The sequence below is a fragment of the Gossypium hirsutum genome, chromosome A05, assembly GCF_007990345.1.
Source record: "Gossypium hirsutum isolate 1008001.06 chromosome A05, Gossypium_hirsutum_v2.1, whole genome shotgun sequence".
Lineage (NCBI taxonomy): Eukaryota > Viridiplantae > Streptophyta > Magnoliopsida > Malvales > Malvaceae > Gossypium > Gossypium hirsutum.
Genome location: NC_053428.1, coordinates 29,944,648 through 30,016,736, shown reverse-complemented (window position 1 = coordinate 30,016,736; position 72,089 = coordinate 29,944,648). Strand labels below are relative to the sequence as shown.

The window sequence follows — 72,089 nt, the reverse complement described above, 5'->3', positions numbered from 1 at the left end:
GCTCATTTTTTTTATTTCAACTCAAATAACTCATTATTTCTATGATTCTGCGATCTGGCTTGTTGTAACAAAAAAATCTTGTTATTGCATTGAATCAACAATTAGAAGCAGAAGAAGTCCTATTTCCGTATTAATTGTATTAACTTCGAATTTCAGATAACACCAACTAAAACCAACCTAACAAACTAATAAATTAAAAAAAAAACATTGCAATCTACTAACTATTTCTTCTAAGCATGCGAAGACCAAACCAAAAACCCTGTAATACCCCCTACCCGTATTTATTGCGGGAATAGGGTACGAGGTATTACCGGAGTTTACGAATTAATCTTTTTTTTTAGGAAAACTTAATATAATCCCTTTACAGATGTCTAACCTTCCCTGCAATATTATATCGAGACCAATCCAAATCAACCAATCCAATTCAACATATTTTCAAGATAGATTCATGTATTTTTCTAAGATAACCTTATCACATAACAAAACCAAGATTTGTTAGCCATACCATTGGTTGACCTTACATTCATTTCATAGAATCATTTACTTTATTAGCTTATACATGCCATTAATCTCCAAAATAAAGTTTCTTTATATACCGAAGTCCTGAGGTTGATAGTTTGATGTGTCTCCGACCAAATCCGATCTCCGAGCTCTTAACACTACAAAACATAGGAAAAGGAAACGGGGTAAGCACTTTGTGCTTAGTAAGCTCATGTAACAAGAATTATACTTACCTAATATTTTCAATACAATACAATAAACATTCCTATATTCATTCAATGCATATTACCCTAATATGCACAAACTCAACATTCAAGTTAGTACAATAATTTCCATGTACCAATAATATATACCATGATTGATGTACTCATCAATACCATGATTTTCATTCCCTTATTATTTTCCATATTTATCCCGTTGAATTTATCGGAATTTCGATGGATTTTCAAAGGTACAATTTTAGTGTACAATTCCGGGTCCGTCAATTCATATTCATGTGCACACATTTCCATTTCAGAGAGCACACTCCCGCGAACCTCAACCTTGCAGCAGGATTACCAGTCCAGGCTAAATCCCCTGCAATATAAACTCATAGAGTATTGTCGGGATTACCAGTCCAGGCTAAATCCCCTGCAACGACAATTACTCTAATGAGCTTGGATCTGAATTACCAGTCCAGGCTAAATTCAGACCCTAATTCGGATTACCCATCCGGGCTAAATCCATTTTACACATATTCTTCGGGAGGGCTATATCAGGATAGGATCACCCGTCCGGGCTAGATTCTTTTTACCGTCAATTCCTTTTCAGAGATTCATCGAATTTTCCTTTCATTCAACCGGGATTTCTTCCCATTTTATCAAATATATCAATGTTTCATCAATTTTCATATAATGAACATTCAAATCATATTCATATAAAAAACATGCATTTCAAGCATTTAAGAATATAATTCAAGTTACATGAACTTACCTTGATACTTGTTGTAAACAAAAAAAATCTACTAATCCCAAACTTTTTCCTTTCCTCGATCTAGCTTCGTATTTGGATCTTCTGGATCTAAATAAATAAATTTAATTATCAATTTAATATATTTCATGTTCATATGCAACATTCTCTATAATTCAACTATTATTTATAGTTCATTCAAAGCTGTCTACTTGAGTCATAGTCACTAAATTATTTTTATCTTGAGCTACAGAAATTCAAATTAGGATCCGATAATTTTCCATGAAACTAGACTCATATATATTCTTACCATAAAATTTTTAGAATTTTTGGTTTTTCCAATCAGTACAGTTTATTCTTTAAAGTCACCCATGTTCTGCTGTCCAACAGTTCTGACTCTTCTTCACTAAAAATTAATTATCTCTTCATACAGAATTTTCATGATGTTACCATTTATTTATCTTGAAAATAGACTCATTCAGGATTCTATACATATAAATTTAAGCCCCTAATTGTTTTTCTTCAATTTTTTATGATTTTTCAAAGTCAGAATAGGGGAACCCGAATTCATTCTGACATTGTCTCAAAAAATTCATTATATCTCAAAATTTACAAATCCATTGCTTACAATATTTCTTCTATGAGAAACTAGACTCAATAATATTTAATTCCATATTTTTTTCATCTTCTAATTCGATTTCTACAATTTATGGTGATTTTTCAAAGTTAGTCTACTGCTGCTGTCCAAACTGTTTTTGTGCAAGCTGTTTATTACCATTTTTCCCCTAAGCTTTTAATAAATAACAATTTCATCCCTACTCAATTAGCCTCTCAATTGAGATGATTTTTCTCAATTAACACTTTATTCTATCACCTTAAACTAGTTTACAACCTTTAGGAATAATAATTTCAGCAATAGACTTTAATTCCAAGCATTTTCACAATTAGGTCCTAAAAATCAATTTCTATTGAAATTACCTAATAAAATCATCTCATAAACAAATTAAAGCTTTAATTTCATTCTATTTCATCATAAAATTACAGAACTAAATCATGGTAACTTTCAATTTCATCCATGAAATCAAACACTAATGAATTTAATAGTAGGACCTAGTTGCAAAAGTCTTAGAAACACAAAAATTACAAGAAAAAGGCAAGGATTAACTCACTTGGTGCAAAAATTATGAAATACCAGCTTAGAGAACCCTCCTATGGCATTTTTAGCTGCTGGAATTGAAGAGAAATGAAGAGAAATCTAAATATTTCCTATTTAGTCCTAGCTTTATTTAGTTAATTTTGCAATATTCCAATTTTACCCTTAATTTATCAATTTTTCTGCTGATTTCATACCCTTGCCGTCCAGCCCAAATAACTTTTGGGCCTAATTGTCTTTTAAATCCTTTCTCATTAGACTCTTAAGCTATTTAATCATTCTAGCAACTTTTACACCTATTACAATTTAGTCTTTTTCATTTAATTGACTACCCAAACATTAAAATTTCCTAACGAAATTTTAATACCACACTAATAACATTTCATAAATATTTATAAAATTATTTTCGACTCGGTTTTACAAGATAGAGGTCCCGATATCTTGTTTTTACCCAATTTCTTCAATAATTTCTTTTTCTAACTAACCACTAAATCGGTAAAATTTTTCTATCAATATTTTCATACGATTTTCTTATCATATCAATTTTCATGCAAAAATATTGAAATAAATTTCTCTTTAAATCAGATTTGTGGTTATGAAACCACTATTCCGATAACTTTGAATTTAGGCCATTATAAACCCACCACTTTTATACTAGAACTGTGGATGGGAAACTCTAAAATTTTGATTTTTTTTAAAAAATTGCAATAGGCTAAAAAATATTGACTTGTCACATCACTAACACCACTGGTGCAGCTGACGTGATGTGACCGGTCAGTCATGATTTCCTATCTTTAATTTTTTGTCCTTATTTTTTCGATTTTTTTCAAAGAATAGCTCAACAATTTTTATTTTTTGCGCAAATGGCAATTGTATGGGCCCAATTTTTCCCAGCCCGTTTAAACAAAAACCAAAAAATATAAAAAAATAATAAAGACAGTCCATTTTACATAAAGCCCAAATACAAAGCCCAAATCTGACCCATTTTACAAACAGACCCTAAACCCCTAACCCAATCGGCCCAATAGGCCTAGTGTCCAAACTGGGTCTTAACTAGCCGAAACCCTAGCTAGCCTCAGCACTGTGCCTCCCTTCTGCTGCCTACGTGCTTCAGCAGCGCATTCGACGCCCGAGGTTCGGCTCCCCATTGTCCCGTTGCACCAAAATAGCCATCTACAGCCCGTTGACCTTCGAGTACTTGCAAAATAGAGCAAAAAGGAAAACAAAAGAGGACAACAGAGCAAAAAGGCAAAATAGAGCAGAAACGAAGCAAAAACAAGAAAAGCATAGACAATAGCATAGAGGAAATCAATTGTATTTTCGGCTATAAAGCCCAAACAGAAAACGAATTGTTTTTTTACACAGATATTGAGATTGAAATACAAAAAAAAAAATAGAAGAAAAGAAAAAAGGTCATTTCAGATTTACTTTAGGTTTTCGATTCATTTCTTTTTTTCTTTTTATCCCTCCATATAGTTCTCTCGTATAGAAATATAAACAAAAAAAAGGGACTTATCTTTTTGGAAGAACGCCTCCGATTCCTCATTTGCTTCGTTGTAATCGAAGCTAAAAGGGGGATTAGAGAGATAGAGCCTCCAATAGGATCGGGTTCGGCCTTCATTTGACGCTATCTGCCAACTACGGTGGCGAATTGGCGGTTGAGGGCAAGGAACCGACGAATTCGGCCGATTGAAGGGGATAGGAAACTTAGATCTTTTCTGTTTTGATTTTCCCTAATGACCAGATGGCTTTTAGGGTTTATTTTTTTGTTTTTGTAAAGAATACCAGACGACGTCGTTTTAGGCCAGCTCCAATGGCCTCAAAACGGCACCGTTTAGGAGCTAAGACCCGATGAGCCGGCCCGTGTTCGGATGAGGTCCTCGTGTTTGGCCTCAGAGGGTTAATTGCAAGTTAGGTCCTCCCCTTTCGCACAAGCACTCAATCGCGTCCAATGGGATCTGTTTCATTTTTAAAATTTGTCCCTGTAATTTGCACATGTTTGCAGATGGACCCGTGTCTTAACGTAGTATTTTGGGGCTTGGATTATTTCCAGTTTCAGTCCCTATGTATTTGCAAGCATTGCGCGTCGGTCCTCATTTTAATTTCGAAAGTTTATATCATTTTTAAATTTCCCCTTTCATTTTAATTTTAGTTTATTTAAGTTTTTCTGGCATTTTTAAGTGTTTATTACTTTTTATTTCTTGTTTATTTACTTTTATGTTAAGTTTTTTAATGGTTATATTGCTTTTTTATAAAAGTCATCATTGTTAGAAAAATTTTTATTTATCATATCGTTTTAATTATGTATAATGTTTTTTTTTTATAAATGTTTTCATACCTTAGTATATACATATAATTCATGATAAAGCTAATCTCATTCTATGTATATTATTAATCTTATTTTATTTTGCATATATAATTTCTTTTAAATTTATTTACATAATATGTATTGATGTTATTTAATGAAAAATCTCACATGTCTTATGTTTTTTTTTCATTGTCATTATACGTATATATATTGGTATTTATATTTGACCTATACATCACCAAATTCGTGTGTTTATACATGTAGTTTTTATTATATACGTAATTATGTTTTTTAAATCTGTTACATATATGACTTATGGAAAATTAATTTAGTCTTATATACATTATTAATTTCATGCAAATTTTTACCACTAATAATTCCCAAATCTATTTATATATATAGGTTTTGTGAACCTATTATGTATATTTCTTAAAATTATATCTTATTATGTATCCTTGCCATACTTTCACATTCTACATATTATCAAATTCTTTGTTGAGTGTATTTTAATAAATATTTTACATACATATATTATTTGATTTAAAAGTTTTCATTCTATAACACACATTTTAAATATCATTAGTTTGCTTTTACAAATAACTTCAAATTCAACAATTCATTTATAATATATTATGTGTTCATCCTTTTAAATTTGTCTTATACATATTTTTTAACTTTCATTTTTGTTTCGCATATTTTGCATTTGATTGTGTTGTATTAGACTGCGTACATTATTGTTGTATATTATTTTCGTCTTATATTACTATTATATTGGTTATTCTTCATTCATGCTTAGGAAATTGATAGTGTTTTTTTAGATTGGTTGAATTTAATCGTTTATTTCGTTAGTTGATTAAATGAACTCATTCACCCGTCATAGTATTTCATACATGCATGTTTTTATTTTTCCTTTTTGGTTTACAAATATCACTTTATACTTTTCAACTCTTTAAAACTAATTATTCTATTTTATTTCAAGTCAAATTAATGCATTTCAAGCTGGTTTTATAATCACTCGTTTAAAAATTCCTTAAAACGAAGGCAATGTTTGATGTTTAGAAATTCGAGAAATCGTGCCTAACCGTGCTGGGTTTCGATTTCCTGTTTGCTCAAAATAATCGAACCTTCATTTAGAATTTTACTCGTGTTTTTCTAAATTCTAAAACAAGGCGATGTTTGATGCTTGGAAATTCGGGGAATCGTGCCCTATCGTGCTGGGTTTCGATTTCTCGTTTGTTCAAAATAATCAAATATTCCTTTAGAATTTCATTCGTATTCTTTAAATTCTAAAACAAGGCAATGTTCAATGTTTGGAAGTTTGAGGAATCGTGCTCTACCGTGCTGGGTTTCGGTTATCCGTTAGACTAAATAATTGGACATCCTGTTGTAATTTTCAATGTATGAATTTTTGGAAATCAAAATTTATCGAGTTCTCGAGGGAATAAAGGATCGTGTCCTATCATGTTGGATATGATGCTGCATTCCTTTGAAACAAGAGAATTTTGACGACCAACTTGAGCTATTCAAATGTTTTCAAAGGAACCATATTTCAAAAATATTTTCAAATCTCAGACATAAGAATAGCACTTAATCAACTTGGTACCAATTTTGGGCATAGTGAGGGTGCTAATCCTTCCTCATACGTAATCGGCTCCCGAACCTGTTTTCTCAAATTTACGTAGGCCAAAATTGATTTAAATGGAATAAAATGTTTTATCAGGTGAACCAATCACACCTAAACAAAAGATTGCTGGCAGCTCCACGTTTTGTTTTCAAAAGTCGATCCCCGTTTTTAAATCCAAAAATGGTTTCGATAGCAATTTTTTTCTTTCTTCCACCTCATTCCCTCTCCTACTTTCTTTTAAAAATCACTAAAACTCTTAGCCCTAAATTATTTTAACAAAAACCTAAATTATTTTAGTAAAACCCTAACCTTAAAACCCTAAAAAGAAATTTAAAAACATAAACTGATATGAGTCGGATGGGGGAGTGGAGGGGGGAAATACATTGGGTGTGCTGCCTATCAGATAGGCACCACCTGTGACAGCTCGATTTAGACCCTAATCGGAACGGTGGCTTTGGGACCACGAATCCGAGTTAGAAAAATATTTTTCAAAAATATTTTTGGTGTTTATAATGTGTGAATATGTGTGTGCTAAATTTTTGTTTTAAAATTTTATCGTTTGGATGCCCGATTTAAAAAAAAGGGCTTAATCGCGTAAAATGAAAACTTGATAGTTTAATGTGTGAGGACTGAATTGTTAATGTCTTTATAATATGAATATTTTATGTTGTAATTGGGCCACTATTAAGCTAAATGGACGGCAATGGACATGGAATAAATAATATTATAAAATTTTAACAAAGGTTAATTAGGTAATTAGATTAAATGTTATTATATGTTAAAATAAAACATAAAATAATGTCATTATCATCTTAGTTTGGCCTAATATATCAAAGAAATAAAAGAAAAACATCTATATAGGTTTCGGCAAGAGTTTTGGCTAGATGTTTTGTTTCGATTTTTGAAAATTTTTACGTTTTTAAGATTGTTGCTTTGAGTACTATCCGACCCATGCTTTAATTTCTGATTTTGATGTATATTTTCAGTTTTACCATTGTTGATAGCTTGGTGAATTTTATGTTTGATGATGCTAAATAAAAGTTATGTGAAGGATTAACAAGTTTTTGTATTGAAATTTTGATGAAATTGAGTAAATAGGGTTAAATTGCAAAGTGTTTAATTAAGGGACTAAATTGTGAAATAAATGAAATGTGAGGACTTGTATGTGTATGGGGAGTATTCGGCCTAAGCATGGCATAGGCAAATTATGCTTGTTTTGTGTTTTGTGAATTTTGGATTAAATTGCTAAAAGTGTAAAATGTCTAGGGCAAAAGTGCAATTTGTCCATTTATGTGTTTTTGAATGAATTTGATTGAAAATTTGATTAAACAAGTTTAATTTATGTCAATTTAGATCAAGAAAAGAGAAAATAAGATTTGAATCAGGGGAAGACCAAAATAGTCGAATAATCGATTAATATTGTTCATCGATACCCGAGATTTTGGATTCAAATTACGACGGATCGTTAGCAAAGTTCACCACATTATCTACATCTAATGTATTTAAATAATAGAACTTGAATTATGGCATGTATAGGCTGAATTGTGTTTTGATATGATGAACCTTGGTTTTGTATAAAAGCCATTCGAAAATGGCTTATTTAAATGCTTGAATTCGGTTTTGGTATAATTATGGTTTGAATCTATTTTGATTAATATGCTATGTGACATGAATGAACATAAAATGTGTTATATATTGTATATTGAAATTAGTTAATGATGTTGCATGAGGTATGAAGAAATCGGTCATCAGTATGTTTGGCTGTTTTGGATGCGTTTGGCATATTCGGTTATGAAATATATATGTGTATAGTTAGATGTGATTATTGCTTGTAGTAGTTGGTGAAAGGTGAATGGTTTGCAAAATTGATCATGAGAGGTGGTATAAATATTGTTTGTCTTGAATGATGTTTATATATATTTGATATTTGAGGTGTGAATTAGACTTATAAGTGTACATGATTTGATATGTTTAAAAATGTGTATCACTTAGTGTGGTTAAAAACTTACATATTGATTGATGATTCGGTTTGCTTAAAGAAATGGTCATTTAATGAAACCCATGTATTAGGCATGTTCATTTTTGTTTAAAGCCTTATAAAATGATCATAAGAATAGTAGATTATTTATGTTTGAAATGGAAAATTTAACATTTCTTGTAATTAAAAATTTACTTGTTAAATGAATTAGGGTAAGCATGGTATGTAATTCGAATATGTATGCTTTAAAATTTTCATGCATGAAATCCTTGATTGAATAATTTGTATTGTATTTGTTCTTGGTTTAGTAATGAAATGCCTTTGTTTAGGAAAGCATTTGGTAATCGGCTAATGTACTCTTTGATATTTCATGCTTATAATAATTGATTTAAGTTATTTTATAAAGACTTTGATACGTGCATATGATTTGTGACAAAATGATATAGTTGACATTATTTGTTTATGATTTCATATTAAAAACAAGTCATTTACTATTATATAAATTGTTTAGTAAAAAGATTAGATTGATTAATTAAGTTTATAATAGATTTGATTTTGAATTACATGTGTAATACCCTGAAAATTTTTACAGTAAGATATTATCCTTGATATAGTAAAATAAGGAAATAAAGTGACATAAAGGGAAATTTTGAGTTATGTCAATATTAAGAAGTATATTATGATATATTAATTCAAGAAAGGACTAAATTGTAAAAGTGAGAAAAGTTTTGTTGTACTAGAGTAAATACTCAAAATTTAAGGGGTTAAAGTGTAAATATGAAAAAGTTGAAGGACCAATAGTGTAAATATTTTAAGAGTGGAATGATCTAGAAACTAAGGAAAATGGATGAATTAGGACCAAATTGAATAGGTGAAGAACTATGAGGGACTAAATTGCAATTTTACCAAAATTAAATTATGACTCAAGGATGGAATTTTAAAAGATAATAAAGGGCAAAATGGTCAATTGGAAGAGAGAGAAATCTAGAAAGTAATGATGATGTTGATGATATTTTATGATTATTTAATTAGATATATATTATTTTAATGAGATATTTTATTATTATTTTATTATTAATTATTTAGTATAAAAGGAAGGAAAGATGAAGAATTTTCATCATCTTTCCATGCATGCAGCCAACGTTAGAAGAGAAGGAAAAGAAAGAAATTTTCTTTTCTTTACAATTTGGTCCTTCCACAAAAAATTCACCATTTCTACCTAGAAATCAAAAGAATTTCCATTGCTACTAAGAGAGAGAAATGTTAAGGAGGCCATGGGGAGTTAGAATATCAAGTTGGATTCAAGAAATAGAAGCTGGAGGAGAGAGAAAATCAAGTTAAAGATTAGTATCAATAGAACAAGGTAAGTATATCAAGATTTCAATATGTTTTTAAGTTTGTTATTATTGATAAAACATGGAAATAATGTTATAGTAGAGTTTTCTTACATAAGGTCTTATGTTCTTGATATGTTAGTGAAGAGAAAATAAGAGAAAGTGATGAGAAATGGTGTAGAAAAAGAAAATAAGGATGTTATAACATGGTAATTAATATCTTGTACTAAAACAGTATTGGACAGCAGCGGTAGACTAACTTTGAAAAATCACCATAAATTGTATAAATCGAATTAGAAGATGAAAGAAATATGAAATTAAATCTCATTGAGTCTAGTTTCTCATAGAAGAAACGGTGTAAGCAATAGATTTGTAAATCATGAGATATAATAAATTTTTTGAGACAACATCAGAATGATTTCGGGTTCCTCTGTTCTGACTTTGAAAAATCATAAAAAATTGTATAATTATAATTATGGGCTTAAATTTATATTTTTATAATATTTAATGAGTCTAGTTTCAATATAAATAAACGGGAACATCATTCGAATTCTGTATGAGAAGATAATTAATTTTTAGTAAAGAAGGGTCACAACTGTCAGACAGCAGAATAGGGGTAATTTTAAAGAATAAAATGTACTTATTGATTGAATCAAAAATTCTAAAAATTTTATGGTAATAATATATATGAGTATAGTTTCAGGGAAAATTATCGGATCTTAATTTAGAGTTCTAGAGCTCCAGATATAAATAATTTAGTGACTATGACATAGATGGACAGCTTGAATATTCATAAAAGTAAATAATAAAAATTATGGATAATGTTACTTACAAGTGTGTTATCTACATTAAGGATGTGGAATGGAGAGGAGGAGGAGGAAAAATATGTATGAATATTCATCTAGCATGGCTAATTTGCATATTTTAGGCTCAGGGACTAAATTGAATAAAAATAAAACTTTATGGGCAATTTTGTAAAAATATCAGAAATGACCAAATTGCATGAAATGGATTATTTTATTATTTAAATTACAAAATTGAATGAAATTATTAATTTAGTTCAAGATCGGGGGAAAACATGTTTTAGGGATTAAATTGAAAAGTGTTGAAATTATGGAAAATTCTGATATTTTATAGAATTCATGGACTATTATCAATATATATATGAGAATAATAGCTGGAAATAAGGATTAAATTGCAAGAATTTTATTTTCCTGACCCTAAGGATGAAATCTTCATTAATTAAAAGTTAGGGGCAAAATGATAATTTTACCTAGAGCATTAATTAAATGCATTAGAATATGAAATGAATGAAAATGATGATCAAATTTATTTATAAAGATCCGGACGACTCAAATATGAGACTTGATCGTGGAAAAGAAAAGATATCGGATTAATAAAATTATAAACACAAACAAGCAATGAGGTAAGTTTGTGTAACTTGAATTGTATTTTAAATACTTGAAATATGTGATTATGTGATGAAAATATGATTTGAATGTTCAATTCATGATATTTGATAAAATATTGATAATACTCGATATAAATTGAAAATAAATCCTGGTTGAATGAAAGGAAAATTCGATGGATCTCTGAAAAGGAATTGACGGTAAAAAGGATCTAGCCCGAACGGGTGATCCTATCCTGATATAGCCCTCCCGAAGAATACGTGTAAATGGATTTAGCCCGGACGGGTAATCCGAATTAGGGTCTGAATTTAGCCTGGACTGGTAATTCAGATCCAAGCTCATTAGAGTAATTGTCATTGCAGGGGATTTAGCCTGGACTGGTAATCCCGACAATACTCTATGAGTTTATATTACAGGGGATTTAGCCTGGACTGGTAATCCCACTGTAAGGATGAGGTTCGCGGGAGTGTGCTTTCTGATATGAAATGTGTAAGACCATGGTTGAAAGATACCATGGCAACCTGATATGAAATGTGTAAGACCATGGTTGAAAGATACCATGGCAGCCTGATATGAAACGTGTAAGACCATGGTTGAAAGATACCATGGCACCTGATATGAAACGTGTAAGACCATGGTTGAAAGATACCATGGCAACATGACGGGAAATAAATAAGACCATGGTTGAAAGATACCATGGCAGCGTGACATGAAATGAATAAGACCATGGTTGAAAGATACCATGGTAACATGACAGAAAATGAGTAAGACCATAGTTGAAAGACACTATGGCATCATGTCAAAGATAAATAAGACCGTGGATGGGAGACGCTATGACATCTGTTGAACAATTGATATTCAAGTAATATGTATCAGATGACGAATGGTTATATGAAATAATTATAAAGATAGATAAACGAAATAAGTATAAGTACATGGAATATAATTTATGTTAAGTTTGATATAAACTATTACCGGAATAAATATACATAAAATATATGGAAATGATAGAGCATGAAATATTGATATAATGAAATGAATGATATATGCTTATGAAGAAACGGTAAGAGCATGATATGTTTCATGACATGTACATATATGATTATCTTTGATATGCTGATACAAGGAAATTATGTAAGTTGAGACTATTATTAAACTCAAGTGCGATATGTCGAGAAAATAGATATATCAATGTTGAATTTATATGAGATATGTGTAAGTATACTAACAATGCTGCTGTTTGATGCTTATACAAGTGTCAAAACTGTTGATTGAATGGTAATATATTTATTTATATGATGCATTGAATCGGTAAGTATTTAAATTTTTTTTAGTGATCTGTAAATGGTAGTAATGCTCTGAAACCCTGTTCTGGCAGCGGATACAGGTTAGAGGTGTTACAACATGTTTGAGTATGTCTGTGATTGCCTAAGCTATGTCTTTTCTTGTAATACCTCGTAACTCATTCCGGCGACAGATACGGGTTAGGGGTGTTACACCACCAATGTCGCCTATCTGACGCCCTCTACCCATCTAAATGTACCATTTTGATACTTAATCTTAGCAACATACCATTTTGGTATTTATTATTATTATTATTATTATTATATATTATCAGGGTAAAAAACCTTAATTATAATTTAAATTATTAGTTACAAAATTCTGATGTAAAAAAAAATAGCGTTAATTTTATAGATGTAAAATAGAATTATTATTTTAATATAATTTTAAATATATTAATTATCACTTAATTAACCTATTAGAGTCAATTATATTAATTAGCTATTATTTTGAATAATGTTACTTTGCATTAATTATATAAAATAAAATTATACTTCATGTTGAATATATCAAAAATACCTTAACTATGATTTGGAAATTTTATATTATAATATTTGAATTAATAAGTTAATATATTTTAATTGTATTTAATAATTCAAAAAGAAATGTTATTTTATGTTAATTAATTATAAATATAATATTTAAAAGATAATTAAAAATTAAACATGTAAAATCAGATGTGATATTAGAAATTAATATATATAAAAGCACAAATTTGGAAAAACTTTTGAACTAGCGAGAATACTCTTTATTTTTCATCATATTATTAAATTAACATTTAAAAATAATTATAATTTAATAAAAGTTGTGATAATTACACATTTAAAAATATTTATAATTGACCATTATTAATTAAAAAAGTATACTAATTATATTAATTAGCCATCTAGTGACCAAAAGAGACAAATTGAATAGTTGGATGACCATTTTGTAACTTTTCATAGCTGGGTGACTAAAAAAGAAAAAAAAAGAAGAAGATCAAATTCTGATATTAGATATTGTACTTTGTGTAAATTTTGGATTGAGTGCTTGCACTTTAATTTGATAAATTTTAGTCCCTGTCTTTTCAATTTTTGAGATTTTAGTCCTAACCCAATGGTAACAATTAAATTTGTTTGGTTAAACTATGTTATTAGTCCTGTATTATGTGTAAAGACATAGATTTAGTCCATGCTCACCAATTGGATCATTCTTAATGGCTACATTTTTTAAAATTCAAAATTTTAGTCTTAATACAAACGACAGTCGTTAAATCTATTAATTGATTTTTTTTTGTGAGAAACAACAAACAGACATAGCATTACACATGTGATAATATGTTTGACATATCAAATTTTAAAAATAACTGAACTTAATGAATTTAATGGTTATCATTTGGTTAGGACTAAAATATTTAAATTCTAAAAGTACAAGGATGAAAAATGATCAAATTAAAGTATAAGTACTAAATCCACAACTTACGCAAAGTACAGGGTCTAATAGCATAATTTGACAAAAAAATAATAATTGAGTGACAATTTTGTAACTTTTCATAGTTGGTTAACCAAAAAAGAAAAAAATCATAGTTAGGTGACCTCTACTATAATTTACCTTATTTACTTCAAAGGTAAACTATATAAATAGACCTGTCAATAAGTCAGGCCACCAACCCAGGTCAAAAGCCCATCCGAAAAGTGAGAGTGTTTTGGTAAAAATATAAGTTCAAAAAAATAGATTTGTGCAAAAAAAATAAGACTGGTTTAGAAAATGAGTTGGGCCTCGAGTAAGGCTTTTTGAAGGCTCGAGCCAGGCTCAAATATGAAAAAAAAAATTGTTCTTTTTTTTACTGTTTTTTGTTTGTTTAATTATTTTCTTGCTATTATCTTTTTCTTTTTTCACTATTTTTTACCATTTCACAATTATGTTACTACTATTTTGTTGTTATTATTTGGATATTGTATAACTATTATTTTATTGTTAATTTTAATATTATATCAGAGGCATTTCACATTTGCTTGTTAAGTTACATTTCTCTTAGTATTATTTAAGTATACATATTTTTTTTAAATTTATTGGGAAACATTTATTTTAATGTTTTTAGTATTTTGGATGTATTATATAATTTAAAAAAAATTATATAAAAAATTAATATAAGTGGGCCGAGCTCGGGTTTTAGCATTTTCATTCAAGTCGAGCTTGGACAAAATTTTAGGTCCATTTTTTTGGCCGGGCCTAGCATGCGGGCAAAAAAATTTTGTTGGGCCCGACCTATGGACACCTCTCTATATAAATAGTCATTCAACTAATAGCATATTTTTTGTTTTTATCACCTAAATTTAAAAGTTCCTATTTTAGTCACTAACGTTATCGAAATTTAATATTTTTGTCACTCTTCTCTTGAATCACCAGCAAAATGTTGGCGTGACCTTTTTTATTTGCATAATAGCAAATTTAGCCCTCTAATGTGTATAAATCCTATCAATTTGTTCTTAATTCTAAAAGATTCAACAATTTCAACCTTCAACGTTATACATATGTGAATTTTGGTTTGATTCTTAATTCTAAAATAAAAATTAAGAATTAAAAAAACTTTAAAAATAATTTTTTTAAAAGTCTTGATTTTCATATCCTCATCGTACCATCGAAACGTGAACTTTTAAATATTTTTTATTTTTAAAGTTTTTTAATTTTGAATTTAGAAATCTTAAAAATTAAAATTAATTTGACAAAATTTATAAAGTTAAGGATTAAATTTATTGATTTTTTTAGAATTATGGTCAAATTAATAGAATTTATAAATATTAAATAGACAAATTTATTATTATATTATAAAAATGTCACATCAAAAAACTATTAATGATTTATAAGACTGGTGATTAAGATATTAAATTTTAACTAAAATAGAAAATTTTAAATTGGAGTAATCAAAACACATTAATAGTTGAATTAATATTTATATAGTTTTCCTTAAATTTAATGAAACCACCTCGTTTACCTTAGAAAAAATATATAAAAAAAATACATATAACGAAATAAAATTTTTTCTTGATAAACAATAAAAAATGTTATTTTATATTAATTTTTAGACTTAAAATTTCAATAAACCTAATTTAAAAAATAATAATCACGTCTCTAAACAAAAAATATATCCAACTAAACTTTCAGATATTAAAAAAATAAATTTTTTATCGTTGATCATTATTACACTGACGTGACTATTAAAGAGTGCTGAATCAACCACAGAGATACTAATGTGGATCACCATTATTTGTTTTTGTTTATTTTGAATATAATTTTTTATCATAAAAATTTAAAAAATATACAAAAAAAATTTAAAATATTGTAAAATATTATAAAATTTATTAGTTCGAATAAGAAAAAAAGAGAGTAAGAATCACTATTATAAACTTGATTTTTTAAAATTTTTACTTTTTTTTCGACATGTTATTACAGGATAGTAATAATATTTTTTATAATTTAAAAAACTACGCTCATAATGTACTTAGACATATAAATGTCTAGGTTGAGATGTATTTCGACGTTTTTCTTTTTCAAATTCATTTTGAATTTGAATTTTTAATTGATACTATTTATAAAGTTGTACATAATGATATTTGAATTAGAGGCCATGTGTATAAATTTTTTTTATCATTTGAGGTAAAGTAATTTATATTTTTTATATGAAATTTTAATAAATATTTTTGTTATATATTTGTATATCTATCTTCACTATTTATAAAGCCCTTTACGGGTTAAAATTATATTGTTTTAGTGTCATAAGTCAACTCAACACCAACTCATAATTAATAACAGCACCATGATAAATAATTATAGTATATTTAATATTTTTAATATAATATATTTACATATTTAAATTTCATTTTACTCATAATATAATCTATTTTATCATTTTAATATCGTACATATTTCATATGTTATTATTAATTAGATTCAATCCATATATTTCACAATTTATTATATGTTATATTCAAATACACCTTATATTTTAAGTACGTAGAAACATGCACACTCGTGTAATAGTTATATTGGTATTAATAATGTTATTGATTAAGTTGATGTCACAAACTAACTCGATACTAATTTAGCATTATGGTATGTTATTTTTAATCATATATCTATACTCTAAATCACAAATATACATATGATAGAATTTCTATTATTTTTTAGTTTTTAATAAGGATAAAAACCATTAATCAAAAGACATAATTAATGCATTTTCACGTGTTAACCTTAATTAGGTGATTCCTATATTAAAGCTTTTATCAATGGATTCAACACTTAATCCGGGCGAGCTATCCTCTCCTCCATTTCTAACTCCATTTTTGAGTTCAATTTTTTTTCTTAATCTCTAAGTTATCAACATTTTGATAAACTGATTGACGATCAACGGAGCCTTCACTGCCTTTGTCGATGGGATCCCTTTTTCTTTTATTTGCAGATAAGGGGTGAGATTTAGATTAAGAGAGAAACAAAAGAATATATAAATGATGTTGCAGAAAGTTGCGAGCAATGCGTATTCATGGTGGTGGGCTAGCCACATCAGAACTAAGCAATCAAAATGGCTGGAACAGAATCTTCATGGTAATAAAGTTTTCTACGCTAATCATTTGATTTTTGTTTTTTTAAAATGGGTTTGAACTTTGATGTGGGCATTAATCTAGGTTACTTGGATCGATTAAGATGTGAATTATCACATTTTATACTCCCTAACGAAATTCATCTAATACATGACGAATACTGATACTCTCAGAAAAATAAAACGCCAATCGTAGAATCTCGTAATCCGTAGCTTGGTCTTTGTCTGCCCCGTGGTTCACAGATCTTTGCCGTTGCATGGTTGATGGATTTTCTTTCATTTTGTTAGAATTATGGAAATTATCAAACACAGGCCTGATTTTTGTCCATGGTCCCAGTTTAATATAAGCTTTTTCATGCATTTAAAATTTTTTTATGATAATATCTTAAAAGGAAAAATAAAACTAGAAGTGTTGAGTATTTCGCTGTCCGTCCTCATGGTGGGGAATAAGGTATTGATAAGATACACTTACTGATCATCGAAATGATGTCCTAAATAGATTCCATGCATGCTGACATGTATACTGACCTAGACTTAACATGTGTTCGTCTGTCAACTCGCTTGATTTCGCGTCTTTTGCCTGCGAACACCTAGGAACATGCGAACTTGGCTTGCGACTCCTGCCCATGAGCTCTCCCTACAAACTCTTTAACGTATCCACCTTGTAGGGTCCAAGCTCGGGTCGTGGGTCATTTCGAGTTATATTCAGGTTACGGGTCGATAATGGAAAGTACCATAACAAGAAGTTACCTAACTGAATCCTATTTGTTTTGAGAAAAAAATGCTTATCAGGTATTTTCTGTATCCAACTCATTCAAACATGGGTATGATGATGTAGCCCACTAAATACATAAAAAAGAACATATTCGTGCTAGACATATGGTTGTAGGGGACACTTAAACCTGAGTTAGAGTTACTAAGCTTCTAGTCAGTGTCTAACAGATTGAATTGTATTGTATTTTTTTTGAAGTAATGGTTGAAATTTTGACTTTAATCGCAGATGTGGAGGAGAAAGTCTCTAACATGCTTGAAATCATTGATGATGATGGAGATTCCTTTGCACAAAGAGCAAATATGTATTATAGAAAGAGACCTGAGCTTTTAGCCATTGTTGAAGACACTTATCGAGCTTATCGAGCATTAGCTGAGAGATTTGATTACTTATCAAGGGATCTACAAAGTGCCAACCGCACCATTGCCACTGTGTTCCCTGATCAAGTTCCATATTCCCTTCATGATGAAGATGACGAAAATAGTTGCCTTGTATTGACTTCTTCAAGCCTCAATAAATCGAAGTCGTTGAAACCAGGATCAAGAGTTCCTTCGCCAAAGACAGATTTCCGGAGCCAGTCGATGTTGTTGTTGCGAAAGGGACAGTTAAAGAAGGCTTTTAGTTCAGCTCAAGCTGCTTCGTCTCTGAATTCGGGGTTGAGCAAAGAGGAGGCATTGGAAGAAATAAACAAGCTTCAAAAGGAGATTCTAGAAATGCAAACCGAAAGGGAGCTTGTGAAGAACTCGTATGAGCAAGGGTATAAAAAGTTGTGCGAGATCGAAAACGACATAACCGAAAAGCAAAAGAGGATATACAATTTGCAGGATGAGTACGATATTAGATCTGCCATCGATGATAATGAAGCTCGGATTTTGATGGCGAATCGAGTTCTTAAAACGTGCCAAGAGTCTTTGGTTAAGTTGCAAGAAACACATGAGCAATCAACTGAAGAAGGAAGAGTTGAATCCAAGAGGATTAAGAAAGTGAATGAGGCGTTTGAAGCTCTTAGGAAGAAGTTTAATTCCCCACAAACAGATCAGCAGAAGCAAAAGAAGGCGAGTTCAGCTAGGGATGTTGATAACATGGTTTACGAATTCAACAGTGCAGAAAAAGGGAGAGAGTATATGGAATTACTGCAAAAGGAGATAGAAGAGAAGCTTGAATTAGACCCAAGTTCCTCTCTTACAATGTCGCAGCTTGCAGATAAAATTGATGACCTTGTACAAAGAGTTGTTAACATGGAAACTGCAGTCTTTTCTGAGAATGCTTCGGTAAAAAGATTGAAATCGGATGCCGATGAGCTTCAAGAACACGTTAAGAGCCTCGAAGAAGATGAGGAAGTGCTAGCTGAAGGCTCGGACAGCATGGAACAGAGGATTAGTGTGTTGGAGGGGGAACTGAGTGGGGTTAAAGAGCTTCTAAAAACTATTATAGAACAAAATAACAGCCTCAAAGCTCATTTCACTGCAGCAAGTTGTGATATCAATCATTTATCAGTGAATTTACATGCTGTGAAGATGGATGAGGAGGTCGAGAATGCCGAACTGTCCGAAGAAGGAAAGCCCAAGGTGGATGCCAAACCAAATAGGAAAACCAAAGAATATTGTATCGAGTTGGTTCCTAGGGATAGTCCAGCCTTAGGCACTGAGAGTGAAATGGAAGAGAAGGATGAAGACGTCTCAGCTGAAGAAATGAACACTGTTAACTCTGAATCAAGAAATAAGTTTGATGTTGATTCGACAAAGGATTCAGAAGTGATAAATGAATTCAAAGATGAGAATAAATCTTTGTCCAAAACAGCAAGCTGTACCACTGATACAGAGAATCCAAAAGTAGAGACCGAAGAAGAAGAGCTACCAAACTGGAGGAAGCTGTACTTGAGTGGATTGGATGAGAGGGAAAAGGCTTTACTCGATGAGTACTCTTCAGTTCTTCATAATTATAAGGATGTAAGAAAGAAGCTTAAAGAAGTAGATCAGAAAAACCGAGACAGTTTCTACGAATTGGCATCTCAGATCAAGGAACTGAAGAGTGCTCTCGCAGCCAGAGATGAAGAGATTCAATCTTCACGCCAACACTTGAGCTTTATCAACGAAAATAAGGATGGGAACTTGTCAGAATATGAAGCATCCCATGCAATCATGAGCCCGGAATCTACATTGACAGAGTCTATTCCGGCATCACCTGTAGCAGCAGGTGAGGGGAAAGGTGAATCCATTGAAAATCCAGGTGAGGGGAAACGTAAATCCACTGCAAAAGCAGGTGAGGGGAAGGGTGAATCCATTGAAAATCCAGGTGAGGGAGAAGGTGAAACCATTGAAAATCCAGGTGAGGGAGAAGGTGAATCCATTAAAAAAGCGGGTGAGAAAAGTAAAGGAGATGCTATGCAGCCAAGAAGTTTAACTCGATCTCGTTCTATTTTAACCGTAGAAGATAAAATCCGGTCTGACATCGATGAGTTGCTTGAGGAAAATCTGGCCTTTTGGTTGAGGTTCAGCACATGTTTTCATCAGATACAGAAATATCAAAATTCAGTTAAGGACTTGAAAGCTGAGTTATCAAAAATGAGAGAAAGAAAGAAGCAAGAAGCAGGTGGAAAGGAAGAGCCTGTCGGATCAGAGGCACGCCCCATTTACGCTCATTTCCGAGAAATCAAAACTGAATTGACACTATGGTTGGAAAACAATGCGGTGTTGAAAGACGAAGTGCAATGTCGATATTCTTCCTTGTGCAAAATCCAAGAAGAGATAGAAAGGATCAGCAATGTAAGTGGCCATGAAGGAGAGCCTCAGTTCAATGGATACCAGGCTGCAAAGTTTCAAGGTGAGATTATAAACATGAAACAAGAAAACAATAAGGTTTCCAACGAATTAAATGCAGGCTTCGACTGTGTAAAACAACTCAAGGAGGAAGTTGAGAATTTGATGGTCGAGTTGGACAAGGAAATCGAAGCTGCAACATCGAAAAATCAACAATCCGTGTCAAGATCTCGATCTAGAATCCCTCTTCGGTCTTTCTTATTCGGAATTAAGTTAAAGAACAAATGGCAGCAAAAGGGGCCATCAATGTTCGCCTGCGGGCATCCGACATTGCAGAGACAATATAGTTACCTTACAGATCCTACTGATCCTTCATGATAGACTGTAATTTTCTTACGACACTGTTGGGAAGATTTCTCGTTTCTTTTTCTAACAGGTTAAAACTCTTTTTTTGCATTTAGAGTTTAATTATTCATAATGGTTTAGAATTCCTTTGATCTTGTATCATAATTCTAATGTAGAACTAAGAAATGTTTCTATGATTATTGTCTGTTGATTCTGTCGTTCTCCATTCATGGACTTAAGATCAATGCAAATCAAAGTTCTCAAGTCAAGTCTGGCACCACATTTCTGCGCACCTGCAATAAGTTTAAATATCCACTGCTTTCGAGTTCTGACTGAGTTTTTCTTTTCCTTCGAGCAGGCAAGTATGCACCAGCAGATCCATCGTCAATTTCCTCTGAATGTTTCAGCAGAAAATGGAACACTAATGTTCATCGCTCGCGACGAGCAAGTCGGATTCAAGCTCTCCAAAGACGCTTGAAATGTCCGTGCTTTAGGCAAATTGGCTGCGAACAGAGCCCTCTACCGTCATGGTTTGCTAAACTAAACCGGAAGCACAAAGTGCCTAACAAGAAGAAACATTTTAGGTAACTCTGGCTTGGGATAAAAGTAAGCAATAGGATAAATCAGTTCTAAAGAGAGTTAGTTGTTCATAATGATAGATGTAAACCTTTATTTTATTTTATTTTTTGTTTTGGTAATTACATATATTCAATATGTATTCAAATTGCATTCAATACATAAATTTTTAGTATATATTTTATTTTTAATTGGTGAAAATCGTCAAATCAAATTTCAGCTTTTGGTTTTTTATAACAGGAATTGCAGAGGGAAACCTCAGACAAGAATTAAGAACTGAAAAATGGTTGCATTGTCTAAAACATGGAAAGACACAACAGAGTTCGATTTCATTACTTTCTTCATATAATATTAGTAACAATTAAGCTACAAAATGAATAAAATGCTGAAACCGCGATGATGTCAAAATCAAGATGCTGGAAGAAAGGGGCCCCACCTACCTGCGCAACCGGTGAAGGGCAGCGCGTGCGACGTAAGAGCTAGGCTCTGTTTTAAGTGCCTCCTCGGAAGCCGCTTTAGCTTCTGATTTCATCTTCTTCATTTCATAACACTTCCCTAACAAACAAAACACCTTCACGTTATCCGAACTCAACTCTACAGCCTCAGTCAAATCGTCGATTATTGAGTTGACTCGGTTGCCGCGTCGGTTCAAGGCCATCTTCAACTCGGCTCGTTTAAACAGCGCGTCGCCTCATTCTTTACCAGTCAACGACTTGGCAGTGAGAGGGGAAAGGGCGACGTTGAGGGAATGGAGAGCGGAGGTCTTGAATCCCTGGAGGCCAACGGCGAAGGCTTTGTGGGTGTAAGGAGCGGCGTCTTTTGGGTCAAGAGAAACGGCTTTGTCAGCTTCGGATTCGGCTTGTTTTGCTAAAGAGTTGGCCGACGATCGAGCTTGAGCGAGGAGCTGAGTACCGACGACGAAGTGGCGCTTAGCTAGGAAGTCAGCGCGATTCCGGTAGTGGATTTTGGCGAAGATCTTTCTGGAGATATCGTGCACGGCGAGGAACATGAATAATGTAGCGAGAATTATAGAGGCTTGTAAAAGAAGATCGGTCCATATCTTCAAGACTTTAAACATAAACAAAAGAAACAGGGGAGAATTAGCAGGGGATGGCTATGATGGTTCTGAACCTTGAATTGATGGGGTTTTACAAGGAGCCGTTATGACTGTCGTGAGATTGTTCTCAGTAAGTCTAGGCTAAAACTGTTTAAGAGCTTTTACTCACAGTTCGTCCAAGCTTGAAACCTGGTCCTCAGTTTGAGAGGGGTTTAAATGAAATTAGAGGAAACTATACAAATGGTTGCCCTCCTTTCTTTTTTCTTTAAAAAATTTTAATTTAGACATTAACTTTTAAGTTCGTTCCTATTTTAGTCACTGAGAGAAATTAAATTGGTGAGGGAAAGTCTTTTTCTATATGGTACAATAACACATTTAGTATTCAATATTTATATATTCTATCAATTTGATCCTATTTCTAAATAATTTTATAAATTTAACTCTTTATATTTACAAATTCGGACCCTTTTAGACTAAATAACTATTTTATAATTTTTCAAACCTAAGTAAAAAAAGGGTGTCTTTGTTTTCTTGGGATGTCACTTATATTGCTTACAAATTATATGCTTATTGGATTAAGTGATAAAAAATTAATATTTTAAATTTTAAATTTTAAATTTGAGTATTGCAGATTAGAAAAAAAAAGTTATATTGGGTTACTTTGATACCAATACAAAGCCTCTAACCATTTGTTTTATTGGAGTTTTTTTTTCCTTTTTTTGGTTTTACAAATCTATAGATGTGTAATGCTTCTATTATAAAAGCTGAAAGTTTTAGGTAGGAAGTTTGAGGATCAAATTGATGGAATCTATAAATGTGAAGTGTTAAATTGAATTTTTAGAATTAGGATCAAATTGATAGAATATGTAAGTATTAAGGACTAAATGTGTTATTATCAGGTAAAAAAGGCTTTTCATTATCAATTTAACAACGGGTGACCAAAATAAGAACGAATTCAAGCGTTAATACCTAAATTAATTTTTTTTAGAGTTAGATTACCAAAACAGAAACATGAGCATTGTTGAGTGACCATTTATATAGTTTACCCATAAAACTATTAGATTATGAAAACTACATTCATTTAAAATAAACAACTTATTTCACCTTCTAACTTTCTAAAAATAAATATTTTAGCCTTTCATCTAGTTCAGCAATTAATTAACTTTAAATTTTTAAAAATTTTATATTTTTTTAATAATGTTAATAATTTTTTTTTAATTTTAAATATTAAAAAATTAATTAACTATTGATGTGGCATCTACAGACAATCAACGTGTATGCCACGTCAGTAAAGTTAAGAGTCGTTAATTTTTCTATTTATTTTGGGGTGATTTGACAAACAATGTAAGTTCAAGGGCTAAAAAAGACGAAAATTTAAATGGATGGCTAAATTATTTTTTTTAGTAAAGTTGGAGGGCCAAATTAATCATTGTCTTTAAAATATACGTGTTAATATATTGAATAATAACATACCATATCATATATTTTTAAAGTGTGTGAATAATATAATACATTAAAAATCATCAAATTAACTTTTATTACTATTTTTAACTCTAAAATTAATTTATTTTTTAGATGAAACTTTAAACTCTAAAATCCTAAATCTTAAAATCATATGTATATTTAGACTCTAATTCTAATCTAACCCTTTCTTTAAAATCATAATTTTTAAATTTTTAAATTTTAACCCACTATATATAGTTGATAAAAAAACCATAAACAGTAGGTTACCATTAGTATTTGTTAATTTTATTTAATTTTTTATCTTAATTTTATTAATTAGTCAACTCCATTTACAGTTAAAGTATTATTTAGAAAAAATTATCTGGTGTATAATATCAATTAGAATTTTTTTAAACACGTGGCACATTTTTATTGAACGTCTAATTTTTTTTTTTTAAGATCATAGTAATATAATTTAAACTCTTAAAGCGACACATGCTAAGTTGTTTATATTTAAAATTTTAATAAAAGGAAAAGATACAAAATTAATGAATATTATTTAAAAATAATACGAACATGCTCAAACAAATTTAGATTAATCATTTATAAATATGGTCTGAGATAGGGCAAAATTTAAGACTCATATTTTGAGTAGAGCTAGACTTGGTAACTATGTATGATATTGATATCACACTCAACTTAAATAAGATCCAACTGGGCCCATAACTATCTCTAGTTTAATAATATATCCGTTTAAAAAATCTAGGTAAATTACAAACTTAATCAATTATATATAGTTTAAATTATATTTTAATTATCAAATATAAAAAAATATTAATGATCACTAATGTTATCAATTTATTAAGTTAAGATCATGAACTATTAATTGCGATTAACAATATACTTACAAGTTGAATATAAATTTTTTAAAATCTAATGACTAAAACATAATTTAAAATAAAATTATGTTTTAACCATCAAATTTATACATGAATTAACAATGCGTTAAACCTTCCTTCAACTCTCTCTCTCTCTTCATTGCTAACTTTTAATTATTTTGTTTTATTTATTTATGTTATCTTAAAATATTTTGAATTAAATATGCTTAAGATTTTAATATCATTATCTTTTTAAAATTTTAAAGAATTTTAAGTTATTTAATAATATAAAGAGATTTTTATATTATATAATTAGTTAATTAATTAAAATAATTAAATAAATTTATAAAATAAAATATATTAAAATCTTAAATATTATTAAAAATATAAAAATAATTTGACAACATTTGTTTAGATTAATATCCATAATGAACATTTCATTTTAATCTTACTATCACCGTTACATTCACATCTAAATACATATTTTACCGCTTCAATAATCAATCTTATTATTATAATTTTTTTTAATTTCACCGAAACTAGTCACGTCTCTCATCCAAATCGAAACTTAATAACCAGGGTGTTGCGAGGGAGGTAGGGGTAGCAAATCTAAGTATATTTCGGATGGCAAAATTTAAATTTGTTTCTAAAAGCTAACAATAGTCTTCTGACCTATACACTACATCTACAAGTTATAAAACTTCAGACTATGTTGAATGTAGGTTGATTTTTTTAAGAAAAGTTTTTAAAGTAAATGATACTTTAAAAATTTATCTTAAAAAAGTCGACCTCCTCAACATAAATAATCATTAAACTTAGACACATTCAAATGCCTTACATAATATTAAATTTTTTTACTGCCAAAAGTTTATAGCAGTGGAAAAAGAAGGTAAACATAATGGATGAGTTCTGATTTGGGAGGATGCACCCTCTAATTGACGCTTTCATGGAGAGTGAAAGAAAAAGAAGAAAAAAAAGTTGGCACAAAAAGGAAGGAAAGGAAAAGAAAAAGAAAAGAAGAATAATGTTAATGCCCATGCGAACTTGTTGTTACATCGTTTACAATAATTAACAATTTAGTAATTATAACCTAACAATTCAATAACATTAGTGATAGTATAATAAAATTTTAATGTTTGATGATTAAAATGTAATTTTAACTATACATAAATAATTAAACTTGTAGTTTACCCTTTAATTAATAATATAATAAAAATGACCATATCTATTGTCACTAGAGTAATATGGTTATTCTTCCCTCAACAAATCTATAGTAGGGTTTAAAAAAATCGAATTCAAGGTTTAAAAAAAAAAGAAAAGAATTTGGAGAGGGTCTTGACTTAGAAACTCGACAATGATGAGAGGCGGTTGAATTGTTATATATGTCTTCTTGTATTTTCTAAATTAAAATTCAATAGCGATTATACTTTTACAATTTAATCCCTATATTATAATTAATAATTTTTTTGATTTAATAACTAGACAATTCAATAATATAATATTGCGCTAGATATAAAAATCCTTCTATTAATAATTTCACTAATTCAATTTATAGAATTTAATTGCGAAACTACATTTATTGACACTAGCTAAAATCGGATCGTTACAATGTTGATTATTGATTTTGTGTGAACTTTGTAAATCTGTTCAAGCGTTAGATAAGAATTTAGAGTATGTTTGATAAACTAAAAATTTAAGTGCTGAAAAAGTAATAAATAGAATCATGAAATATATTTACTTTGTTTGATAAAAGTAAATATTGATTTTAAAAAGAATAAATTATATTTTAATTTTAATATTATTGTTATAAAATTTTATATTATTTTAAATAATTTTAAAAGAAAGATAAATACGTTAATTTGAATATGTCATTTTAAAAAAAATAGTTTATTTAAATTTTTAATAAAATAGAATTAACTTAATATTTTTTATATTAGATAATAAGTAGCTACATACTTATTTATTTTATTTAAAATTTTTTATTATAAAATTTATATTAAAAAATTATCAAACATATTTAAAATACTAAATATTAAAAATTCAGAGATGATGAAACCAACTCAAGATTTATTCAAATTCAAATCCTGATATATTTATATATATATATCTTGATTAGGGTCTAAATGGGATTATAGTTTTGCTATTTCAGTAATTAGTTTTAATTACGGTGACAGGTGATAAATATTCATTGTTTAATGTACCGTTTTGAAATTCCTTCTATTCCCTCCCACTTTAAACTCTCCCAAGAAATCATTTTTTTTAAATTATCCACTAATTTATTTCTCTTTGATTGATTGATTAATTAATTAATTAGGGTTTTCCGCTTCACATTTCCCCCTTTTGTTCCTTGAAATACTTCAGCATCCAATTTTCATCGATGTACGGACAGTCCCAGCCCATGAATGTCCCCGCCCCGGTCATCAGCTCCGGCGTGGACGTCCGTGACGATGTTTCAGCCTCCGCATCCGTCGATAACCACCAAAATGTTAGTTACGACGCTCACCCTCTTGACAACGGCGTCGGAGTTGAGGGCGTCCACACCGATCCCATCTACGCCACTGCCGAAGCTGCTTCCGCTGCTGACTTGGCTATCGTTCAGCGAGTTGACGACGCCAGCCAACTCACCCTCTCGTTTCGCGGCCAGGTCTATGTTTTCGATGCTATTACTCCTAATAAGGTATCGTTTTCCCTTTTAAGTTTTTTTTTTCAGTTAAGCCAATTAGGTTTTGTTGAATTGTTTGGTTTCTGAACAACCAACATTGACGACTTAAATTGAAGAGAGACACTTCATTTCCACTTATTTTGAGTTATTAAAACAATACGGGACTTCAAATCATACTTTTCATCATTCATGTTTTTCTGTATTTTCCCCAATGAAATATACATTGTAAAGATTTTCATTTTGAATCCTTTTTTTTTTTTTCAGTTCCATGCGGTGTTATTACTGTTGGGTGGATGTGAACTGAATTCAGGTCCCCATGGCGTTGAAATGTCATCCCAGAACCTAAGGGTAATTCTCTTAAATTTGTTGAATTTAGGAATTATTTTACGTTTCTTTTGTTCTTTTTTATTTTAAAGTTACCCTTTTTCATGCTTAGAGTGGTGTAGACTTTCCGAGATCTAATCAACCGCATAGGGCAGCTTCTTTAGATAGGTTTCGTCAGAAGAGAAAAGAGCGATGCTTTGATAAGAAAGTCAGATATGGTGTTCGCCAGGAGGTTGCTCTTAGGTGTGCATCCTTCCCTGAAATGCAGTTAGTTTACCTGGCTGTGCTTGTAAAAGTTTTTGTCAAATTTTGAACTAGAAAGATCCTTTTTATTGATCTTGCAATTGATGCTAACAACTTATCCTAGAAATTGTTATAGTAACACTGGCCCTTTAGAGGTTTGAGAAATTACTGAGCTTTAAGACTTTGAGGAGAGTATGGATAATCTACGAGAGATATGTTGATTGTAAGGTATAGCCAAAAGTAAATAATTTTATTACAACTTTTGTATTTATAAAAGTTATGTTGCTCCTTTTCATGTGCTGTTGAATCTGATCAGTGCATACATCACAATTTTTTTTCTGTATGCTATATATTTTAGTGTTATAATCCAAGGATCTTTGTAAAGGGCATAGCTTGGGGAGACAATAAAAGTAGAGTACCTGTTAATTCTAAAGGGTGATCAATAATCATTGTTGCATACTCATATGGTACTGGATAGAGAAGCTTATATTAAATTTGTCTTCTCTATTGAGGAATCTAGTTAATGAGATATTGCAATGTCCTCTGGTCTTTAAAGTAAAATTGTTAGCAAATCTTTAAGAATCTAGGGAGTAAAAACAGTGCTGTTAAATTAATATATCAGGTTTTAAAAGGAAATATTTCTTAGATCAGACTGCACTTTAGAATCATAGAGCAAATGCACCTCAGGCCCCACTCAGGCTAGGCACATTTGATCAGTCACTCGCCTGGTGTGCCTAGACATAGCACCATAAAAACTGCCTGCATTGAAGTTCTATTCTCTATATTTCATTTTGAACTTTTTTCAGTAAATAAACCTTTACTAGTAAGAAAGGAAATAATAACTGACTCTCTACTTCTCAAAATTTGAATATTCAGTTACAAACGTGGGACCCTAAGAAAATCATGGATATTAGCCGACAATATCTAACAAAAATTTTGCATGTTTTCTATATAACTGGACCAGTGTTTAGATTTTATTTTCATCATTATATGTCTTAAACTTATTTTATATCTATACACAGCACATCCATAAATACACTGATATACATATTGCACCTTATTTCACTAAAGCAACCTTATCTGCATCTGGTGTCTCAAGAAATGTGAGGGTTTCTAGCACCAAGTTAATAATCAATTCATTATCGGTTTAATATTGGTGATTTAGGGGATTTTGTTCTAACTGGAAACAAAAAGTTGTTCTCATCACGCAAGTTTAACAGATTCTGTCTCGTTAATTGTTTTCAGTTAGACACACTCCTTTTATAGAAGAAATGATTGAAGTTGAATAAGGGTCTATTAAAAGGGTAAAGAAGTTAAAGAATTCTAACAATAGCGGGGAGTACTATTTTCCTTCAAAGTTTAATTGGCTGCTCTAGGTGCAAATGCAACTGTAGAACCACATGGACAAATGGGAGAGGGTTCTATATCTAGTAATGATTAACAGCATTTTCTTTTTGATTAAGTAACATCATAATTTAGAACTATATATACAACACTTCATATAAACTGACGTCTTAGTATCTTAGGATGCTTTGTTTAACTGAAAAGGAATATAGAAAAACTCATTAGGGACTGTCCAGCCTTATGACAAATTTTTATTTGTTCCACAAGTGCCAAGTTCATGTTTCTGATATGTATGAGTGTATCAGGATGCAGCGTAATAAAGGTCAATTTACATCTTCCAAGAAGTCTGATAGAACTGACAGCTGCAGTACTCAGGATAATGATAACCTACCAGATAATTCGTGAGTTTTATACCAGCTTCTGGAGTGTTGTTTATTATTGTATTCCCTGAACTACACTATATTTCTCATTTTTCTCTTTTGTAAGGTATTTCATTTACTTACATCATTATAAGATTTCCTGGTGAATTCTCAATTAAGTTATAATATAATTCCATTTCTCACTCTTCCAGATGTACTCACTGTGGCATTAGCTCAAATTCAACCCCAATGATGCGACGTGGTCCATCTGGTCCAAGGTCTTTGTGCAATGCTTGTGGACTTTTTTGGGCAAATAAGGTTGGTATCTCTGCTGTGATTGATAGTTCAGTCCTTCGCTTTGTCCATGTTTTTCATTTTCTGTTGCCATGATTCTGTTGCTACATTTGCCGTCATAGTTCTGTTCATAGATTGGGTAATTTTATCACTATCAGTTCACTGTCAAGGAGTTATTTTTTACTTTTCTGCTCCGAATTTAATTTCATCCTGGAATTATATATCCTGAATACTATTCCCTGCTTTCTACCTAGATATACTGTTTAACCTAAGATGTTGACTCCAATAAGTCTCCTGCAACCTTCCTTGATTGTCTAACTCTCAAGATACCTCTTGCATCCAACGTGCAGTCTCTTAACTTTTTTCGTTTAGTTCATTTACTTTGTGTTTCCTGTTGACATTAGCCTTTGATACCTGTTGCACGTTCTGCCCTTTCTCTCTCTCCCCCTCTGCCTCTGAATTTTGTTCTACATACAAAAACACTGCACAGAACACATTGCTCATTATGCAGTTATATATAGTATGTAATATTTGTCTCTTTTGTATGCATAGAAGATTGTGATTTTAGCAATATCATGAGTTTCTGAGATTTTTTCTTCTTTGATGTTTACCTGTCTTCTTTTTCCTGACACCCCTCCCTCTTTCTCTCTCTGCTCCACATTAGCACTGAAAAAATTCTCCATCAGGAAAGCATTTTTCTATTGTCCGATTTTTGGGTATTGAACATGGATAAAAACTCTGCTCATTATCTGGGGTGGGGTAAACTATATTGCTGATTCACAAACGTGGATTGAGAAGGTCTGCCATTGTGGTTGAGGGAGGAAATACATTTCCCTCCACTGAACCCTCCCCATTGTTTCTTACCTTTAAAGTTTTGTCCTGTTTCTTTTGGGCTTTTTTTTAAGTGTACCGATGTTTTCCCCTTGTTGAACATTCAGCATGGCTACATGTTTTGAGTCTCTAACAAATGAACTTTTATGCAGGGTACTTTGAGGGATATTCCCAAGAAAACACGAGATCATTCCGTGCCTCCAGTCGAGCATGTAAGTTTCTTAATGTATTAACTTATTATTGGGCTTCTTGACCAAATGTTCTAATTTGTCCCCTTATTCTTTCAGTAACCTAATCTGGGCTTTGCATTTTTGTATGATGTAGAGAGATAGTGAAGCAAATGATTCAGATTCTGGAACTGCTATTCCTACACAAAGCAATATAGTTTCCGTTTGATAATGAAGCAAATTACTCCGATTCCAAAATTGCTATTCCTACACGAAGCAATATAGTTTCTTTCTCAAATGGTGATGGCTCTGTGCTAATTGCCAAGCATTATTGTCTATGCAAATATGGCCACTGTTTCAGCTAGATCTCGATTATTAAGTTCCTTCAAAGTTGTGCTATATGTACAGATATCATAGTTGCCTTAGTCTGTATACTAGGTTTTCTCCTCCTATTCCTTTGGTTAGAGTACTTTTGCATGAGATTACCTCTTCAAGAGAAAAAACCTATTCCGGATGTATCACCCAAAGCTTCAGCTTTCTTAGCTACGATTTATAGGCTGTATGCTCCAATATCATATCCCCTCCCAAAAACTACCTTAGATGAACTATCTAAGCCTCCTTTATGTTCTAATCAAATGCATATTAGTTAATGTAAAGGATTAATAATCTTTTTTTCTTATAAACATTAATTGGAGTTTGGATTCCATTTCCCTGTTAGTCAAATCCTTGTTCTGATCATTCATTTTCCTAGTGAGTCTGGTAATATATTTAGAGTGGATCTGTGTTGGTTAAATATGTGGAATGCGAGTATTAGTCCAGTTGATTCGTACACGAATCTTAGTATTTGCAACCTATTTTCCTATTCTAGGGTTGTGGTTCCTTTTTATACCAAAAAAATGTGAATCACTTACATGTGTTATTCGGATTCAAGTGTCAAACACGGGTATATCAAAAAAATTGAAGTTTTTTCATGTATTTAGGTCTTTAGAACTTTATGTTCTCATATTCTATATCCAAATATGCATTGACCACACAATTACTTGACAAGGATAAAGAGTCGGAGCATATACTACTTCTAGTGTTTTTCCTTTTTCTCATTTGTGGGCAACAAATAAAGGCGGATCAAGTTCCAGCCAAACTGAGAATCAACCATGGGGGAATGTCTCTGCTGTGACAAAAAATGATGTATCTGTTCTCAGTTGTTTTATTCTTCACTTGGCTTTGCTTTGATTATTATTGGTTGATCTGCCAGTAAACTACTGCCCCTGTTTTGACCTTTTGAGTCCCTAGTTGGCAGCATAAATTGGAACTTATAATCATTACATTATCGGAAATTGTATCAAATTTCAGACCTCTTATTATTGCAAATTATCATTACAGTTCAGTTACTTGCTACCTTTTTTAAAGAAAAGATGAACAAATAAATTAATAATTGAACCCATTATCAAGTTAACAAGTTTAGATCTAAATGAAATTTTTTTAGTATAAATATTCTTATTGGCTCTTAATAGTAATTAGATTTATGGCACATTGACACCTTTTCTGCTACAAATATATAAAAAATAAAATAATATGAAAATTATATATTATTTAGTTGAAATGGTAAAGTTGAGGGAAAGATGATTTTGAGATTTTGAGTTTCAAGTATCATATTGTATGTAGAAAGGTTAAAATACGGTAAAGTTTGTATTTAATGTGTCGAAATCATTTTTTATTTTAAAAAACGGGGATTGACTTTTAAACAAGGTATGGAGTCGCCACTAATCTTTTTTGTTTAGGTGTGATCGGGTCACCTTGTGATCGATCATTTCAATAAAGCATTTTGGTTTATTAAAATAATGTTTTTGGTCTATGAAAAACTAGAAAACGGATTCTGGAGTCAGTTACGCGCGAGGAAGGATTAGCACCCTCGCAACGCCTAAAATTGGTACCGTATTGATCAATTAATGTCCTAATGTTGAAAATTTGAAAAAGATTTTAAAATACAATTCCTTTAAAATGTTTGGATATCTTGAATTGGATATTGAAATTCTCTCGCTTAGAAGAAATAAAATATCACATCCAGCACGATTGGATACAATATCTCAAACCCTCGACACAAGATCATGTTAGGATTTTCAAAACACATGCACTTGAAATTTTTAAAAAAATATTTGGCTATTCGGCCAAATGATAAATCGAAACCCAGCGCGATTGGGCACGATTTATTGAATTTCCAAATACAAAATATTGCCCCATTTTAGTTTATAAAAAACATGGATGAAATTTAAAAAGGATATTCTGTATTTTAGTCGAATGAAAAAATCGAAACCCAGCACGATTGGGCCCGATCTCTCAAACTTCCAAACACGAAATATTTCCTTATGTTGAGAGGTTTTTTTTTTTAAAACGCGAGTGGTTATAAAATGAATAAAAATAAAATATAGAAAATACCAATTGATGAGAATGCTTAAAAATCTGAAAAAATAGGGTTTTTAAAAGAAACAGATGGCATATAAATAAATTCTTAAGAAAATACAAATATGAAACAACATGAGATTTATAATGTATGTAGATAAAGCTAATGTAAATTTTGTGTATGTAATAATACATAAAGGTGATCTAATTAAATATCATACATAATTTAAAACTACATTATATGAAAGGTTTTTTCAAAAGAAAAAAAATAATGAAAAATGATAGTAATATTAGTGAACCACTATAGTATATAAAAATAATAGTAAAATAATAACAGTGAAATACAATAGTAATAATAATATATATAAATAATAATAATAATAAAGTAATAAAAATAGTAACAATAATGATAATAACATATATCAGTGAGAATAATAGCAATAATATATAATAGTAAGAATAAAAAAAAATAACAATGATAATGTTAATTAGCAATCCCAACATTGAAAAGCACGTAAAGATGTAAAATAATAAACAAAAAAGACAAAATAATAATAATGAGAATAATTCAATAAGTAAATAAAAAATTTAATAAAAAAGCTGAAAGTACTTAGAGTTGTAAAGGGCTTGAGATTTAATCACAATCAAAACGAAAGATGGGGTGCAAGTTGTAAAATACCAAGAAATACCAAATCATGAATTGGGACCAAAGTAGGCGTGCGTGCAAAGGGGAAGGACCGATAGGGAAAATATTCCAAGCACACAAAAGCAGCGTTCAGGCGTGGATTAAAATGAGTTTATGCGCAACATCCAGGGGCAATTTAAAAACAAATAGGATTCAAATAGGGCCAAATTAAAGACTAGCGCAAATGGGAAGGACCAGTTGCATCATTCATTTTGGGGTGATATGGTGTCTGATTTTGAACAGACTGCAAACTTTCAATATCGTGCTGTTGTGCATTGTTAGATATGATCCTTTCTGGCATTCTTTGTCGGCACATGATCTTTTTTTCTTTTTCTTTTTTTAAATTTGATGACTGTCGACTTTGTAACATTGACATATAAAGCGACTTTTACCCATTTAGCGAAGTAATTGATGACCACAAAGATGACAGTGTCTGAAGAGATTGACCCACCCCACATCGAGAAAGTCGATAAAGAAATGAAGGAGACACATAAATCTTATCTCCATAAATTTGGCACTTACGGCATAACTGATGTGATCCCCTTCCATGGTGGACCAACAGTACCCAAACCTCTTGATTTGCTTGACCATTGTAAAATCATTAACATGTGTTCTTCAGACACCATTACGAACCTCTTCTAAGATCTTCTTAGCCTTAACAGCATCCACATGTCTTAGTCGCCCAGGTGTATCTTGATACGATCGTGCGGAAACATCTTTGAATTCTTACAATAACTCAATGACGTCTCGCTTTGTCTCTGTGGTGATATAGGCTCCGATCTTCACCTTTTTCTCTTCTTCTAGGCTCGCGATGTCCATTGACCCTTTGTAAGGTAGGATCTATTTCTTATCTCGTTCTACCATCCTTAACAGATCAGGAGATAGGCTACAATCTCTATCATCTTCAAAGTCTCGAGATCCCTTTAGACAAATGTCTTACTCAAAAGGAAATTCTGGGTCAGTAGCAATGTCACTTATGTTGTTGATATTTGGAGACCTATTGTAGGTACGAAGGAATATTCCAAAGAATGAATAATTATTTGTATGGTATGATCATGAATGATTTAAAAAAAGGTCCAAAGAACAAAAGAATCTAAGAATAATTGTTTGTACAGAATAAAAGAATATTTGCTCGAAATGATAGCAAAGATGCATTTTATTGAAATAATTTCCCCTACAAAGCCCAAAAGCATGGATTCCATCCCACCCAAACGGCACCATCGCTTCAAATGAAATTGATTTTCTGCTCAATGACTTTCAATTTTTTTTGTGTGTATTCTTGCTTCGAATATGAATGTGTATTTTTTGGTATTTGATTCTCGGGAAAAAAAATCCTCCCATTTTACAATACATTTCAAAGGTTTTTATAGCCGATTTTACAACCTATTTTACTTGTTTGCAGGTTCATGGGTGTGCACGTCTCTTACGTGGAGGTGGAGTGGCGCACGACGTGGAGAGTCGCACGACGTGCGGTGCCTTGGGACTGCTTCGGTTGCAAACGGCGGCTCCTAGGGTTTTTGTTGAAATCTGTTTGTTTTTGGGCCATTTGGGCCGTGTTTGTAAATAGGTATTTAGGTTTGGGCCTGTTTTTGTTGGGTTTTGATTTCTAGGGGTTTGGGCTGGGCAAATTTTGGGCCCTACATAGTGCTTATAAAAATATTAAATTTTTAATAATTTTACAATTGAATTGAGATTTGATGATTGTTATATCAATTTAGTCAAAACTTTAAATAATAATATGAATGGATTGTAATTTTGCATAGAAGGGATATCCAAATTTATGCTTTTCATCTATTATTGTCCCATAAATTTTTGCAAATTTTATCATTTGTATTAAAATTGATTATTATTATTTATATTCAAACTAATTAAATTATTAGTTAGGTATTGGAATTTGAATTTAATAAGTTGAAAAAAAATTAAAATTTAAAATTTAAAAAGTTGATATTCAAAATTAGATTCAAATTTAGACGATGAAAATATAAATCCATAATTTATAAAATTGAAAGTAATTTAAATAATAAATATTCAAAACTTAATATTTGCATATATTCTAAATTCACAGCAATTAATAATTCAAATATTTAAATTCATAATCATCAAATCCTTAAAATGCAAATTATATATTTACAAATATGGAATTAACCTATTTATCGTGGTCACTACATGAATTTCCATAGTCAACTCCATCGTACCCCACTCTATCCCGCATATCCTAATCACCCGTATCCCGCGAAAACACCCGCTTATGTTAACATTGTAATTGGTTTTTAAGTGAATTATTTTTTTATTTATTATAAAAGTTATTTCTTTAAATATCTTTGTAGAGATACTTGAATATTGTGGGTTTGATAAATCATCATAGGAGTTTGTGCCTACATAACAAAATTTTATAAAAAATTAAACTATAATTTAGAGTGCAGTCATGAATTTTTCCACTTTGATAAGTATAGAGTTCAGTTATAAATTGTAATTAAGAAAACTTTTTTCTTGTTCTTCCAACTAACCTTTTAATACGTGAAAATAAACAATCATTAGAGTTAACTTTCACTTTATAAATATTTTACTCGTTTCTCTTTTATTCTTACCTAAAATTCTCAGAAAAAAAAGTGTTTTTATGTTTTTTCCCAGATAATGATTACATTAATTAAGAATAAGATCTTACATGGATTATTTATATTTTCCAAAACTTCACCCCAACTATTTTTTAAATTTTATTATTCTTCAATTTTTTAATTTAATTCTTCTCTGCAAGATATATATTACATGTATGACTTTTTTTTCAGATTTATAATCTTCATAAAGATTGAAATTAATACTTAATGACAAATAAATAACCTTTTGATTTATATTTATCATGTGAACTTATTGATGCATTATCATTTACTAAATAATCAATCATAGTTAAGTGAAGCTTATAATAAATGGTATTGACTAACAAATATGCTTCAAAGGAATCTCTAATTGATCGATCAATCTAAAAACATGAAAAATTATGTATAGACATGATTCAAATGTTAGATCGGTGGAATAAAAATATGCTTAAATATCATCAACATGATTTGGATATACTGACAAGATACATTCTATTCTTAAAAGAAAAAAATATTTAAAGAAAAATAACTACGAATACTGAAGGATCTCAGCTAAAGTATGGATTTCGTGAAAAAGACAAGTTGTACTTTGAGGTTTAATCTCAAGGGCGATCCTACACATTTCGAGGCATCCATGGGCAAGGATTTGGAAGTTTGTCTTCTTGGTCTTGTGGTGGTAAGAAGCGAGCCAGAACTGCTTCTGCGTATGGAGTGCTTGTGGGCAGGGCTGATGGTTTCTATGAAGTTTCTTCTAGTGTTGGTGTTGGTAATGAGACATCGGCGGGTCTTGTTCTGCTGGCCTTCTCACATTCATGTGATTATCTATGATTCAACTATTTTATTATAATAAATTCTGAAAATTTATTACAAAGAGAGAAAGCTATAAGTAAAATAGAAAAATTCTTCAATTATTTTTCTATGCCTTGTTTAGGTTTCTTACCTTGCTATTTATAACAAAATTTTTAAATTCTAATTAATTTTTCTTCAATCTCGCATAGTATTTTTGATAAGGATGAAGTTATTGTTACTTCCACGTAACCCAGTACTGCATTAATGATTGCTTCCACCTATCTTTGTTACATTATTGATAGTTTTGTCTTCATCTGAATGTCTTATTGTTTAAGTTAATTAGATGGAAATTAGGAAGTAAAAAGTATAATGGTTATAATAATAAAAAAATTGTTAGAAGAAAAACTTCTAAAAAATCTAAAAAACATGTAAATGTTTTATATGTGATGAAGAATGTCACATAGCACTACATTGTCCTAACAAAGGAAAAAATACAAAGAAACTGATTAAAACTCTTAAAAAACAAGACTTAGAAATATGCTCAGAAGATGAAATAGATTCTGAAAAATATTATATGAATTAATGTTAGAAACAGATTTTGATTCAGATAATGAAGAATATATATTTATGTTTAATGTAGGAAGTAGTTCTAATAATCAATTAGAAGAAATTTCTAAATCTGAACAACATGATATAAAATTTGTAGCACCCCAAACCCGGCCCAGACGTTATGGCTGGATCCGACATGCCACTTCGAAGCATTAAAAACATTTTATATTGTTGATCCAGAAAAACCTACTTAGTGTTTTAAAAGATAATTTCATTATAGGTTAAAGTGAATAGAAGCTGTGCACCAGGTAGGAAACCGGAAAAGAGGTGGTGAGTCCATCAGACTGCTTAAGTACCAAGCTCCCTTCGGATCCAATCCTAGACATGCATACCGCCATTGCCACACCTTAACGTCATGGATATTTCTAGGAAACCGATTTGATTAAGTCATTTTTAGGAAAAGTGATTAATTTTGGAAAATACTTTCATTGCGGAAGCTTTGCTTGTTGTCGTGTTATTTTGAAATCAATTATTGTTTTTGAAAACGCGCCCTAAAGCTATCCAATTTCAACAGTTAAAATAAGTAATACCTATCTTAGTAATACATATTAAAACCATTAAAAATAATTAAGCGGCCTTATTACATTTAAAAACCCAAAACTTCAAACGTAAATAAAAGGATGTCCAGTTCACCAGAAGAAAATCAAACTTTCAGAACGGGTGGCCACTCCGAATTCCCTCACAGCTCCAAGCTCACTATGGTTGGGGATTTCCTGCGTGGATGAAAATAAAAGGGGTGAGTTTGGGGAAACTCAGTGTGTAAGGAAAACCCATTCAAAGCCCAAGTCAGCTCAAGCCCATTGGGCCTAAGCCCATTCAGGTAACAGTGGTACTGGGCCAGAGCCCTTTTCAGATTACAATAAACTGGGCCTTAGCCCCTTATTCAGATAACAGTATGGCCCATAGACCCATTTGCAAATACATGCAACATCAATAACATATGCAAGCCCATTTGGGGTGACTACTCAACCCACCAACCACTACACTCCACCCGTACCAGCCATACACTCCATGTGGGGAATAGCTCAACCCACCCAGCCCAACACTCCACAGTTGCAGCCTTGCTGCTCAGTTAACAGTAAATTGAGGCAAAACCTCCAATATATGGACAAGCCACTTTCAGTACTTCCTCCGTCAATATCCCAATCCCATGCATCAGATAATAACAACATGGCATGCAGTAAATAACAACAGTCAAACATGCATTTAGGTCAATTTAACCCTAGGGGTATTTCGGTAATTTATCTACTAGGGGGTAAAACTGTAAATTTTCCACTTTTAAAGGTATTTCAGTAATTTATCTATTTTAGGGTTTTTCATGCATATTCCTACCTTTCACGTACTAACAGAATCACTACCGAGGGTTCTTACCGAATTGGGCCCGTTGGCCCATCATTCCAATTTTGGCCCATTAAGCCCAAAAATATCGAGGGCACAGAAATCATGCACTTTGCAGTCCAAATTTTTGCAGTTTACCAAAAACATTAATCGATTTACCTCACGAGCATTCGCACACTCGCAAATCTACAAAAATACCGGTTTTCGACATTTCGGCTTTTCGACTTTTGCCGATCCAGACTAAGAAAGAGGATGTTAGTTACACACCTGTTTGCGACGATATGCTGACGAAATCCACACACGAACCGCCTACAATTGGATTACTAACACATTAATCTAACTATTCAAATACGAACTACGTATTAACCCCTTACAATATTCAGCCAACCACACCTACAGATCATAGTAAGCTTATAAGAAAACAATAAGCAACTCATTAACAAATTTTTGTCAATGTTTACCACATAATCATAATTTCACTGCAAGCTGTCTTCCTGAGCGACAGTCACTAAATCATTTATAACTGGAGCTACGAAACTCCAAATCAAGTTCCGTTAATTTTTCCTGAAAATAGACTCATATATCTTCTATCCATAAAATTTTCAGAATTTTTGGTTTGGCCAATCAATACCAGATTTTTCTCAAAGTTTCCCATGTTTCACTGTTTGACTAATCTGACCACCCTTCATTACGAATCAAATTTCTCATTGTACAGAATTCAAAATATGTTCTTGTTTATTTCATTAGAAACTAGACTCAATAAGATTTAATTACATAATTTATTCAGCTTCTAATTCATCTCCCACAATTTATGGTGATTTTCCAAAGTCACGTTACTGCTGCTGTCCCAAGCAGATTTATTACCAAATCACTCTTTCACACATACCTTGCATGCATGTTATTTAAACATGTATATCACCAATCAATAATCACATATCTATGATTTTACTTAAGAATAATCTCTATTTCATCATTTTAAAGCACAACATGTTAGCTGATTTTTCCCTTTAACATCTAAGGCACATGCATGCTCATTTGTTTGGCTCAACTTCACCTATCTTCCATTTTTCATCAAAAGAACATGAAACAACAACCATTTCCTTCATTTTAATTCATGACTAAATGCTCACAACACAACTAAAAATCAAAATATACTTCAAGAGTTAAGGTAGAATCAAGAAGAACTCATGAACCTCAAAATAAAAGTAAACTACCATGAACTTACCTTCAATTTTTCTTCCCCAAGTGACCGAACATTCAAGAGCTTTCTCCTCTCCTTTCTCTTCTCTAACTTTACGCTATGATGAACAAAGATGGACAAAACTTTGTTCTTTTCACCCCTTTTTCTTTTAATAAAATTTCATATTTCATCCATTTAATTCTTTAATACAAAAGACATGAAATTCTTATCATGAAACATTTACCTAACCCATTATCATGGAACATTTACCTAACCTATTATCATGGAACATTTACCTAACCTATTATCAATTTGTATCAATTTGTACCATAAATTTTGTCTACAACAACATGATGGCTGGCCACTTCATGTAAAATGGGAGGTTTGTCATGCAAATCCTCCTATTTTGCACTCCTATTTATTTGGCCACTTCAATTTAGCCTCTAGCATTTTCAAACATTTTCACATAGGTTTTATTTCATAATTTCACCCCCTTTTTCTTATGGAACAAAAATTAACTAAAATTGTCGGGTTCTATCTTAAGTTTGGGCTTTCTAGAGGCCCACTAACATAATTAAACCTATGCCAACATTCACAGGATTCCCGAAAATTGGGGTTACAAAATTAGGTAATTTAATTGAAGAAGAAAAAGACTTTTCTAATGAAATGATAGAAAAAAATAAATAAAAATCATATTTTTAAAGAAGAAATATATAAAATTTCTAAATTTAAGATATGGAGTCAAAAACACGTAGAAAAAATTAGCGATAATACAGTCGCTAGAGATACTAGAGGAGGATTAATAGAAATCCCATTATTTATTAAAGATAAAATTAAAAGGACTAAAAGGAAATATCCTCAAGTTAGATATATACGTTTAGGAATAATAATGATAACTATTAGAGCTTTATTTAGAAAATGTCATGATGTACCTATAATAGCAGTATTATTAGATTAAAATATTAAATTACAAATTTAATCTATCCTATATAATAAAGTAAGTAAAATAGAAGAGCGAGTAAATAATATAGGAAAAATTACAGAATTAAATTTGAACAACAAATCTAAAGAAATTCTATCTAATGTTAATAATAAATTAGAACAAGTTCTTATTAACAAAAATATAGAACAAGAAATAGGTTTAGGTCATTTATATTATGGAAATAGTAATATAATATTGACTTTATCTGAGAAAGAAGACACTTCTTCAGAAGAATCATCTTCTACTAATAAAATATGTAAGAATCCTGAAAAATAATGTAGCGACGTAAAAATTTTAGCTTCGCTTGGTCGCTAATTGTGGCGATTTATTGAAAATTTAAAAACTGAAGTATGATTTTACAAAAAAAAAAGAGTCGCCACCGATCCTTTTTATAGGTGTGATCGGACACCTAATAAATTTATTTTTAAAACAAAAAGAAGGCCGAGTTTAGGTCTACGTCAAAATCCAGAGAAAATTAGGGTTCGGGAGTCGGTTACGCGCGAGGAAGGTATTAGCACCCTCGCGACGCCCAAAATTGGTATCTTATAAACAAGTGTTGTCTTAATTTTCAAAATTGCAAGTTCAAAGTAACATTTAGTCTTGATCAGATCAAAACACGAGAAATTTCAAGTTTCGTTTTCTTTTGAGAAGGACGTTCCGTTTTTAACATGAGCCGATAATATTCACCCAACATAGCGATGAAATCGATGGCTTAATGTTAAATCAGCGCGTTGCCTTATTTATTGAAATTAGTTAAAAACAAAAATGAAAGTATTTCTAGATAAAGAAAATAAAAGGAAACTATATTTGATGTTGAAATAAAATGTGAACAAATAGGCTAAATTCGAAACAGACAAATAATAATAAAAAGTTGAGAATATATGAAGCGAATAATATATAAAACATTAACAATGTATATGTGATAATAATAGAATAAAATAAAATAATGGATATGATACTAAACATGATAATAATAGTAATAATGTAAACGTGAAATAGTAACGAACATATATATAAAACATATAGTACTAGATCAAAAGTAAATACAATATGTATTGAAAGCGAGAATAATAATAATAATAATAAACCAATGATAATGATATATAAATATATGCATGCATTAAAATAAATAATAATAAGAATAATAAAAAATATATACCTATATTAAAAAATATATATAATGTAACATTAAAATACATGTATAATGTAGTAAAAAATATTATATATTCATAAGATAATATGTAAAAATAATAATAATATAGCACTAGAAATATATACATGACGTGTATAAAGATATAATATTAAAAAGATACATATACATAATATATAAAAATGAACATATACCATATATATTAGAAATACTAATAATACAAAAAAAAATATTAATAACACTACACAAATATGTACATATGTATTAAAGTAAATATATAATAATATTAAAAGTGTATACATAGAATAGTATTAAAAATACGTACATAAAAAAAAATATATATATACACATAATATAATAAGATATATGACTAATAGGATATAAATATGTACATAATATATAATAAAAAATAATATACATAATATAAAAATATTTAAAATAATAAATAAAAAATGAAGAAATGAGTAAAAATAATATATATAATAATATAGCAAGAAATTAATCTATTTATAGTAAGTACTTAAAAATATCTATACACATATATGTATAATAATGATAAAAAAATAATAATACTAGTGAAAATAAATAAATATAATAATATCTGAAAATAATATTATACATAAAAGTATGTGTATACTCATATAATAAAGTGTATGTACTAGTATTAACAATAAATATAATAGGGATAAAAAATAGATATAATAATACGTACATAATATGGTATAAAAAATACATACATGGAATAGTAAGAAATATATGTAACTAATAACATTAAAATACATACATAGTATATAAAGTACATATGATATATATATTAGAAATGATGATAATATAAAACTATTCATACGCTACATAGATACATACATATATATAAATAATAATGATGTTAGAAATATACAATGATATTAGAAATATATAAAATAGTATAAAAGATGTATAACTAAATAGTGTTAAAATATATACATAAAAATATATATAAAATACAATATTGAAAACATATATATAATACATAGATTAGGAATGAAAGTGACATAAAAAAAGAAATATATATGAAAGTATATATATATATGCGTGAGTATCAATTGAGACTAAAATAAAGCTAATAATAGTATAACTATACTAATAATGATAATAATAATGATAGTAATAATATAAATATTATATACATAAAAAGGTAACAATAACAATAAATCACATAATAATAATAAATATAAAATAAAGAATGATAAAATTAATTATTAAAATATTAAAATGACAAAAAGGGGTTAAATCGAAAACAAAATAGAAAGCGCGGGATAAATTTTAAAGGAGAAGGACTTATTTGAACACGTACACAAACAAAGGGGGCTAAAAACGCAATTTTTTGAACTATTTTAAAACGCACAACAGGAAAGGGACTAAATCGAATCACGCAACAACCTTCAGATCCAAATTAAAGTAAATTAAAACTTGATTGTAAATTAATAAAAAAATGGAAGGGCTAAATGTATAATTAGCCCTTCTGTTTAAAAACACGCGGACCTTGGGCCGGACGGGTGGGGTCGGATCGGGTAAGGGCTTAAACGACGCCGTTTTGGGGCTTAAGTATAGCCCCCAAAACGACGTCGTTTCGGAGGGTTATAAATAGGTCCATTTTCAGAAAAAAAAATCATTTGAAGGGAGAAAAAGAGAAGAAAGGAGAGGAAGAGAGAGGAGGGAGGAGGAAGAGAGGAAAGGAGAGAGGGGGTCTGCTGGCCAGGGGGCCGGTCACAGGCCGATCGTCGGCCCGGCGCCGGCGGAGAGGTAAAATTTCTTTTTTTTTTCTTCTTTATTATATATATATTTATATATGTTTTCGAATAGGAAAAGGAAAGAAAAAAGGAAAAGAAAAAAAGAAAAAAAAGAAAGAAAATCGATTCGCAAATGAAAAAAAAAACAATCACCTCCTTTTGTTTTGATTTTTTTTTTTGTTTCTCTGATTTTTGATTATCTTTCTGTCTTTGATCTCTTGAATCACTGCTTACATATATGTTTTTAATCTATTCTTTCTATTGATGGTAAAAAATCGAAAAAGTCCCCTTCTATAAAGCTTCAAATCGGCTTATATAGCCTTTGTACCAAACTGTTTATTCTATCTTTGTTACTGTTGCGTGTCCCTCTTGTTTTGCAGGTGGAGCAGGTGGGTGTGGTGGTGGCAGAGGTATGGTGGCTGACATGGAGAGGCAGACGGTATGGGGCTAGGTGCAAGTGGGGAGAGGTTAGGGTTTGTGATAGCTTTTTGGATTTGGTTTAAGGTTTGGGTGTAATTGGGCTATTGGGTATTTGGGTTTTTTAGTGGGTTTAATGGATTGGTTTAATTGTAATGGGTTTTGAGTAAGGGTTATTGTTTGAGTTTGGTGTAATGTAAGTGGGTCAAATTGGCCTATAACAAATAAGAAAAAAAATATACTCATCAACAAAAATATGATTTTCAATCTTATCAAGAACCTTATAGAACATTGAAAATTTAAATTTACTAAAAGTACAGATAAAAATGAAATAATAGAATATTTAAAATTAATAGAATAACTTTATGAAAAACATAAAGATTTGTTTACTTTATTTAATTATTATTATATTGTTAAATATGACACTACAGACAGTAGTAGTTCTAGTAATTTTGATAATTTAGAAGATTTAAAGGTTACTAGTTATAAGTCTGATGAAGAAAACACTTCAACAGATGAGGAAGAAAATATAAAAATACTAGAACCAATGGATACCGAAGAAACAGATCCTTATGGAAAAAGAAAAATAGAATCAGATCTTCACCATGATGGTTATCTGAGAACTAATAAAAATTTGAAAAAGTTGAAAACACAACTAGAATTTTTGGTAATCAAACTGAAAATATAGCTACTAATGAAATTAAATCTAAATATCTAGGAGAGTCATCTAGTCAACCTATACCACATAGGATAGATGATTTAAATAAAAGAAATGTGGCCCATGCTGGAATATATTTGGACTTGACTAATATTCCAATATCAGATTATGAAAAAACTAATGATGATTGGGCACAGTCGATGACTATTGTTGTAAACAACAACAATACTTGGACAAAAGAAAAATTCTTAAATTATTTTGTTGGAACATTTCAAGGTGATGTTCTACAATTTTTAAGAAGATGGGAAGAACCAAAAAAAGGAAAAGAACAAAAAAGGCAGTTAATAAACCAGATAGGAACTCACAAAGATCTTTTAAAAGGATTAACTTTTATTCTAAAAATAGAATTTTGTGGCTATTTTGATAAAAAAAAGATCAAGATAGTGTATTTAGTTATATATTGTCAAAAATTAAATTATGTGATATTAGATATTTAGAAGAATTTTCTAAAAAAATTTTAAAAAAATTCTTCATGAATATCAAAAACTAAAAAATGAAAACATAGAATTTTGAAAAAACCAATATTTTCATAAATTACCACCACTATAGGATGAATTTTGTATACAAAAATATGTAAATTATCTAGAAAAACAAAGTTAAAAGGCTGGAGTAGCATCAGAAAATATAGACTCTATAGGAAATAGAATAAATTTTGCAAAAGAAAGAATAACTTTACATTGTTTACAAACTAAATTCTCTAAACAGGTTAAAAATAAATTAAGTACTAAAATTTTAGAAAATAAGTGGGAATTTAGATGTAAACCAATACGTTCTAATACTTATAAAAAACATAGAAAAAAAATAGAAGATATAAGTTAATTAGATTGAAACCAGGAAGTAAAAAATATAATGGTTATAATAAAAAGAAAAAATTTGTTAGAAGAAAAACTTCTAAAAAATCTAAAAAACAAATATGTAAATGTTTTATATGTGATGAAGAAGATTACTTAGCACCACATTGTCCTAACAAAGGAAAAAATGCAAAGAAAATGATTAAAACTCTTGAAGAACAAGACTTAGAAATATGCTTAGAAGAGGAAATAAATCCTGAAGAAATATTATATAAATTAATATCAGAAACATATTCTGATTCAGATAATGAAGAATATATATTTATGTTTAATGTAGGAAGTAGTTCTAATAATCAATTAGAAGAAATTTCTAAATCTGAACAACATGATATAAAATTAGATAATTTAATCGAAGAAGAAAAAGACTTTTCCGATGAAATGATAGAAAAAATAAATAAAAATCATATTTCTAAAGAATAAATATATAAAATTGCTAAATTTAAGATATGGAGTCAAAGACATGTAGAAAAAAATTAGTGGTAATACATTCGCTAAAGATACTAGAGGAGGATTAACAAAAATCCCATTATTTACTAAAGATAAAATTAAAATGATTAAAAAGAAATATTCTCAAGTTAGATATATATACATTTAGGAATAATAATGACAATTATTAGAGCTTTATTTAGAAAAGGTCATGATATACCTGTAATAGCAGTATTATTAGATAAAAGATTTAAAAATCCAATAAAAACACTTATTGGAGGTATTCAATCTAATTTACATACTGGTGTATAGGATTTAAAGTCACACCAAATTACTTTATATCTATTACAGATCCTCTAATAGAAGAGTGTTTATGTTTAAGAATTCAAAAAAAAATTCTAAAATAAATGATTTAGCAAAAGATTTAGCAATAAATTGGACTTCTATTAATGAATATACTAATACTGCAGAAGTAGAAATTAAAGAAATTAATAATAAAATTATTGAGCTTTTTAAACCTAATAAATTTACAACAGAAATATAATCAAAATTATTACATTTAAGGGATCTATCAATACCAAGAGACTGGATGATAGTACTTCAAAACCTGTAAGTACTGTAGAATATATGTCGTCAGGAGATAGATTATATTTTAAAAATAATGCTATAACAAATATAAATGATAATTTAGTTTTACCCTCAAATACTCAAATAGAGGAAGAAGAGGATAATACAAGTACAAATTCAACACCAATAGGTATGAAAACAATTCATAGTCCTATTTTTCCTACTGAACCAAGTACAAATTCTAGAAACACTAGAATGGAAGAAATACAAACTTTAACAATTATTCAACAAATGAAAATTGGAAATAGTGATGTTATTACATTTTCAAATTTTCAATCAAGAAAAGATTATACATATATTGAAATTACATTTCAAATTAGAGAATATAAAACATATTTTTTACATGTTTTATCAGATACAGGAGTTACAACATGTAGTTACAGAGAAAATACTATTGCTATAGAAAAATGGGAACCTATGAAACACCGATAAGAGCCATAGGAATAGATGGTAATGAAATCATAATTCAATTTAAGGCTAGAAACGTACCAATTTACATAAATAATGTAAGAGTTGTAATACCTAAAATACTATATTTTCCTGCAATGCATGGAGACATCTTATTATGAAATAACTTTATATATCAACATTTACCATTTTCTATAGATAAAATTTTAATTATATTATCAGTAGAAAAAACTTCTGTAGAAATACCATTAGTTGAAAATCATAAATTTGTATGTGATAAAAATTTTACACCACCAAGAAAAGAACAGATTAAACAACTAGAAATAGATCATTAGTTGTTTAAAATATTAGAAAATAATTTTAGTGAAGAACCATTAAAATTATGGCAGAATAGTCCTAGATATTGTGAAATTAAATTGGAAAATCCCAATAAAATTATTAGAGTAAAACCTATGATCTATACTAAACAAGATATAAATGAATTTGATATACAAATCAAAGAATTATTGGAAAAATGATTAATAGAAACAATTAATAGTTCACATTCTGGTCATGTTTTTATAGTAAGAAACCATGCTGAAATAAAAAGAGGAAAAGCTAGATGGTAATTAATTATAAGAGATTAAATCAAAATATTATTTTTATGGATATTTTATTCCAAGAAAGGATGTTTTGATTAGTTAGGCTAAACAAGCAAAATATTTTCGTAAATTTGATTGTAAATCGGGATTTTGGCAAATCATGCTAACCGAAAAATTTAAACCTTTAACAAATTTTAGTGTATCTAATGGACATTATCAATGGAGAGTAATGCCATTTGAGTTATGTAATGTACCACAAATCTTCCAAAAATGGATGGATTCTATATTTAATAAATATAAAAAATTTTGTGTAGTTTATATAGATGATATTTTAGTATTTTCAGAATATGTTTATATAATAAAGTTAGAAAAATATTACGAGTAGAAATTTTTATAAAAATAAATAAAGCTATTTGCAACCAGTAAGCTTGATTTAAAAATACTTTTTCAGAATATTTCTTACAAGCATATGTTTTTACAAATGATATAGATGAAATTTTCCTACTATAAAATTTAGACTTGATCATGAACCATTTGATATAAAAAGTATTGAATGGGGTTTTGTTAAATAAATTGTAGCTCAAAATTTTTCTTTCAATTTATTAAAAGATTTTCCTGCAATTATTAAGTCTATATTATCAAAAATAGTAAATCAAGACGATTTTTATTATTATTTCTACATTCAAATAAGTAGCCTTATTGGTATTGCTGAAAAAGAAAGATTTTATCAGCCATATCAAATTTGGATTATTCAAAGAATGATTGGAAGCCCTAAGTTATCAGCTGTCAAAGAAGACAAAGAATACTTGACAAAAAAGTTGACAAGTGTTATAATAATTTTAGTTATTATCTGACCCAAGCAGAGATTGATTTAATGACAACAGCTCAACATGTATTTCAACATCAGAATTATAAACTTTGGACTGATAAAAGAAAGATAGTGGCTGTTGAGATTAGAAATATCCAAAATTATAATGATGAAAAATCCATGCAACTATTAAAAAAATTTGACACCACTTAAAAAATATGAATGATGTAAATTTAAAACGGCCAAAGCTTAAAATAATCTGATTCCAAAATAAAGTTTGATAGGACATTTTTACTTGTTTATAATATACAATTTGATAGCTTTGTATTTGGTTGGCTTGTGGAACAAGTAGTCGGTATCAAATTATGTTTTTAACTTAGAAATATCTATTATAAATACAAACGTCTTTTGTTGTAATCTTGCTTGTATAGTTGTTATACAGTATATGTGATATGAATTCATGTATAATGTATTAGAAAACGAAAACGAAAACGAAAAGAAAAAGATTGGCGAGCCAATTTTTAGTAAGAAAGAAGTTCAACGATAAAAGCTTTTACCCCAAAGAAAAAGGGTAGGGACTTTGACATTTATTTTTTATTGCAAAATAAATTATTTAATTCAAGCTACAAAATTTTCAGATTTGAATTGCCTGAAGCACTTCAAACAACAAAAGAAGACATTCAAACAACAATCAGTAGAACTAGGAAAAAAGCAAAAGGGTATATCATCCCATAGCCAATGCAGAGGAATACGTTCAATTTTCCAAAACTCAAGTTATTAAGATCAGCAATTTAAGGTTGCAGTTACGGTCATGAGTGTTTTCAAGATCAGGCATAGTATCGGATCGTGTATGTAGCGTTTGCTCCTACTCAAAGTCTTCAAGCAATTCAATTCTGTTAGATGAGAGATGGATCTATTTCTTCTGAACCCTACTAAGTTCCTCAATGAGTTCGGATCCGCTAGAAGAGTCAGATTCATAAGCAGCTGGATCGGTAGTATTCATTGGAGATGCATCTTGATCACCCGAACCTGAACCAGAACAAGAACCAGTACAAAGTCAGTCTAAACTTCATCCCTTCAATGCCTGGTATGGAAAGCACTCAAGAATTTAGTGTTTAAATGAAATTAAGAATGAGCTGAACGAAACAAATGAATACCTTTCTCAAACTTCTTTGTATGCCGCCTAATAAGTTTCTTAGCTTTGGTTATGGTCAGCTGCCGAGCGAATGGAGAGATCTCGGCTTCACCTTCACTCCACTCTCCCGGGCGATCGGTCTCTGCTTCACCTCTCATAGTTCGTAGCACAAATTGTTTGGCTTTGCGCCGTTGATTGTTGAAGAGACCCCTAACGGAAGTAACAAACCCATCACCGGCTCCATCAGTTGAACGCTTAAGAAAGGTCGTCGATTTCTGATCAGATTGAGAAGCCTGATCATTGTCACTAAGATGGAGTTCACCATCAGGAATATTAGTTATACTTGGCTGTTGACTGTGTAACTTGTCTTTGAATTTCTTACCCTACCAAAAGTCAAATAATTAAAAGGAAAGTCAGCAGTTTTGCACTCCAAACTTTACTGTATATAGGTTATAACAAATAAATTGAGCTCCTACGTTGCCCTCTCGGGTTCAATGCGAGTCTTAGACATGGAATGTGTTCGATATGGGTGAGCTCAAATTTTTCATATATTTGGAGGGCATAACCCGTATCATGTCTAATATATGTAGGAAATGGCTGCTTCAAGAAAAATAAAGAACTGGAACAGTTATCATCATAGTTCATTATGAAATGAAGCATTAGAATCTCCCAGTCGTAAACCAACAAATAGAGGGAACTGAGACAGGTAAGTTTAAAAGTAAGAGAAGATTCAAAGTAAGGAGATTTGAAGGTAGGTTTACCAGAGTACCAATAAGATTCCTTACCTGCATTCCAGTAAAAGATTTTAGGACCCCCCATATAACATGCTTCTTAACTCGAGAGAACAGTCTCCTCCAACTTCCGGTGAACTCGACACGGTGAAATGTATCCATCAGCAACTTGACGTCACTTACAGCAAATCTGGACCCTTCGTACGTAAGACACAGCTCAACCTAATGCAGAACCATAGAAATCTATGACAATTGAAAACAAGTAATAGCAATATAAAACATGAGATAACCAATTAAAGTTATCTGAACCAACCTGACTTATCTTGATATTGCGAAATTCAATCAGTTTCGGAGGCCTAGTAGTTTTTTTCTCTTCAATGGGTTTTCCAACGACCTTCTTCTCTTCTTGAGCTGGTCGACCAGATTTAGCAGATTTCGCGTCTTTTGATTTATTTTTCGAGGATTCATCTTGATCATCAAGTAGTTGAGCTTGCAGGACAAGTTCGTTTGCTATGGATTCTGCAACAGTATCTTCCCATGTTCTGTCAAAAGAAGATGTTCTCCTCAACCCAGTGCCAGGTTTTAGGTCTGGCAACTTTGATGTCTGCAAGTGGGCTCCAAAAAAGAGCTTATGTAAATTTCAGCGGTAGAAATATAAAGATCCAAAGCCTCTATGGGAACCTAGTGGCTTTAAACAAATTAATAAGTTTACACGATAATACAAGGTAGAGAAACAAAACGATGCTCACTCGGGGGGAATCTGTTGACTGATCGGTAATGGACACATTCGATTTGGAAGATGCCTCAGACTCCTTTGATGCTTGGCTGCCTGATGAAGCATCAATGGAACCCTTCTTTGCCCGTCTTGCACCAGCTATTGTCGAGACCTTCCAAACTTCCTGCATCTCCCAAGTTCCAAGCATAAAGACAATCACCAGTTGCACTAAAAATTGATTACACATTCAAAGATCCAAAGCCCAAAACTAACCTTTCGTTTTTGCGAATCTTGGTCTTCTGACGGGAAGAGATATCCCCACACCATTCTGTACATTGCCTCAGTCAAATGAATCTTAAGCGGATATATATCTACCTACAGCACAAAAGAAATAGCTTGTCTCAACTGTTCTTAACAGTAGTTCATCAAAGTCACAAATGCTTCTAAGATCTAATACACAAATACGACAAAAGTTGCTTAATTATAATATAAATCACTTGCAAGTCTGCATGTGACGAACAAAAAAGTAATATCTCTCAACTGTACGCTAAGCACTACGGAGTTAACCATTGAATTAGAAAAGCCCCTCCACAATCAACATGGCCACTCCTAAAACCATGATGCCATTAAACTAGTGCATCTGCTGCAACCGACTACTATATACAAGACCCTAATCATTAAACGCTCTCAAACTCGGTTTTAAGGAATCAAGGGCCGAAAGCAAGATCATCAAAATCTGTCTCTCTTCTCTGTCAACCTTGCTTCTTGTTTCCTCTTTACAATCTTATTTCACCATAATTGCTGACAGTTTTTTATGCTTAAAAATGCATGCTCAATTTGATGGTATCAATTCCAGATGTCATCTTATTTCCTGCATGCACTTATTTTGGTCATAATCACAAAGCTAAGACAACCTTTTAACTCACTTTTTAGTACAATTGTCCTTCATCTATTCTGCAAGAAAAGCTCAAAGGGAAAATATAGAGAAGATTGACAATGTGTGAGATTATACGTATTTGTGTATAGTATAAGAGTTATCATATCTTCTCCATGGATATTCTACGTGTACCTATGGTATAAAGACATCCAGATGCACATAAACAATGTAATCAAGATTTTCAAATGAGGAAGTGGATCCAGCTTAGAACAAACATATGAACCAGATCATTGGTTAAATCAACCTACAATCTGTGAACTCATGCAGGACCGAGTGACATATTAAAGCTAATAATGGTTTCAGATGTTCTGTATTGAAGTTGTTCGAAATATACAATGCTCACACATATAAACAATGACTGCAAAAGGAAAAGGGAAAAAAACAACTTTACCTGTAAAAGCTCCAGAACAGAGTTTCCATCCTTTGGAGTTCCCTGCTTTGCATCAACGCGGAGCAGGACATTTCTGCGAAAAGGGAAGTTGATATCATGATTTTCTAAAGAATTTTTACAAGAAGCTTAGGTATCTAATCCAAAATCTTCACACGGATATTTCAAGAGGAAAATGATCATGTACATAAGCAAGTTTCAGATAGCATAAATGGCAAATGCAGAGGACCATAAGATAGAAGTAAATATAAGAGTAGGTCCTTTTGGCATTGAAGCGCCAAATTGTGCATTAAAGCATAGGAATTCATAGGTTTTAGATGAGGCGTGTAGTCAAAATGACTATAAACCTTGAAAGGGGAAAAATTAAATATTCTAAAAGTAGTCACAAATTATAATCAGGAAAACACAAAGGCATAACCACAGCAACATAATCACGGAAAATGTATGTACTTTCCCCATTCTGGAGGAGGATTCCAGGCTGATAAAAGTGTATCAGACTTTGCATTAGCCAGACAGTTTCTTATAATAATAGACTTAGTTGTAAATAGAGCCACACCAACATCTCTGTAATCACGATCAAAATCATAAATCTGCATGAACAGGAGACAAAACCGTAAGATGCCATCTTCAAAAGCAAACATTATTTAATAGCAATTCCGTATGGAATTTAGACCTCAATTAAACCATAATTCAATAAATAACAACAAAGAAACCAAACGTCAAATTAAAACAGAGCAATCAAAAGGAAAACACAATACCGGTCTCAATCTAGTCTAAGGTTCTATGTACATGACTAGCACATACCAATGAAGCGGATGGTGCTAATTTCTAAAATGAGAAATCAATCAAATACATATATATTTAATATTTTCAATGAGTATAACTTTGTTAGTACAAGTTAAGAAGCTTAGTCCAATCATTTTCTAATGTATTCCAAATATAGGTACAACCAGACCTAAATAAAAGTCATTAAACTCGAGCTCTTAGTTTCCTTCATATCACCTTCAACAAGATATAAATGGATATTTTCATCCCTACTTATCCTTTAAAAAATGTATTATCTCACCTATCAAATAAAATTAAGGCTCACAAATAAGATCGAATACTGCCTTTTTTTTGCCTTAAGAAATCTCCACCTAGGAATTAAGAAGCAAGTGCCATAGATCATTTAAGATGGACTATAATATATGTATATATTTATCAATTCTTTCTTGGATTCCTTAATATTGTTAACGAGTTTCTCAACGACCAGTTTTTTTGATTTAAGAAAATAACCAGTATATTAGTTCCTGGATTATTGATGATATATATAAACATATATGGAAAAAACTGGAATAAAATATAATTTATGGATTAATCAACCTGATAATTGTTTTTGTTAGAATTGATATTTATTGATTGATTGAAGGGAGGCATGGACGGGTGTAAGGAGCTGTTTTCTAATTCTTATTTGTTACATTTGCAAGAGATAGGAGGTTTGCTCCATCCGTTTGAGCCTAAGCACATGGCTTGACTACACAGACTGACAGTAATCACTGTTAGTTCAGGACGACTCATCTATTTGAAGACACAACCTCCAAGAAAAGATCAAGAAAGATATCATTTGATACTTCAATAGCATAAGCATAAAGCAAAGGAACTCACCATGTCATTTATCTCTACCTCAGCAAATGATTTACCATCCATAAGCATGCTCCACACAACTTTGGTAATTTGCACAGAAACTCGCATGGCACAGGATGGGCTTTTGTTCTTTTCTTTCTCCATTAGCCGTTGCTGAGCTGCTTTCTGCATTGTAACCCGTAAGGCTGCTGATGCTTCCTTCCTAAATTTTTTTGCATTAACAAGTTCTTTCTTCAGCCCTTGCACCTACACAAATCAAGTTCTATTGCTTGAAATCTATTGTGTACTAAAGAATAACGATCAATCCACATTGAATCTTAGAAGACCGATAAACAAATAGGTATATGGAATCTTAGTAGACCAATACGAAGAACACAGAATCCCTGCCCAGACTATTGATTCCACTAATAATGTTGCAATAAAAGGTGCATATAACAGGAGATACAGTAAAAAAAAAAAAACTAAAAAGAAAGCCAACAGCAATTGTAGCAACTTCAAAATGCCGTATCAAGGTCCAGTCTTATCCCCATAGTTAGCCTCTGCAACTCAACAAACATCCTTTTAAACTCCAAAGTGCTTTTTAAATAAATGCCAGATTTGCAGAGTTATGTAAGTCAATATCACCTTTTCTAGATTTCACGATTCTATACTTGTAGGTAGAGTATCTTTCCACATTCAAAAAGTTATGCTGGAAAAAAATAGTCCAACAAAGGATAGGGGATTGACCCTCATTTCAAGGAAATTATCCAACATAACAGATACTCATAATTTGATGGTATAACAGCTGAGGAAAAACCTTAGAAATTGGTTCAGGCAGGATGCCAAGACGAAAATTCAGTCCTAACCAGTAAGATAGGATGCATCTTAGTTAAACTTCACATCACTATTAATTACCTTCACCAATAAGGGCATTCTCTGCTGAAAGAAATTTATGGGAGTCATAGGAAATATATTTTCAGGAACAAAGATCATGAGAGATTTCCCAGACAAGCTGAGGTTGGGAATCAATGTTTCAAGCTCTTTCACATCACATTAAATTGGAGTTGATGGAGTGAAACACAGGAAAGTTCAGCTCTCCACTTTTCTAATATGAGTTGGCTCATAATATAGGCTCCACAACAATATTAACCTTCTAAATTTAATAACATTGAGAGAGAGCATAACTCTGCAAACATGGAAACTTGACATTTAGAGACTGTTAACAAGGTCCACTTTCTTACCAAAATTGATTTCCCACCATTTACCATCCACCAATCACCTTCTTTTTCTGGATTGTCTCCTGAAGTATCACAATGAATAGATATCTTCTTAATGTCACTGAGTAGCAACCTAAGCTCCCATTCTTTCTGCTCAAGAGTGATTTTGTCAAGTTCTACCTCTTCAACACCATCAGGAACCACTGCATCTGCCGCCTCCTCTTCATCTTCATCATCTTCTCCAGGACAAGAGAACCAACTTTTTTGAGGCCTGAATTAAACATGTTACTTTAATTAATTTGAAAGAAGAGAACTATATTAAATACCAAAAAATTCTTCCGTTGCTGAGATTATGCAACTGCTTTAAGTTATTAACAAAAGAGATGATTGCATTCAAATAACAGATATGAGGAATGTTGAAGAATAGGTTACATTTCAAAAAGATTCTCTTTAAGACTACTAGCTAACAAGTGTAAAGAGACTTTGATTGATATAAACACAAAATATGTTTATTGTTTTTAAGCTAATTTAAAAGGAGGCCGGGTAAGGTTAAGAAAACCCAGCTCCTGACCATCCTTGTAGTCTAACATAGCTGGTCTACCATTGATTAAAATAACCCAAAACAAATATTTAATCTATCTTTTAAACACAAGCAGGAAAGATGAAGTCTACTTAGAAACACTATTACAATAATATACATTTGCAGATCTTTTTCTTTCAAAGGAATAAAAATGGAGAACAAAGATTTCTTTTTAGTCCTGCATTTTGCTAACAGATGAATTAAATTTCAACTAGGAGAGCAAAATTTGATTCGACTCGAAAAAATAAATAAAAAATTCGAATTTTGAGTTAAACGAATCAAGTTATTCGAGTCAACTCAAATGTTTTTTTCGAATTTCGAGTTCGAATCGAGTTGAGTTTTCGAATTCGAATAACTCGAATAATTCGAATATCAAACTATATATTTTACATTTTTACCCCAAACTCCCAAACTTTTTTACTTTTCCCTCAAAACTTTTACTCCTTCCCACTTTTTCTCAATAACTTTTACTCCCCTCCCCTCCCTCCCAACCCCCCAATCTACCCAAAATCCATTTCCCACCAAAATTTTACTCTCCCATTTTCCTTTTCTCAAAATTTTATTCCCCAAAACCCTCAAAACTTTTTATTTTCCCCCAAAATTTTTACTCCCTCCCACTTTACCCCAAAACTTTTACTCCTTTCCCATCCCACCTCCCATCTACCCCAAACCCATCCCTCCCCAATTTTTTTTAATATTTTCCCTCTAAAATTTTACTCCCCCTGTTTACTTTCCCTTAAACTTTTATTCCCCAAACCTTTTACTCTCAAATAAAAAATCAAAATTATCCAAAAAAGATCACTAAACATAAATAATAATAATTTTATTTATATCTACTATTTATATTATTAAATTGTTTAGTCATATTGAATATTTATATTAAAATTGAATTATTAATTATGCCATAAAATATTCATGTTAAAATTTTATATTGGTACCAATTTCACATTTTATCTTTAAAATAACTTTTATTAAAAAATTACATTTTTACATTTAATATATTTTTTAATTACAAAATACATAGTGACAAGAATCTGAAGATAATTGAAACAACTAAACAAATAAAGAAGCTAACCCGTATATAAAAGATTAATAAATAAATTATGAGATGATGAAAGTTAATAAAAAATTCGATTAAGGTGGACAAATTTTATTACGATGGGTGAAAGTGGTTAAAAGGACACAAAATTATTTTTTAAAATTTAACTCGAACAAATATATTCGATTCGAATTCATCTCACTCAACTTGATTCGAGAAAATTTCAAATCAAATTAGGATGATAACATATGATTCGTCAACTCGATTAACTCGAAATTTTTTCATTCGATTCGATCGAACGCTCACCCCTAATTCCAACCATGACATAGTACATGAAAATGCAGAAACTCTTGCAATTAATAATGCACATACTACAATTTCATAAGAGAGGCATTGTAAAAAAGTTAAAAGAAACAAAAGGCAAACAACTGGGGCATGTACTTACTTGGGAGCCCGAGCAAAGAGAAGGTTGGTTAATACATCCAGCATAACCTGAAATTGACGAGATGTCATAGAAGCTGTTATGCTCTGAGAGTTAAAGCTGAGATCCTTTAACGGCTTCACCTGCAACACAGTTAAAATAACAAACACATGCAAGTTCAATATAGGAGAAACCTAGTGCTCAAAAAAACAAACACAGTCTTTTCTTCTCAAAAGATTTAGTTTTAATACTATTATTATTACAATATATCCCTTCTTTACTTATAATCAATTATGTGCCAATATACTTACACAGACATCTTTGCAAAAATAGCTACCTTGTAAGCATCACATTACCTTCAATTCTGGGGTTCCACTTTTATGCCTTGTGAATCTGAAGTACATATCACAAGGCGTAAACACCCTTTCAAGTAGAGCACCAGTACGCTTGACCTTTGGAGAACTTCTACGGATTTTTGGAAGCCATTGTACTCCAGCACCAAGATCCACATCAGTTGGTGCAACATGAGCCTGCACATGCTCCAGCATCACAGAAAACTCCATGCGTTTCAAAGTCATGTCATGCCCACCTTCAGGAATCTGAACATTTCCAGTACCAAGTGCTTTCTCAATCACCTCAGAGCCGACACGAAGAACTGAATGAAAAGATCGGGCTAAAACACGACCGGTAGCAGCAGCAAGAAGAAATCTCCCCTGATAGGCATGAAGAAGTAATATTATCAAAAACATGGTTAGCACAAGATGATAACTATCAACAAATCATTAAGAAGGGAAACATTATACACCTGTATCATACAGATCAGAATGTACTGTAAGATCTCCCTAACATATAGCTAGTGAAATCAAGCAAAGATTTCATAAGAATATGAAATGTTCTGGAAACTTACAATAAAAAGTTATTCTTTATGATATGCATCATAAAGAATGGATAAGCTTATAAGATGCAAAAATGTCATAACTCACATTAGCGTCTTCAGAGTGAAGATTGAATTGAGGCTCGATAATATTCACCATAAAATGACGAGTCCCCTCCTCTTCAGAACCATCAACCTTTTCAGTTTTGGCTTGTTCTACAGTAAAACATACAAATTGCTGTAACCTTTGGAAGTAAAATAATCAAGTTTATGTAATTTAGCCAAATGAGGATAACCATAAAAAAAAAGGCCTTTGATGCATATGACATCCATAGCAATTGACCAATGAATTCAGAAATAAATAACCGCACTAGCATTACATGGAATATATGCATCTCAATCTTAATGCGTCAAAACCAAAATTTCAAAGTAAGCATGAGACATACCAACTGCAGCAGTAGATGAATTTTCCATTCCAGCTGCTTGCGGTAGAGATGAACCTGATCCCAATGTCTCCGTATTTTGAGAAGGGGAAGGCACAGCATTGTTTGTTGAAGGTGACTTCAGAGCATCCTCTTGAGGCATTTCAGGTTCAGCAAGTTTCTGTTCAGCAAGTCTCTGTTTCTCCTCGAGTAACTTCCTCTGTCTATACTTCCGAGAAGCACAAGGCTTTCGAGGTACAAGTGCTTTGCCTAATGCAGCACCAAAAGACCTCACAGCATCTCGATTCTCTACGTTCATCAGAATTTTAAGGCTGTAAAGAAAAATACGCTGACAATTGTCAGCTATAAGCACACAGTATCCATCGTCATCACTAGGATCTGACTGTTCATGCTCGTCACACTCTCTCGCTTTTTCAGATTTAGATCTGACATATGTCACTCCATGATGTTTCTTCCCAGCCTCTTGCCACGCCAATAAGCTTTCAGGATCAGCCTTTGGGGACTGCTTTCTTATTGTAAAATAGTCAGCTGACAAAAAAAATCCTTCATCAGGATGCTTCTCTGTGCAACCACTCGTAGAATTACTTTTTTCAGTAGGAACTTGCTCCATGGATGCAGACTGAGAAGTTTGAACTACTTTTGTGACACTAGTGCAATCTTCTTTGTCTAAGAAACCCTTCAGCAAATGAAGGTCAACCCCCAGGTAAACAAGATCAAGAGGATCACGCTGGCAATCAAAAGTAAATTTTTGCTTACCCCTGCTGGAACAGACTTCAACTTTAAACTTTGTTGTACTAAATGTCAGTCCTTTTGCTGGATCATCATCAGAAAAGGTCTTATACTTTATGCAAGTAGGCGTAGAATCTAAACGGAACATTGTTTCTGTCATCACCCTATCTAATGGCAAGTTTCCTGATCTAGGAATTCGTGGAACTCCAAAACGAGGAAACCGAGCAAACAAACGGATTTTGTGAGGAGGCAAAATCATTAAATTCCCGAACTTAGCTAACCAAGCTAGGTCATGTGCATTGAAACTAAATGTTGGTGATGCAATTGAAACATTCTCAGCCTTACAATGTGCCTCATTGACAGTTCCATCCACAACAGTGGAATCTGATGCTGAAGGGGTTTGTTTGTCCGATGGGGGAACAGGGGCTTTAAAAGCAATGTCAAATCGGAGAGAAAGTGCAGTAGATCTGAAAGGATCAAGCATTTTCTCTCGAACCTTCCCTTCTACAGGAAGTGCAAACAGATAATGATTCATGGGATAACCAGAATCGCAATCCCAATCCATTAGAACCTCAAGGCTAAAGACTGGCACTTCTAGGAATGGGCCATATACGATGGTAGGAATTTTTAAGCTGCGACTATCTATCAAACTCTCCAAACTGCTCAAGAAAACTTTAAAATCCCTTACACAACTATAAATACGGCCATCAGATTGCTGGATCTCCAGAGGACCAGAAATAATTTGAAGTTTGTCAAGCTTTTCATAAGGATCACTAGATGCTTGAATGTACCATTTAGTTTCAGAAATGATTAAAGTATTGTTTCCATGGACGTAATTTCTCATGTCATCCCACCATGGTAAGCTCTTCTCCTTTTTTGGCTGCACTGGAAGACCAGGACCCTTTTTGCTTAAATTAGCCCTACGAAGTGCCACAGTGAATGCATAGCTGACATCAGCTAAAACCGTTTCATATCCCACCCCAAAGGACACTTCCGCACTTTTAAAACGTAAAACCAAATCTGTGTATGTTTTCATTGGTGGAGTTGTACCAGTCGCTGAACGAAGCATGCGGACCTTTCTCCACCTCCCAATGAAGACATCATGCGATATTTGGGGCTGAAAAGCTGTTGCCTAAAATTCAAATAAAATTATTTCAATCAGTGTAAGATCAGCAACCTTCCACCCTCCCTCTTTTTCAGAAAAGGAATGGCATATAAAGAAGATTTTCAAATATTGTTATCTTTCCATTTAGAATGGGACAAGAGAAAAAAGGGGAAGGGAGCTAGCCTAGGAGTTTACCTGTTGTGCCATCACAAGACGGCCTTCACATCTACCAGAAACAGCAGAGAAAAGAGGAAACGTATAGTCTCTTATCTGAACACCTAGACTGCCGGCGTTTAGGAGAAGATTACACCCATATAGACGGGAAAACGGAATTTCAGTTTCACGACAGACAGGATCAAGCTGCTTTATAATCTCTATCATCCCATCATTTCCACCATCAATCACTGTCACGGTCACATCCAGGTCTGTACCTGAAATAGTAAAAAGAGAAACTCTTGCAGTGCTTGGCTTAAAACCAGACTGTAAACCTTCCCTATAGCTACCAGAGCCTTCCGCTGGTTTTAGCTTCTGACATGCTAAGTAATAGGATTGAAAAGACTGTCTATATATCTCGTCTTTCATTTTTTGGATTGCTGAAGGATCTTGCAGATCAATCTCAGTTCCATTATAGTGGACCCTTCTTTCAGAAGAAGAATCATTAGTTTCAGTAGTTTTAGGACACTGATTGGCCGAAATATAATCATCAAAAAATTTCAACCTAGCACCTAACTCAATGACCTCTTTCTTCATTAGCTGATAGTGCTCGTCAAGCCATCCTTGGATTGGTTCTTCCTCAATTTCACCGGTCAGCTTGCGTATAAAGAACTTTGCACATCCAAATTTTGATGAACTAGGCTTTTTAGGTTTCGGGTTCGGGTTATCTTTCTTCGGAGGAAGAATTAGCTGAGTTTTAGCGGCAATTACAATCTTCAAAGCTCGTATCATCTCTTCAACAACATCATCAATGGCACGCAACTCCAGCCTGAAAGGCAAGCAAATATAAACATCAAGTGCTTGAATCACGAAATCCCACACAGTGACAACTGGTACATTTGGATCAGATGAGCTGGAAACATTGGGAATACGGGAAATTTGCATTCTGCCACTTCTCAATAACCGGGCTCCATTGAAACTAAGCATCAGTCCTTCAAGAAGTACCCCTATGCGGGCATTCTCAGAGAAAATTGACTGAACCTGTACAAATGCATCAACTCCATCTCCAGCTTCAGCAAATATACTTAGCATCTCTATATCAAGAGCAAAAACAGATTCTTTTTTCTTTGGTTTATCAACATGACCGGATTCCACCCCAATGACTTCTTTCCTCTGCTCAGCATCTTTTTCGCTGGAGACATCATCTGCGTGTTCATTTCCAGGTCCCTTGTGTTTAGCCTTCTCATTCTGAACCAGTGCTTTCAGTTGCAAACCAAGTTCAGCAAAAGACAGACACATGTCCGGCTCCCAAGTGATGGAGATGTCAGTAGCACTGAACAAAGAGCAAATAGCTATCTCCTTATGGCCAACAGAGCGTTGTACAAATTTTGCATTCTTCATATCAAATAATTCAACTTTTTTGTCTGGTTTATCTTCTTCGAGATGGTCCTGATAAATAGATCTGATTCTTTCAAGCTCGACCTGTGTGGATTGTTTATCCTTGTTGACACACAAACTAAAGTGAAAGATGTCAAGCAAAAGAGAGTACTTTAATTTCTTGCATTCATCTGAAACTGTGGACAGTACAGTCGCAGTACGTGGTGTACCATCAGCTGAAACACTAATAACAATTCGACCACCCTGAGACCCATAATTTACTCGCTTGGGATCTGCCACAACTGTGTTTTCCAAGTAAGCGTCGCCACAAAAACTAACTGAACACTGTTTAAGATTAAATTTTATAAGTCGAGTACCCTTCCCTGATGGCTTTGATGAACGCGCTGCCCTGCTCTGTGTTGTTTTCTTACCGGAAGATGGTTTTTTGAAGAGTGCTTGAAAGGTAATGGCTGTTACTATAAGTGATTCTATTCGCTTGGATGTAAAATAAAGGCCTATTCCAGTCACGTCAGCAGAAAGAACTAATTTACATCTAGGGCCACCATCGTCAGATGATTCCATGTCCTTTTTACCCCAATCTACACTAATCTTTGCTATATTCAGTAAGGAACCTGAATTTGATTCAACACCGAAAACGTTTGCTTTCAAGCATTCATGATTTTCATCTGCCACTTGCAAATTCAGCTCGCCAAGTTCTGCATGTACTGCGATTCCTGTGCTTGAAATGTCGTTAGCAAGCACATATGTTGACAGTAAGCAGCACTGCATTGGAAATCAAAACAAAAATTGGTGCCAGTCATAATGTTTTTCCAAAAGGCAAACAGAAATCAATTGATGCATAAAAAGTGAATAACACCAAAAAGGGAACAGACCGAACATATCATGTTTCTCAGAAAAGCAAATAAACTATAAGTGTGACCAGAGATGGAACTAAGATATCCTACAACCTAATCTATAACAAAGAAACTTCTTACGTCAGCAAAACCATCATAAGCATCCAAGCATGTTGGATAAAGTCTACGAGCAACTTTTTTGTATTTGGAGTTTTGTAAAACAGTTAAAGTAGGATTCTACTTTTAGCAATCTGTTGATTTTAAAAGTGAAACCAGCATTTTTATTATATAGACGGCGGCCATGGTTCCCATCGCCTAATAGAAAAACTATTGACTTGACAATACTACCTAGAAGAAAAAAAACACTTGATTATGCATCAGAAGTTCTAGTAAAATAAGTTAAATATTTGGCATGATTATCTGGCGAAAAGAAAAAAGAAGAAGATCAACTGAAACTAAAGAACTCTATTCTGCAGATGCATCCTACAATACCAACAATGTTCTGGCAAATAATAATAATAAAGATAACTAGCAGATTATGCATCCTACATGAGTTGTAAGATGAAGGTTCTGTCATTTCCCAGATACCCAACATAAAAAAGATATATGTTGCTTACTTGATACAGCGGCACATCACTGATACTATAAAGCACAATTGTAATATCTGGGACTGAGACAGTACATTTCCACATGATCGCTTTGGGCTCAGTTGATTGTGGCTTCTCAATAGTAGATGTTTCCGCTTGAAGAACCATTGCTTTCTTTTTGGATCCTGTACTAGGGGGTTTCAACTTCAACAATCTCTTTAAACTACTCATTATAACAGTGCTCCGAATCCCTTCAAACTTAACATCAATTTCAGCTCTAACAGGTGAGATTGGCTGAAAAGCAACAGCATTATAAAGAATAAGCCACTTAACCAACCCCAAAAATTAAAATGTGGCACCCACACCATGTTTAACAAGTCCACATGTTAAAACATACAATGCTACCAAGCAAAAGAGAAATAAACAGGTAGTAGGAGAACTAGATAGAAATGAGAGGGGAAGAAAGGCTTCCTTTACTCCCAAACAAAAACGAGGTGATGAGAATAGTCTGTCTGTGAACCAGGGAAGTAATCAGATTTTTATATATACACATATATAAACTAAAGATAGAGAACAGGCTAAGTAAAACTAAACATGATAAAGTTACTTCCTTTTCAATCAGATTGAAAACCTACTATCTCCATCAATTAACAGGGACCAAAATATAAGCAGTCAACCCCGTTTTAGACATCCAAGTTAACTGCGGAATGAACAGAAAAAGGAAACTAGAGAAGTCCGAATTGCTAAATGTAACTATATTACGTAGTTTGCTTTTACAATTGATAAGATGATCTCCAAGAACCAAAAACCAGCTAGTTTAATCAGTTGGGTTGGGGAACCATTCACCAATGTGGGAAATTTGACTCCCTTGACTGTATCGGGGCTAAAATGATCAAACCCAGATCCTATCTGGGGAACTAATAATGTTTTTTCTTCTAAAAGAAGTTGCCAGTCTGGGCAATTTTTGTTTTTATAAGTCATTGTCATTTAAAGGCAGGTCAAGTTGGGTCGTATTTAGCTATATTATCCAGACTTTGGGTGAATGTGAGCAGTAATGTATTTGACGTAAGTACACTGAACTATTTCTAATTTTTTCCATACATACAGAGAATCATAACCCCATACCTTGTCCAAATATAAGTAGGACACAGATGTCTGATACAGGTACTTTAGGGAGAAGAGTCTTGGTAAAATAATATTTATTTATCTTTTCCCAGTGGGTAAGAGACAGATGCTAACAATTGTAAAAGACGACATCAGGTTAAATTGGTGTGGTTTATGCAAAGATTTTTTTTTTTTTAATTTCTATTTGGTTCAGGTTATGCAAGCAAATTTTGGAATATACAAGGCCCAGACATCCAAATAGAAATTACTCAACCGGTAATCCAAATTAAATCCGCCAAAAGAGCATAACAGAATAATATTCATTTTCTATTAAGCTACAATGCCTGACATATGAACAACATAAAATGCCGATGCCATGCCAGATCCTAGATTTTCAGATTTGACAACTAAAAATGATAGTTTCTGAATTCATACTCATCTAAGACCACTTGGTAAAAGACATAACGTAAATAAATAAAACAAATGGAAACTTGATGACAGCATTTGTTGTCAAAACATATTTTTACCTTCTTGTAAAACAAAGGCAGTGTCGCAACTTAACAAAGACACCAACCTGCCATGATTTCACAGGACTTACCTGTACCGGGATGTTGACAAAAGAGGCAACACCAAATTTCATTATCTCCAATACAGAAGAGCCAGATTCTCTAAGAAGCTGAAATCGGGAGGAAAAACCAATGTCAATAATAGGCAGAGATGCAAGAATATAGTTACAATTAAAACAGAGTTGTAACATCAATAGTAATGGCTATACATGTATCTCACTGAATTCCAACTGAACATCAATGCGTGTACTCTCCACTTCTTCAGTTGATCTTGATTTGATGCTTTTCAACTGAATGCTCTTGATGTTATTTTCAACAACAACATCATGTTCCCGATGCACAAACTTCACATCTAGTTTTGGCAAGTTGAAGCAAATCTGTCTCAGACAACAAAGAAAAATGAATGAATAATACGAACTTACCATCAGTGCAGTCAAATAAATTGAGCATTATCTTCTCCAGTAAATTGAGCATTGTCTCTGAGCTACACATTTTAATTCTCAATTCTCACTATTCAACAAAAGAAAATATGGCTCCATCAGACAAACAATTACCATCTTCCATAGGGTATAGAATCTCAATAATGCCATTTTTCATCAGAACTCTAATTTAATTTCTTGCAATCTTAGCTTCCTCATTACCTCTGCAAACTGGCAGCCTATTCTTAAGCTCACCAACAGTAAACCAAAGCAGTTACTCCAAGCAGGTTGGAACTACATCTTTAATTGTTCAACCAATAGATCATTAACATAACAAATTTCATGATAGATGGAGTAAAACAATTATGACCAAGCGCCAATATCAAAGTTTTTGCACTCTGATAATGGAGAACTGTCTTCAATATAATTAGAAAATGGCTTCCAACATTAGAAGACAGGAAAACATAAAACAAGCCTATCTCTATTGATGAGTAAAAGCACACACCTTTTCCGGAAAAATAGAAGTATGCTTTGACAATGCTAAAATTGCAGCTTGCTTCTTATCAGGTTTGTTAGCGGGTAAGGAATCAGCAGTTGACTCTTTAACTTTATCAGTTTGAGAAGAAACATCTGGCGGTTTCTTATTCTTGGCGAGCAGCTCCTCATTGAGGTTTACAATAATCTCTCCAAAGTTAATGTCCACATTTCGGACAACTAAACCAGCTTCCCTGAAAGAAATTAAATATAGAATATTATAGCATATAAAGCAAAAGCGAAAGCAAGGAATACATGTTTAAGTAGAGATTATGTGTACGAGACAGAAACGAAACCCAACAGAGCTTTATGCTACAACTAAAATTTTACTATCACTAACGAGAACTTTTGCCAAAGATTAATGAGCTGGAATTATTTGGCCTCTATAAAAAATTCAGAGAGAAAAGAAGTACCCATCATTGCCAAATTCACAAGAGAAAGAAAACTCTTCACAGCAAGAAGGAGCAGAAGGCTTTTCCATAACACCAGAGAGCGGCTGAATAGCTTGGACAGAAATGGGTAATATTTGTAATATAACAAACAAGTTGGGTTTAGAGCCACCATCTTTACATATATCTAGTTTGATTCCCTTAACTTCACTAGCTGCTTTAGGTGTCTGCATGATTTCAAGATAAAATTAACTTAGAGTACACAAACTTCCAAATAGAAAAGGACAACTTAAAAAAACGATAAAGGGAAAAAAATAAACTCATTTAAGTATACGTTGGCATTGGATATATGTGAAACCGGGCAATTTAGAGATTGTTGAGCCTTAACTAGATGATAAAGCATGCATGACATAGGTGTCTGAAGAAGATCAAACTCTTAAAAAGTTCGTTTTTTTTATGAAAATGAGCTAATAAATATGTCTACTGACTACTAAAATCATGCTCCAACATCAACTGAGGTTCCAAACAGTGCACACATGTGATATCGCTTTACAAGGACCAACAAAAAGTTATTATTGAATCTCTTAATTGATAGCTTTCAATCAGAACAACGTTAGAAATCAAAAACCAATTTGCAAAACTTATAACATTAAACATTGTCTCCCATCACACTCTCCCGACCTCCCTATATAACATATATTCCAGTAAACAAACAGACACAACCACATCATAAAAGCATTAAAAAGCTATGTGCTGCAGATGAATTATATAAAAGCTGAATCATTACTTTATGGAAAAAGAGAAGGGTCAAAGACTAATTACCTTCAAAACCAAATCTGTAATAGAAACTGACAAAAATCTTGCAATGTTACCTACAGCCATCAACTTTTTGCCCTTGCCTGAAGAGCGAGGTTTACTGGATTTAGCTTTCTTTGAGCTTTTACTTGAAGAGCTTTTACTTTTAGGCCTCAATACAATTTCTGGGTCACTTATTACCAACTGCAGCTTCAGATTCTTAGAAATAATGCCATTCCCAAGTTTAACCGAGGGCTGACATAAAGTGAGCTTAATTTCACTGACCACTAAGGATTCAAGAGCACCCTGAAAATTATCCAAGCAAAGAAAACATGATGAACACTATGAACAGGGACATAGGTTGCAAAATAGTAGCTGGAACGAAAAGCAGGATACGATACTAAATTAGGAAGTACTGAAGCAACATCCAGATAGTCTTCATGCTTTTTAAAGGCTACTTTTAACTTTTCTAATACAGAGGATTGGCTTCAAAAACAAGCTCCTATTCCGTGCCAAAAGCTAATTATTTACTGTCATTCATCATTTAATTATTTATATGTTCACTTATAACTCTGAATGGAGGTGCAGAAGGCTCAGGAAAGAGTAAAGTACGGACTTAAGTTGAATTTGTTTGACCTCTATATATATATATAAATTAAAGATTCATGGTGATCAAGTGCTCCATGTAAGAACAAAATAAGATTTTACCATAGGTAGAAGTTGAACCTTGCAAAGCCATATCTAGGACAAAATAATGCAAATAAGCTGACAGCAAACAAAGCAGCTCATCATTGCAGTAATATGCCAAGTGGGATGGCCCATTATATATGAGAAAACTCCACCCGGAGGACACCACACGAAAGGAAAGATCAATACAAAGATCCATGACACTCGTTCAGTGAAAATACTCCATATTATCATTTCAACCAAAATACTCCAACAAGAAGTGACATGATAGAAAGGTGCAAGAGGAAACTGGAAAGAAAGGAGTACTCTGTCGGGAAGAATATGTGAGACACCAGCTTTCTACTTGTTTCATAACTACCCATCTTTCCAACTTCAACCGAATTCCAGCCAAAAAGATTAGATTCTCTCTACTTAGCCTCCCTTCCCTCCTCTTAGTTTTGGTAAAACATCAAATTATGAAAAAAAAAAAAAAGAGATGTACGTGCAATAACTAATTACACTTTCCCCTCTTATTCTCCATACTACAAAGCAAATGAAATAACATTTATCCCACTCTTTGCAACCACTTTTCTTGACTGAAGAACATTTGAGAAAAATATAAATTTATTTCTCATTTCTCCCATTATGCCAGTGAATTGACTTTCAAACTCACTTTTCCATCCTTTCTGACAAGATAGCTTAACGAGTAAATTGAATAATGAAAGAAAAAAAGTGAAATTGTTCAACAATTCAGGGACTCTGGTGTTAGTGACAAACAGAGGCTTTAAAAGTAACGTACATTTATGAGTCCTATTTTAACAGAATATTGAAGCTCAAAACAACCAAATGAAATTCAAGAAAGACCTTTTTCAACTTCACCGCAATATCCTTCAAACAATTCCATCCTCCAATTTGGAATTCAATAGATATTCCCACAGTCTTGCTTAGAATCCAAAACAGCAACTTCAAAGCATAACTGTAAAGTCAAATAATATGTATAAGTAACATAAATTTTAGCAATCACAGATGATGCATCACTTCAAAGTTCAAACAGAATACAACCATCATTAAGAAATTTACCTACATACATACACACATACATAAGCAATTTCATAATTATCTCATTGGAATTATTTTGCTCAAGTGAAGAAATAAATCGACAGCGCCTTTTACAAATTTGTAAGTAACTAAATTTACAGCATACGAAACAGCTTTTATGACCACAATTATAAACAACGCCAACAAACACTAAAGGACGATAACAAAATCGAAATGCATAAGCGAAAAGCTGATTCAAATAGCATTTCAGGCAATAAAATAAAATAAAAATAATCATATAGACATTTTCACATATAAAATTAAACACAAGAAAAGTGAAAAAAAATGGATGTACTTACAAGAACACTATCCACGATGTAACGGTAATCAGCAAAAGGCCAAAGAAAATCCTCAAGGCTCCCATTTTTTCCCAGCGAGAAAATTTAAATTGTAAAAGAAATGGTAGAAAATCCGATCAAATTATCCAATTCGAAAAAAGAAGAGCAATGAAGGGGAAAGAATAAGAGCCTCTGAACATAATAACATTAAGTTGAAAAAAAAATAGAGTAAAAGGAGGCAAGGAAAACCTAAAGAAAATGAGTGTCCAAAAAAATATAAAGCGATGGAAGAGTTTATCTGAGGAAATGAGACCGAGTCTTCGAAGCGCAACGTTCGGAAGGGAGAGTCGAAACATGATAGATGATCCGATCCGTGAGGTACTCAGTGATCAAATGGACTGACTGACTGTTATTCTTTTCTGTCCGTTTTTTCTGGTAGTGTTGCCAGGGGTTTGGATCCCATGGTCTGAGGGTACGGGGAAGCTTGGTGTTTTTCTTTTAAAAAATTACTTAAGCACAAAAATACCTAATGCGCAATTACAAAATTTATACATCTGATTACTTCAGACAGAAGTTACCATTACAAACCACAATTTAGAGCAGTGGTTAAGTCTTTTGTTAGCACCACAAAGATCAAGTTTGAATCCCGTTGCTATCATTTGTTCTTTTGTTGGCACCCAAAAGTTCAAATTAAGTTGTTGTCATTTCCTCCCCAATTTATAATATTAAAAAAAAAAAAAACAGAGTTCAAACATACCTCATCCCGGATCAAGTTAACTTTTTAGACAGCAACTAAATATAAATATGGTAGAGCTCCAATATAAGTTACTCCATGTGGGACTCGAAAGTGAGAATTTAAAAGAATTTTGAACTAAATAGATTTAAGCTAAATCTTATTTTAAGTTTTAAGAATTGAATTTTAATTTTACTAAAGTAATCTTATTTTTTATACAATTATTAAAAGGTGAAAGTTCCCTCTATTATAATGGCCTGAGTTAACATTAACTATCAAACAGAAATAATATTTTTAAAGTTTTTATAATTATTTAAATGAAATATTTTGTTTTAAATTAAAGTGCGTTTGAAAAAAATAATTGTCAAAACATTTTTATAGTAAATGTTAACATTATTACAATTTAGACTTACTAAATTGATCCATCTAACAATAGATAAATTAATTTGATCAAGTTCCTATAATATAAAGACCTTTCAAGTACTTTAACAATTATTAAAATTACTTGTAATCCTTCCTGATCCTTAAAAGTGAAAGATATTATACCTTTAAGACATTCAAATCCACATATCATCCAAAATGTTGTACTAACAATAATACCAATCAAACTACGCATTAATTAAATTCATATTAATTTAGTATAACTAAAAATTTAATATTATTTCAAATTAATTATTTATGCCTAAATTAAATTTTCTCTCAATACTAATGAAAAATAATTTAATTTTTTTTTAAATCCTATGCCCTGAACTTTTGAGTATAGTGGTGACATTTATGAGATAATTCTATTATGTTTCTTTATTAATATTTAATATAATAATTATCATGATTTAAAAATAAAGCATTGAATGTGAAAATTAATTTATGAATAATAATTAAATATACATTAAATAATAAATAAGCAACGGATTGGAGCGAAATCAGACATTCACTCTTCTGTGGGGATTGGATTTTGTTTGTGAGAAAGTATCAAATTATAGAATTGATGCAGAATTGGTAGCTTATTCGATATCGAAATTATATTAAAAGGTTTTTTTTTAACCTATAAAAAACTTATTTATATAA

At 31.7% G+C, this 72,089-nt stretch overlaps 3 protein-coding genes and 1 long non-coding RNA gene across 7 annotated transcripts; 3 read left to right on the top strand and 1 right to left on the bottom strand.

Moving 5' to 3' along the window:
- The first annotated feature begins 16,893 nt into the window (after window positions 1–16,893).
- LOC107957534 (protein NETWORKED 2A) lies at window positions 16,894–21,574 on the top strand. Its single transcript, XM_016893067.2, has 3 exons — window positions 16,894–17,177; window positions 18,173–21,139; window positions 21,407–21,574. Exons 1-2 carry the CDS (start codon window positions 17,081–17,083, stop codon window positions 21,079–21,081), a joined length of 3,006 nt encoding a protein of 1,001 aa, XP_016748556.1. The 5' UTR covers window positions 16,894–17,080; the 3' UTR covers window positions 21,082–21,139; window positions 21,407–21,574.
- Window positions 21,575–27,243: 5,669 nt separating this feature from the next.
- LOC107957535 (GATA transcription factor 25) lies at window positions 27,244–31,932 on the top strand. The gene is made up of 8 exons (XM_041112159.1): window positions 27,244–27,679; window positions 27,929–28,012; window positions 28,101–28,231; window positions 29,881–29,976; window positions 30,147–30,252; window positions 31,212–31,271; window positions 31,384–31,429; window positions 31,494–31,932. Exons 1-8 carry the CDS (start codon window positions 27,380–27,382, stop codon window positions 31,589–31,591), a joined length of 921 nt encoding a protein of 306 aa, XP_040968093.1. The 5' UTR covers window positions 27,244–27,379; the 3' UTR covers window positions 31,592–31,932.
- A 12,230-nt stretch (window positions 31,933–44,162) lies between these two features.
- Window positions 44,163–45,391, top strand: LOC107961223 (uncharacterized). Its single transcript, XR_001701224.2, has 2 exons — window positions 44,163–44,732; window positions 45,100–45,391. It is a non-coding gene; the product is annotated as an uncharacterized lncRNA (long non-coding RNA).
- Window positions 45,392–50,091: 4,700 nt separating this feature from the next.
- LOC107957536 (protein SABRE) lies at window positions 50,092–70,804 on the bottom strand. 4 transcript variants are annotated; one of them, XM_016893070.2, is made up of 23 exons: window positions 70,313–70,804; window positions 69,780–69,891; window positions 68,277–68,555; window positions 67,479–67,681; window positions 67,037–67,259; window positions 66,322–66,489; window positions 66,145–66,222; window positions 64,473–64,736; window positions 61,667–63,784; window positions 59,641–61,498; window positions 59,304–59,410; window positions 58,677–59,033; window positions 58,345–58,463; window positions 56,305–56,551; window positions 55,106–55,330; window positions 53,912–54,051; window positions 53,465–53,537; window positions 52,410–52,511; window positions 52,171–52,320; window positions 51,735–52,025; window positions 51,476–51,643; window positions 50,713–51,073; window positions 50,092–50,584 (listed from the first exon to the last, which is right to left on the bottom strand). In XM_016893070.2, exons 1-23 carry the CDS (start codon window positions 70,375–70,377, stop codon window positions 50,469–50,471), a joined length of 7,824 nt encoding a protein of 2,607 aa, XP_016748559.2. In that variant the 5' UTR covers window positions 70,378–70,804; the 3' UTR covers window positions 50,092–50,468. The 4 variants fall into 4 exon arrangements, with proteins under 4 accessions (XP_016748559.2, XP_040968089.1, XP_040968091.1 ...); XM_041112155.1 differs by lacking the exons at window positions 69,780–69,891; window positions 70,313–70,804 and adding an exon at window positions 68,958–69,219; XM_041112157.1 differs by lacking the exons at window positions 69,780–69,891; window positions 70,313–70,804 and adding an exon at window positions 68,976–69,218.
- Between the last annotated feature and the right edge of the window lie 1,285 nt (window positions 70,805–72,089).

What these genes read in the sequence shown, in the direction of transcription:
- LOC107957534 (XM_016893067.2), top strand. Translation starts at nt 17,081, where the DNA reads ATGATGTTGCAGAAAGTTGCGAGCAATGCGTATTCATGGTGGTGGGCT. An exon ending in GCTGGAACAGAATCTTCATG is followed by an intron (nt 17,178 to 18,172) that starts GTAATAAAGTTT and finishes CTTTAATCGCAG; the next exon opens with ATGTGGAGGAGAAAGTCTCT.
- LOC107957535 (XM_041112159.1), top strand. Translation starts at nt 27,380, where the DNA reads ATGTACGGACAGTCCCAGCCCATGAATGTCCCCGCCCCGGTCATCAGC. An exon ending in CGCCAGGAGGTTGCTCTTAG is followed by an intron (nt 28,232 to 29,880) that starts GTGTGCATCCTT and finishes TGAGTGTATCAG; the next exon opens with GATGCAGCGTAATAAAGGTC. An exon ending in GATAACCTACCAGATAATTC is followed by an intron (nt 29,977 to 30,146) that starts GTGAGTTTTATA and finishes TCACTCTTCCAG; the next exon opens with ATGTACTCACTGTGGCATTA.
- LOC107957536 (XM_016893070.2), bottom strand. Translation starts at nt 70,377, where the DNA reads ATGGGAGCCTTGAGGATTTTCTTTGGCCTTTTGCTGATTACCGTTACA. An exon ending in TGTGAATTTGGCAATGATGG is followed by an intron (nt 67,260 to 67,478) that starts GTACTTCTTTTC and finishes AATTTCTTTCAG; the next exon opens with GGAAGCTGGTTTAGTTGTCC. An exon ending in ATGGTGGGAAATCAATTTTG is followed by an intron (nt 55,331 to 56,304) that starts GTAAGAAAGTGG and finishes TGATTTGTGTAG; the next exon opens with GTGCAAGGGCTGAAGAAAGA.